At 38.4% G+C, this 72,089-nt stretch overlaps 2 protein-coding genes across 2 annotated transcripts; one reads left to right on the forward strand and one right to left on the reverse strand.

The window, feature by feature from the left end:
• Positions 1-5,266: 5,266 nt before the first annotated feature.
• On the reverse strand, positions 5,267-8,321 carry LOC142985977 (uncharacterized). Its single transcript, XM_076134211.1, has 3 exons — positions 8,255-8,321; positions 5,815-6,185; positions 5,267-5,716 (listed from the first exon to the last, which is right to left on the reverse strand). Exons 1-3 carry the CDS (start codon positions 8,319-8,321, stop codon positions 5,267-5,269), a joined length of 888 nt encoding a protein of 295 aa, XP_075990326.1.
• An 18,999-nt stretch (positions 8,322-27,320) lies between these two features.
• On the forward strand, positions 27,321-54,264 carry LOC142985978 (uncharacterized). Its single transcript, XM_076134212.1, has 3 exons — positions 27,321-27,521; positions 51,749-51,864; positions 53,571-54,264. The coding sequence occupies exons 1-3, from the start codon at positions 27,321-27,323 to the stop codon at positions 54,262-54,264; spliced, it is 1,011 nt and encodes a 336-aa protein (XP_075990327.1).
• The last annotated feature ends 17,825 nt before the right edge of the window (positions 54,265-72,089 follow it).

Here is a 72,089-nt window from a genome sequence, read left to right on the forward strand (position 1 = left end):
AGCTAGTATTTATATACAGGGTCTTCTCAAAATAGCTGGTGATATTTTGGGAGGATACTGCCCATGAATCTGATCACGATCAAAATTTTTTTTGGACAACTTTTTTTTTGCTTTTCTGTAGCGTGAGTGAGCGCTCGTGCACGCATACATAGAAGCGGCTCGTCGTTACACGACCGCCGCGACCGAGCGCTGTCAACTGACGCCGCGGGGGGCGATGACCGCGCGCGGGACGTTCTGTCTTAGTAACAATAATAAATACAAATTGATACTGATTTCCCATAATACTTTCAGTCTTGGATTGGCTAGCAACTACTTGATTAACGTGACTATGCTATTTAAGTTATTGTTAAATTACTAGCCTACAGAACGTAGCGTATCGCGAGAGTTTGAATACAGTTGCATCGAACATAGGATTACCATCCCACATTACATAGACATAAATTGACGAAATCATAACTACGAATCTCATGTACGAGGGTGAATCAAAAAGTTCTTAGAAACGCTATGAAAATACAACAATATATATATTTTTTTTTTTTCTACATAATCTCCCTCTGAGTCAATACATTTATAATACCTTTTCTGACTTTCTAATTTCTTCCGAAAAAAAAATCACGATCTTGGCTCTCAAAAAACTCGTCAACGGCAGCCATAACGGCGTTTTCATCCCCAAATTTTGTGCCAAGGATATGTTCCTTTAATTTGAGGAATAGGTGAAAATCACTGGGGGCTAAGTCTGGAGAATATGGCGGGTGTTCAATTATTTTAAAGCCAGCATTGCGGATTGCCTTCAGCGCGACTTCCGACCGATGAGCAGGCGCGTTATCGTGCAGAAACAAGACGCCCAATGACAGTTTCCTTCGACGTTTTTTTTAACTGCCTCGCGCAATTTTGGGATTAAACTAGCATGGTACTGTCCGGTAATTGTCTGTCTTTTTGGAAGGTAATCAATAAAAATGATTCCTTCACTATCCCAGAACACAGAGGCCATAACCTTGCCAGCGGTAGCAGTCACTCGAAATTTCTTCATGGGCGGTGAGGATGGTCGTTTCCAAGACATGCTTTGTTTTTTTGTTTCAGGGTCGAAATGGTGAACCCATGTTTCATCCATAGCGATAAGACGATGGCAAAATTGGTCCGGATCTGACTGTAACATTTCGAGATTACGTCTTGAAATGTCCAACCGATGCTTTTTGTTTTCCTCGGTTAACATTCCTGGAACCCATCTTTCTAACACTTTTTTGAAACCTAGTAAGTCGGATAAAATGGATTGTATGCTGCCAAATGATATCTTTAGGATTTCGGCTAAACATTTTACAGTAATTCTTCTGTCTTCTAAAACTAAATTTTCAACTTTTTTGACATTTTCTTCCGCGATCGAGGTTGAAAGCCGCCCGGAGCGAGGGTATGTTCACAGCTCGATCTACCTCTTTTAAATTCAGCAACCCAGTAAGCGGTAGTAACGGTGGAATAAGTTATAGCATTATCCCTTAATGTCTGCTGGATATCCAAAAATATTTCTTTAGTGGAAATATTTTTCAAACACAGGTAGTTTATCACGGCGCGTAACTCGTTTTTCTCCATTTTTATGGATTTTTAGCAACACTTGGTACTAAATAGTTTACTATTTGCGAATTGTACGACTAAATCGAGTATAACTGCGTAGGAATATTGTATGATTGACACTCTTTAAAATAAATATTAAACTACCCACAAAAATATGATATTAACCTGCAATTCTAAGAACTTTTTGATTCACTCTGGTACCTACTCTTAACGGCTGATTAACGAACGACAATACACAAATGAAATCAAACAAATTAAATTGTTACATTACTTACCTAAATAGCGTACGGCGTATCGCCAGAGATTCGTTACAGATGCGTCAAACAAATAACCATGCGACACTACACACAAACTCACAGAATAAAAAAAAGTACGAAAATCGTCTACCTACTGATAACAGCTGACTCAATTTACTGACTGACACTCACATATCGGGATTAAGCATTTGGTTTTACGACACCGCCGACACGCACAATAAATTCTTACCAACTGGTTAATTTAAATGTACTACCCATTTTTTAAAATAAAAACATGGCATATTAAATCATGCCGACAAAGGGCGAAATTCAACAGCATAAACACCGACAAAGAGAGCCGATCGTTTGGCGGCGTCGCGCGGTGCGCTTTATAGTTGTCTTGTCGTGCCGCGTAGCGATGTTTGTTTCTATTGCTTACAGTCAAATGTGGAAATATCGGTAAAAATGCATTACTTTATTATCAAAACAGTAGAAACCAACTGAACGATTATTTGTACCTAAGATTATCTTTAACATTTACACGCTGCACGCAGACCAAGAGGACATAGATTTATTGCTGTCATAATACTAGGTATGAATCATAATCGAAAAATTTTTTTTTAAAAAACATTCGAAGATTTTGATACTGAACCAACGTTTGCTATTTGTTATCTTTATTAAAATAGAAACTAATTGTTTTTATACAAATTGATATAAACATTGCATTAATAATATCTTCTCATTCAATGTTAGTCTCCAGATAGTTTCATTAAAATTTGAAGTTATTAATAAAAAATAAATATCAATATTAAATGTAATTAAGTTTTTGGGTCCATCCCTAACTGCGTATTTATTTTATTTTGCTTCATACGTATGTCACAACTTAGTACCTATTAAAGATCGCTTTCGTTCGGACGTCCGCGCGTCCGGTGGGACTTTCAATAGTCATAGTCAATGTGAGCTTGTTATTACTGTTATTTCTTAAACCTTTCTGAACTGTGATTTGTTATTGTCGCTCGTGATCATTAGTGTGCGCGGTGTAATACGGTAATTGGTGAATGAACCATGTTTTTTTTTTTTGTTAATAATTCGTGTGTTCGTGAAAGTGAATCAGAACGAGGAAGCAAAAAGTGTCGTAAAACGTTAGAAAGATAAAATTAGGTATGTAGTGCCTAATGCCCGTGCGTAATTAACTGTTATCAGTGTGTAAATAAGATTCGCAGTTATGCTTTCGTTAATTTAGATTTTAGTGTTACACGTTGTGTAGGTAAGTAATTTAACAATTACTTAAATTAGACGCCGTACGCTATTTAGGTAAGTAATGTAACAATTTAATTTGTTTGATTTCATAATTCATCAATCATTTGTGTATTGTCGTTCGTTAATCAGCCGTTAACAGTAGGTAATTGAGATTCGTAGTTATGATTTCGTCAATTTATGTGTATGTACTGTGGGATGGTAATCCTATGTTCGATGCAACTATATTCAAACTCTCGCGATACGCTACGTTCTGTAGGTTAGTAATTTAACAATAACTTAAATGGCATAGTTAAGTTAATCACGTAGTTGCTAGCCAGTCCAAGACTGAAAGTATTATGGGAAATCAGTATCAATTTGTATTTATTATTGTTCATCATCATCATCATCTCAGCCGGGAATCGTCCACTGTTGGACAAAGGCCTTCCCCATCGAGCGCCAATAGGACCGGTCCTGGGCCGCCCTCATCCATCGGACTCCGGCAACCCTTACCAGGTCGTCGGTCCATCTTGTGGGGGGCCTGCCAACACTACGTTTCCCGGTTCGTGGTCGCCACTCCAGAACCTTTCTGCCCCAACGGCCGTCGCTTCTGCGAGCTATGTGCCCTGCCCACTGCCACTTGAGGTTCGCAACTCTTAGGGCTATATCGGTTACTTTGGTTCTCCTGCGGATCTCCTCATTTCTGATTCGATCTCGCAGGGAAACTCCGAGCATAGCCCTCTCCATTGCCCTCTGGGTGACTTTGAGCCTTCTGATAAGGCCCATAGTGAGCGACCACGTTTCAGCGCCATAGGTCATCACTGGCAACACACACTGGTCAAAGACTTTCGTCTTGAGACACTGCGGTAATTCGGACGAGAAGATGTGTCGGAGCCTCCCGAACGCTGCCCAGCCGAGTTGGATTCGACGAGTGACCTCTTTCTCGAAGTTGGACCTACCTAACTGGACAGTTTGTCCTAGGTAGACGTAATCGTCAACAACTTCGAGTGTAGCGTCGCCGATCTTGACAGAGGTGGGTCTGACATGGTGGTTCGACATGACTTTTGTCTTTTCCATGTTCATTTTGAGACCCACTTGTTGGGATACGCTACTGAGGTCATCGAGCATTGCGCCTAGGTCTTCCATGGTCTCAGCCATGACTACGATATCGTCGGCAAATCGAAGGTGAGTCAAATACTCGCCATTGACGTTGATGCTGAGTCCTCTCCAATCCAGAAGCTTGAAGACGTCTTCCAGTGCAGCGGTGAACAGTTTCGGAGATATTACATCTCCCTGTCTCACGCCACGCCGCAGCTGGATAGGTTTCGAGTTCTGGTCTTGAAGGCGGACTGACATGGTGGCGTTTTCGCATAAGCACTTCAACACTTCGATGTACCGATAGTCAATTTGGTACCTCTGGAGAGACTGTAGCACTGCCCAGGTCTCGATCGAATCGAAGGCTTTCTCATAGTCCACAAACGCTAAACATAGGGGCCGGTTATACTCCTCGGACTTCTGTATAACCTGCCGCAGCGTATGTATGTGGTCTATGGTACTAAAGCCTTTTCGGAAACCGGCTTGTTCGTGAGGCTGGAAGTCATCGAACCTGTTAGCGAGACGATTCGTAATAACTCTCGAGAACAGCTTGTAGACGTGACTCAGGAGCGAGATGGGCCTATAGTTCTTCAAAAGTGCTTTATCGCCCTTTTTAAAGAACAGCACCACCACGCTCCTGTGCCATGCCTTAGGAGTGGTATCCTCGTGAATGACGGAATTAAACAGTTTTCGGAGAGCTTCTTATATCGGCTGTCCGCCCGCTTTTAGAAGCTCTGCTGGTATTCCGTCATCACCTGGAGCCTTGTTGTTCTTGAGCTGTCTGAGAGCCATACTAATCTCGCACAGGTCGATGTCCGGGATATCTTCGGTATAGTGTCGGGTTAGTGCGGCTCTTGGATCTGTTGCCGCACTGCAAACAGGTGATCGTGTGGACGTGTATAACTGTCCGTAGAACTTCTCTACCTCACCCATGAGCTCAGCTCCGGAAGACATGATCCTGCCGTCCTCGGTCTTCAGTTTGGTCAGCCGGCTTTGCCCAATGGACAGATCCCTGGCAAACACCTTAGAGCCCCTGTTCCGCTCAATAGCCTCTTCAACACATTTGTTGTTGAATTGGCGTATATCGCGTTTCAGGGACTTTGAGATCTGTCGATTGAGCCGCCGGCAGACTGTTACGTCACCGGAGGACTGCAGAACCATCCTCGTCGTTCTTCCATGAGCTGTAGGGTAGGGTCTGAGAGTTTTTTAGTTCTTTTTGGATGCTGGGTCTTAAAGAACTTGGACCCAGTCACCCGGACAGTTTCCGCGAGCCTGTTGCTATAATCATCCACATCTACGCACTCACTTAGGCACTCGAAGCGGTTACGTAGTTCGAGTTGAAAGCTCTCGGGGTTTTGAATATAAGCAGATGCCGGTCGGAGCGTGGACTTCATCAGTCGTGACCGTTCGAGCGCTATGTTCAGATTCAATGTGCCTCTTACCATTCGGTGATTGCTCCCGGTTTTCACCGCATTGATCACAGAGACATCATTGAATATGCGCCGTTTGGCCGACATGATGAAGTCGATCTCATTTTTGGTCGCACCATCGGGACCCAGGTCCACTTGCGGTGATTCCGCTTCCTGAAGAAGGAGTTCATCATAAAGAGTCCTTCCCTCTCCATGAAGTCGGCCAGCAGTTGACCCCGCGCGTTTCGATGCCCATACCCAAATTGCCCCACTTTCAACTCATTACCGCAACGTGTGCCCAGTTTCGCGTTGAAGTCTCCCATGACAACGGTGAAGTAGGTCTGGGAGCTATGTATAGTTCGGGATATATCCTCGTACATAGCCTCCACCTCATCGTCGGAATGTGCCGAAGTAGGGGCGTAGACCTGGATGACCTTCAACGAATACCTTTTGGTAATTTTGAGTATCAGGTACGCCACCCTTGTCGACACACTCTCGATCTTCACCACGTTGTTCACGAGGGACTTGTGGATGATAAACCCGACACCAACCTGGGACTGCTGGTCGCCCTCCCGGAAATAGAGCAGGTTACCTGACTTAAGGATTATTGAGTCCTTCCCCTGTCTTCGGACTTCAGATAACCCTACAATGTCCCATCGTACCCTGCTCAATTCTTCCTCCAGTTCGACTAACTTCTCGTCGGTCCGCAGTGTGCGCGTGTTATACAGGGTGTAAATGACAGCTAACCGAAAACTTTACTGGTAAGTTTGTGACACTGTATGCGCGAAATTTACTCCAACGATATTTCTCGGAAATGATTGGTTCCCGAGTTAGTCATTTTTGAGCGTTCAATGTATAGTGAACAACGCGATGTATCTCCGCGCATGCCTACGAGATTTCTGACATGCAGACGACATGTCGCGACGCGTCGTAGGTACGTACGCGTATCACCACGTCTATGCGCTCACTAGTATGCAACGCTATCATTAGATAACAATCTTATGTATCGTTTATGGTATCGTAAGTAGGCCCGTATGTTACAATAGCTCATAGTAAAATTGTAAGTAGGTAGGTACCTACTTGGCTTACGTGAAATCAAACAATAATAGCAAAATGTAACCAATAATAAGAAAGTGCTAAAACAAATTGTTATCAATGTCTATCAACACGCAAATACCTGGTGTATGGCGAGAGTTTGAGTACCTTTGGATCCGGACGTACAGGACGTTCACCATACATAACACATCAACATTTCTTCCTATTTACGAACACAACTGCACTTCGAAAACAATAACAACAAAAATAATAACAATAAAAACACTAACAACTCAAAACCGGAACAATAACAAGTAATAATAAACAACAGTTCACACACGACACGTCGAATAGGACATAACGAACGACACCGGTGAAGAGCTTCCGTCTTCCGCGAGCGAATTGCTCGAACTATCAATCAAAGAGAGCCGCCGGCGCGGGCGCCTCTCCGCTCACTCGCGCCGCCCCTCGCCCGCGCCACCCGCTCCCTCCGCGCCGTCCGCGCGCGCGCCGCCGATTTGGTGACGAGCGACGAGTTAGGATCCCAGCGAGAGATTAGATTCAATAAAATATTGATGTGGCATTACTATTTTTACTTGTCACAGTTGTTACTGGTTGCATTGTAGTTTTATTCAAATACCAAATAACATTACAAACATTATTAATGTAAGTTTAAAATACTTTGATATTTATAACATAAAATCAGCTTAAAGTAAATAAAATAAACACGAAACGTTTATTTAATTAAACCATAAAAAATGTAGGTACATAACAATGATAACAATCAATATCCATTAATATTCTTATCAGAGAAACTAACTTATCATAATTCATAATCCCCGGAGAATTACTTAGCATCCATTTTGTCGCATCCCATCTATGTAACATCCACGCGCGGTCGCGGCGTCACGCGTCACTACGGCCATCTACTTTTCGAGTCGCACCGCGCTTGTATGAAGTATGAATGAGCGTGTAAATATCGAATAGAATTTTGCAAGAACAAATGGAACAAAGCGACAATACATGTTAAATTGTTTTTTAGAGATTTTTATAGCGCTAAAGAATATCAATAGGATTTTTTGTCGTTCTGTATGTATTTGTACGTGTAATAATAAGATATCACACATTTAAAATCTTATGAATTTACCTTTTATCGGAGAGCGGGATAACTATGTAATTTTCATTTTTAACATAGAACAAATACTAAGTAACGCTGCATACTAGTGAGTGTGAGGCTGACAGCTGTGTGCGTAATCGTGTCTGTGTGGCGCGCATAGGTACGCGGCGTGACGTCGACCGTCGCGACCGCCGCCAGCCCGGTGTCGTTGGCCGCGCGCGAACAGCTGATAGCGAATTTATACGTTGTTTTAATCCATTGCTGTTTTTTGTGAAAAACAGTAATATGACGGATTTTTTTTCATATTCATGTTGCATTGTGTAGTATTAACGAAATAATACCAAAAAAAAATAAAAAAAACGCATAAAATATCGGAAAAATTAAGAAAAATCCGATGAAAATTTTCAACGCCATAAGCACCAGAATTGTGTCTAAAGTCATTTTTTTTCGTTTTCGGTAGGCTGTCATTTACACCCTGTATGTTGCCAGGGCCAGTTGCCGTCGGTTGTGGTAGCCTGATCGCTGCCGGGGATTCTTAGTACCCCTTGCCCCGCCGTTACCATGACCGCTACCATAGTCAGGAATAGCGGGGCCGCCAGGGACTAGGGGCCGATCTTTTTGTGCCATCATTATGGGGGGGGGTTGTGCCATAATCGCCACGCTAGGCAGGCGGGTTGGCGATCGCAGTGGCGGAAGGCTCATCACAAGACGCTGCTGCCCGTCTTGTGTCTCGCTATTTCCTTCCGCCGTGTTTGAATGGTTTGACCGCCATTAGTCGGTTGACTGTTTGCACAAGTGGTACTAAGTACCTCTAGTGGGCGGTGGGATCGTCACGTCCCGACGCCTAAACGTCCTTAATATCTTATTATTACACGTACAAATACATACAGAACGACAAAAAATCCTATTGATATTCTTTAGCGCTATAAAAATCTCTAAAAAACAATTTAACATGTATTGTCGCTTTGTTCCATTTGTTCTTGCAAAATTCTATTCGATATTTACACGCTCATTCATACTTCATACAAGCGCGGTGCGACTCGAAAAGTAGATGGCCGTAGTGACGCGTGACGCCGCGACCGCGCGTGGATGTTACATAGATGGGATGCGACAAAATGGATGCTAAGTAATTCTCCGGGGATTATGAATTATGATAAGTTAGTTTCTCTGATAAGAATATTAATGGATATTGATTGTTATCATTGTTATGTACCCACATTTTTTATGGTTTAATTAAATAAACGTTTCGTGTTTATTTTATTTACTTTAAGCTGATTTTATGTTATAAATATCAAAGTATTTTAAACTTACATTAATAATGTTTGTAATGTTATTTGGTATTTGAATAAAACTACAATGCAACCAGTAACAACTGTGACAAGTAAAAATAGTAATGCCACATCAATATTTTATTGAATCTAATCTCTCGCTGGGATCCTACGCTCGTCACCAAATCGGCGGCGCGCGCGCGGACGGCGGCGCGGAAGGAGCGGGTGGCGCGGGCGAGGGGCGGCGCGAGTGAGCGGAGATGCGCCGGCGGCTCTCTTTGATTGATAGTTCGAGCAATTCGCTCGCGGAAGACGGAAGCTCTTCACCGGTGTCGTTCGTTATGTCCTATTCGTCGTGTCGTGTGTGAACTGTTGTTTATTATTACTTGTTATTGTTTCGGTTTTGAGTTGTTAGTGTTTTTATTGTTATTATTTTTGTTGTTATTGTTTTCGAAGTGCAGTTGTGTTCGTAAATAGGAAGAAATGTTGATGTGTTATGTATGGTGAAGCACGTGGAAGTGCACGGCGTGCTCTGCACCTGTACGTCCGGATCCAAAGGTACTCAAACTCTCGCCATACACCAGGTATTTGCGTGTTGATAGACATTGATAACAATTTGTTTTAGCACTTTCTTATTATTGGTTACATTTTGCTATTATTGTTTGATTTCACGTAAGCCAAGTAGGTACAATTTACAATTTATTTATTAATTTATTAATTTATTAATAAATAAATAAATGTTAATTTATTTATTTGTACCTACTTACAATTTTACTATGAGCTATTGTAACATACGGGCCTACTTACGATACCATAAACGATACATAAGATTGTTATCTAATGATAGCGTTGCATACTAGTGAGCGCATAGACGTGGTGGTACGCGTACGTACCTACGACGCGTCGCGACATGTCGTCGCTCAGCGCGCCGCCGCCGCCAGAAATCTCGTAGGCATGCGCGGAGATACATCGCGTTGTTCACTATACATTGAACGCTCAAAAATGACTAACTCGGGAACCAATCATTTCCGAGAAATATCGTTGGAGTAAAGGAGAATGGGCAAAATAGTATGGAGCCTGGGCGATCCGCGGCCAAACTTGATTTTGGTATTTTTTAATGTAGTTTGGTTCTATAATTACTGTGTAGAAGTTTTATTGCCGCGACGCACTTATATGACGAATAAAATACATTTTTGTTTTTGAGCACTTTTAATAGTATAAAACTATTTCTTATATTGCATACAAATATAGACATTATTAGTATTCGAACAATCATTACAAGTAAATATATAAATATCGTAAGTAAACATCTTGCTTTTCTATAACATATTCACTGAGACGACTTATCTGTTGTTCATGATCTTCTTCTTATTAGAAGAAGCCTGTCTTGAATGCTCAGCTCAATAACGAGGCGTTCATAGCCAGTTGCGCTCACTGGTCGGTAAACGATATGTAGGTTAAGCAGCCGTTGGCGCGGTCATGCTATAGATGGGTGATCGCATTGTGGTATTTGAACTGAGCGTCTCCGTGCTTCGGAGGGCACGTAAAAAGTCGGTCCCGGTTGTTGTCAACTAAGATAACAGTCGTTAAGCCATGTCAAATGTGTCACGTCGAAAAAAGGCTGATCGCCGGTTATACTTTGGAATGCTGCTCTTTGTCTATTCCTATTGTTACGATTTTCAACTTCTAACTGCCTCTGTGGCGCGGTCGGTAGTATATGCGACTGCGGTGCGAGAGGTCTCGGGTTCGAATCCTGGGTCGGGCCAAAAAGTATTTTCTGAGATTTTCTGTTAAGAATTTCCTAGAGATTGCCCGGAGTTAGGAAGTTGAGGTCGAAGACCTCCGTGCCTCGGAGAGCACGTAAAGCCGTCGGTCCTGCGCCTGACCTCTCACCGGTCGTGTCGGTTATCCGTCCCACCAAACTATGAGAGTGATGGAATAGAGAGTGTACCTGTGTATTGTGCACACACTTGGACACTATAAACAAAGTCCTGCACAGATGGCCAGGTTCAATGAAACTGACCGCCGTAGCCGTATATCGGCTAGGAGGACATTATTATATTGTTACGATTGTTATTTATGTTGATGGCATCGTTATAAGAAGATGTAACGTTATTACACAAAGTTAAATGCATTACAGACACGAAATAAACTTTATGATGTTCTATGAAATTCTATTATATTTACATGTAAATATATTGTTACCTAAAAGGATTGCAGCGAAACGTTCTTAGTAAAAGATGTTTCTAGTTATCATTACTTTAATTTGACACTACTTTCATTAATGGCCGCCGACCGCCCAGAAGTGCCCATTCTCCTTTCGCGCATACAGTGTCACAAACTTACCAGTAAAGTTTTCGGTTAGCTGTCATTTACACCCTGTATATGTACATAAATATGTACTTATTTATATATGACTAGCGGACTCGACAGACGTTGTTCTGTTTAATAAGTTAAAAATTAATTAAAAAAAATATTGTCCAGCGGACAAAATTGTAAATCTAAACCATTCTCAGATCCCCTTGAACACACACAAAAAATTTCATCAAAATCGGTCCAGTCGTTTAAGAGAAGTTCAGTGACATACACACTTACAGAAGAATTATATGTGGGTACAAAGATTTCTATTTTATATATTCGAGTTCTATAAATTCTATATTTATGTAATAATCAGAGTTTGTTATTATGGCCTATTTTTATTTATGTTCTTATCTTATCTTAGGGGTGGGGGTGCCAGTTAATGCCTGACTGACACTTCGACCATTCCTGATCCTTTGTGTCACCCCCTCCTTTGCTACTCTAGACGTTGGGGGGCAGGGCAAAACTTAACAGTTTTGCTATGCACCCCACCAGAAACAGCCTGTAGTCTTCTGGTTTAGGGTAACCGCATCTTAGAAGATCCATTCTTTTCCTTCCTAAAGCATCACACTTGCACAGTATGTGCTTCATGGTTTCTGCTTCTTCATTGCAGTGCCTGCATTTAGGGTCATCTATGGCTCCTATCTTATTTAACACAAGCTGACCCGCGCAACTTCGCTTGCGTCACATTAGAGAGAATGCATCATAATTTTGCCCGTTTTTGTAATATTTCTCGTTGCTACTCCGCTCCTAATGGTCGTAGCGTGATGATATATAGCCTATAGCCTTCCTCAAATAGGCTATCTAACACTGAAAGAATTTTTCTAATCGGATCATTAGTTCCTGAGATTAGCGCGTTCAAACAAACAAACAAACAAACTCTTCAGCTTTATAATATTAGTATAGATTAGTATAGATGCAGTTCGTGCCGTAGTGTCCTGTGAGTATTTTCTTGATGCTATCTTTGCTGAGGTTTATTAGGTTTTTACTCCAGCTTTTGTTGACGTTGTTTATGAACAGTTTTGAATGGGTTAGTCCAGATATGGCTTTCCATTCTTTCAGATGCTGGTCCCTGGTGAAGTTGGTTATGGCCAGTTTGACTGTCGCATCAGGTAGTCCAGTTATTGGTTCTGGACCTGCTGGGAGTGATTCTGATCCTTTCCGTGCAAGTTCATCAGCTTTCTCATTCCCATCTATGCCCGCATGGCCTGGTACCCAAACTAGCCTAACTTTGTTTGTTCGACCTACCTTGTTCAGGTTCTTTATGCAATTCAGTACAAGTCCCAAATTGACCTTAAAACAGCAAAGAGCTCTAATGGCTGCTTGACTGTCGCTGAGTATATAAATGTCGCGATTTTTTGTATCTCGTTTTATAATCTCTTGGGTGCATTCGATGATTGCGTATACTTCTGCTTGGAAGACTGAAGCATATCTGCCTAGGCTAGTGCTTATGCTGCAGTCCTCCGAGTGGACGCCTACTCCTATGCCGTTGTGCATTTTGGAGCCATCGGTGTACCATATCTGTCTCGTTTTGGTTTGTGTGTAGAGACCTTGACTCCATTCTTCTCTCGTTGGAATCGTCATCTTAAAATTTCTATGAGTGACTAGTATTGTCTGTATTTTGTCAGAGTTCATATCTAGCATTTCTTTTAGATGAGGTTTTATGCCCATGTTTGTATGGTTGCACGTCATCATCTTCCTTGTCCCGAGGTTTGCATCTTTGAGTCTTTTCAACGCATTGATTGCCTCTCTTTGGACTGTAAGGTGCAACGGAGTGATTCCAAGTAAGGTTTCCATTGCTGCCGTTGGTGTTGTTCTAAAAGCACCTGTTATAGACATGCAGGCAACCCTTTGGATTGTGCTGAGCACTTTCTTACATGTCTCTTTATTGGTTCTGGTCTCCATACTACACTTCCATACTTGATGATGGGTAGGATCATCATTGTGTAGATCCAGTATAGTACCTTTGGTTGGAGTCCCCATGTTTTGCCATAGGCCCTCCTGAGCATGCCAAAAATTCTTAAGGATTTATTGGTTATATGCTCCTGGTGTTTTTTCCAGGTCAGATCTTTGTCCAGTATGACTCCTAAGTTTTTGACCTGTGTCGACCAGATGTAGTTCTTCTCCGGCCATCTTTAGGCTTTTGAAGTTTTTGAGGTCTCTTTTCCTAGTAAAGTACATGGTGAACACGGTGGTTTTACTAGGGTTGATGGATAGGTGGTTTTCTCTGCTCCATCTTTCTGCTATTTTGATCGCTTCTTGTGACAACTGCGAGACGATCGTCGGAATTTTTCCGTTGACCATAATGGCTAGGTCATCTGCGTAACCTACCGTGTAGAATGGTCCTGTGTTCAGTTCTTTCATTAGCGAATCGACCACTAGGCTCCACAGCAGAGGCGACAGCACCCTTCCTTGTGGGCAGCCTCTTGTTGTTCTGATGTGGATTGTATCGCTAGCTAATGTGGAACTGATAACTCGGTTTTGCAGCATATTCCCGATCCATCTGCAGATGGTTGGGTTCACACCATGTTCCCATCTACTATTTTCCTGGCTGTGTTCCATTCAGCCCTTGACGTCTTGATGAGATTTTCTTCGCTATGCGTTATATCTTCATCTGTCATTATGTTGATGATAGTTGAACCTGGGAAATGTGCGGTGGCCATAATGCGTAGCGTTTCTTCCCCAGATTCTGTGAGTTTCCCGTCTTTGTTTTTGATGCTGGTGAGCGGGCTCTCTTTGGCCAGCGATAGTGCTTTGGTCAGTCTCATGCTTTCTGGAAGCGAGCTAATTAGGCCGCAATGATCGGTCCAGGATTTGCGCTTGTTTTTCCTTACAGCTTTGTGATATTCAGTAAGCTTTTTTGAATTGTCAATGTAGTCATTTCGGGCCTTAGCTCTATTAAAGGCGATTCTGGTTTCACGTTTTAGAGCCTCTAGTTCCTTGTTCCACCAAGGGACTTTTTTGGGTTTAATTTATTTTGCCGGGCAGTTATCCGTCCAGGCCTGTGTGATCGTTTTCGATAACCGGTCTGCTTCAAGTTCTATATCCAAGGTAGAATTGAGCTTGCACTTCGGGTCACCTAGCAAGATCTTTAGATCTTTGCTATAGTTAACCCAGTCCGTGTGTTTGGGCTTCCTTCTGATCGTAGTTGTGTCTACTCGAGTCGTCCCATAGTTAAAGCATATATATCTATGATCTGAAAGCGAGATTTCATTTGATACATGCCAGTTAGCGATATTATTGCTAGCAGTGTTAGTGGCTAGGGTTATATCTATTACCTCACCTCTCCGCGCATTGACGAAGGTAGGGCTGTTTCCTCAGTTGAGTAATTGTAAAGGAAAACTTACCAGATATTCCAGTACTTTTTCTCCCCTTCTATTGGTGTCCGAGCTGCCCCGGATCACGTGGTGAGCATTTGCATCGCATCCAATAATGATGTCCATCTTGTGCTGGATGCTGTGGTTAACCAGACTTTCAAGTTGTGTTGGGATCGGGTTAGGTTCTTCATAAGGAAGGTAAACAGCGGCAGAGATAATGGTCTTGCTGTTATCTTTTTCCCCTGTGTTAATCTTGACTGCCGTCAGATCCCTGTAGCAGAAGTCGTGCAGAGGTCACAACAGAGGCAAATATGCGTCGCCGCCCGCCTCGCTGTCGGGAGACGGCTCCAGGAGAACGTCCTCCTCAAGCGCCAGGTTCCCCATTTCCCCAAATAGGTCCTCAGTGCCAATGGTTGACACTGGGGATGGCGGGGCTCCGGGGGTCATGGGGCGCTGAGGTGGGTTCGTAGGCTCCGTCCCCACTGTCATTGTGGCGGGAGGGTCGCCTTCCTCAGGCGGCTCCCGTTGCGCCTCCCCTGACATACTGGCCACCGGGGAGGCATCTTCCAGCAGCTTAAATATGCTGAAGTCGATGCCAGTGGGCAGCCTGTAGTCCCGGGCTTTGATGAACTCGGCCGAGTCCCTGTCCATCATGACGATTCGACGCACCGTGAACTCGTCATTTTGGGTGTCGATGACTCGCCATTCCTGTGTTTTCAGGCCCGGGTTCTTCGGACGCGGCGCGCGACTTCCAGGCCATTTTGACCGGCTTCGGTAGGTCTTTGGCTGCCACTACTTTTATGGTCCTATCCTCACCTACATACCTTTGAGCCGGTGAGCTCCTTCAGCCATTTCGCTGAGGTCTCATCGGCGCAGGTGAAGAACAGCGCCCCGGACATTATGTTGCCCATGTTGACGAGGGGCGGCGGACCTGTCAGTGCCATCAGCCTGTCGAACATCAGGTCCTGCACTCGGTGTCCTTCCTTGATGGTCATCTTCCTTGTTGGGTACCCTTCAAGGATGACTGCCATCCTGAGGCTGGCCGCGATGACGTCCCGGTAAAAGCCCTGGGTTTTAGGCTTTTTGGCCTCCCGGGCTTGCTCCTCTGACCCGTCGCTTACCTCCCTTGCACGTTTGGTAGGTGCATCACTGTGCTCTGGAGTGCCTGCAGCTTCCTCAGCCGAAGATTACGCCTCTGTGCTGATGCGCTGGGACCCTCCTGCGTGCCTCTGAGTTTGGTATTAGTCAGAGGACGGTGGCCCACGGGGGCCCCTAGAGGCCACCCTGGTCCTTCCACTCTGGAGTCTCCCGCCACTGCTCCCTGGGGCACTTTCGTTCGCCGGAGGTTGAGTCGCCTTATCGACACCGTTCGGTTTGCCTTTCAGGCTTCCCCTCCGCTCTTGACCCAACTTTAGGGTTGGCTTTGGCTCCAGTTTGTCGTGGCAGCCCACAGGTTCTCTTGCGAGATACCTCGGTCCAGCTACACGAGTCGCTGTCGCCTCCCCTGACGACCTCCGTTGGCTTTGCGCTTAGCGCGTTAGGTGCTTTCGCACTGGATTGGGTTTGGGTTTTATTTAAGTTATCCATACTTTTATTTATATATGTCGGGAGCACGGTGTGTTGTGTGGGGTTTGTATCCTGACATTTCACTTCTGATATCGAAGGCATATGGGTACCTCGCTATCAGATTGGTCAGTGATGGCGAATAGTCCAAAATAATACGCATTAGACTTAGCTCACTGGTGTATTTGTCCATTACAATGATTCATGGTTCGGAGCACGTGGTGCGGTAACGTTCGAAGCGCGTGGTTCGTTGATGTCCATAGCACGTGGTACGTGGTCTTCACATCCCATAGTACGTGGCACGTGGTCTTCACATCCCATAGAACGTGGTGCGTTAAAGTTCGAAGCACGTGGTGCGTGGTCTTCTCATCCCACTTTTGATGTCGGGAGCACGGTGTGTTGTGTGGGGTTTGTATCCTGACATTTCACTTCTGATATCGAAGGCATATGGGTACCTCGCTATCAGATTGGTTAGTGATGGCGAATAGTCCAAAATAATACGCACTAGACTTAGCTCACTGTTGTATTTGTCCATTACAATGATCACATTACAAAGGATGGGATTTAACCGATCTAGCCGGATGCAAGACAGAAACGCGGTGAGTCCGGTACAACGTGGCAACGACCGTTTTCCTTTGAGTTCGAATGTTGAATAATCTAACCACACTAACGTTCCAACCATCATACCTCTGAATGACCGTTGTCTATTGTCACATGCCAACCGTCATCTGCCTGTGTTGCCAACACTATACCGACTACACCCAAGTGTTAACACTTGACGTTACCGTTACATTAAATTATTTCTTAACAATCAAATCAAGCTAATTTTAATTAGATTCTTCGAAAATGTAGCGCCTCGATGCTAGCGCTCCGACATGGCCATCTTGATATGTCACACGTCCCTGTGTGATGCTCCTGAAAAAGTAAAGTCATCTGCAATACCAGAGTATCTCCGTTCGGCCTATCCTGATTAACTCACTTGAGTAAGAGTTTTCACACAAAACAAATCTTACAGGACAAATAATTTTTCTCACATGATTAATCTTACATCACAATAATACTATCATCTAACAATACACAGACCATGGACCAGTATTCACACACCATACATAACTAAACTTGAAAACCAATTACTCTTTAAGCTAAAATCAACCCTATCACCGCCCATCATCAATTCACGGGCCTCAGTCGTTACTATCACCTTAAACGAGTGAAAGTAACTCATGCCACTCTATTGAGCGACGATATCTCACAACGAGGCGTCACTATCACCTAAATCGAGCGATAGTGACTCATGCCACTCCACTGAGCGACGATATCTCACAACTGGGCGTCACTATCACCTAAATCGAGTGATAGTGACTCATGCCACTCCACTGAGCGACGATATCTCACAACTGGGCGTCACTATCACCTAAATCAAGCGATAGTGACTCATGCCACTCCACTGAGCGACGACAACACAGAAGCTAATGACTCCTTCACTAAAGAACATTCTGTATCAGAATAACAACGAAATGAAAACTAATCACCGTTATGGCATAGGATTCCAGTAGGTGCATCAATAATGCACAGGTCAACCAGTTTCTCCTTGGCTGCACCGGGACCACTGCCTACGTTGTTTCTTCCCTCGTGACTGCGTAGTTGCGGGCAATTAGATGCGTAGTGGTTTGCCCTTGACAGCGGAAACAGGTTACAGCAGGCTTTGGCCAGGGTTGCTTGCACACGTCCTTGTGTGATGGTTACTCTGCGAACAAAATAGCTCACGACAGAACAATGTCACACTCGGCCACGCCTGACCCAAACTCTACAATTACTGGGTCCATCTCAATAACTCTACTAAGAGCTTCACTTGGATTTTTAATTAAATCTCATTCTAGAAACAAACATTGGGACTGTATTCAAAATAGTTTCACTAACAACAATCAGTCTGAGTTATGTAACAAAGCCGTTCAAATCAATCTTTAAAACCACAAAAAACAATTCTTAGTTGACAGTTATCCCCGAGTAAAGTTTCTAACACCACGGCTCTCCAGCCGACGAGCAATCACATTGCTCACACGTGCATCCCTCTTGGACTACACTACGGTCTCCACAGACCACGACTTTCTCCAAAGTCGAACCACTCAATATGGCCATGTACTGGGGGTTCCAAGAAGGACGGAGGTGGTGTACTGATAGCTGTTTCTCTCAACATTCCATCAGTCCGAATGATCAGCTGGGAATGTGAGTGTGAAAATGTATGGATAACTTAACAATTAAATATTAATAATACCTTCAAAAAAATAGCCATTTGTGCTATTTATCTGCCTCCCCCCGTCCGACTGGAATCTCTCAATAAGTTCCTGGACAGTGTGAGTGACCTGACGAATGCGGTCGACGATATGGTGGTTCTGGGCGATTTTAACCTGTCTTCGATCAAATGGTTTAAAAATACCGAATGTGCCCACGCTGACCCTATCGGTATCGGCAGCAGTTCGTTGGGTTATTCACTTGTCGACTTTATGTCCATCAACAATTTGCGGCAGTTCAACTATATCCAAAATATTGACAGTAAAACCTTGGACTTAGTTTTAAGCAACCTGCCTAATGTGATCGTTGAGGAACCTCAAAGTCTTGTTAGCAAGCTAGATAACAAACATCCCGGATTACTAGTTGTTATCCCATGTTCTAGTCAAGGCCAGTCCTTGAAATCGGTATATAAAAATCAACTTAATTATTTCAAAGCTAACTATGAAGCCTTAATCTCGGAGCTGAAAAGCATTGACTGGAACAAAAAAATATTGGTGTGTAAAGATGTAAATGCAACGGTTTCAATATTTTACGACATTATGAAGAATTTGATTGCCAAATACGTGCCCAAAAAAAACAGTATTAAATCCAAGTACCCCTCATGGTTTAGTTATGCATTAATTAAGAGACTAAAAGAAAAAGAAAAAATGAGGCTCAAATATCGTCGACATAAAAATCCCATGGACTTTATATCGTTTTACGCTTTGCGAGATCACTGCAATAAATTATACCGCACCTGCTTTTCACAATACAAGTATAATATTGAACTCAACATCACAAAGAACGCGAAAGCATTTTGGCGATTCATAAAAGATAAAAACAGGTGCTCCTCCCCAATCCCATCTAGCATTTACAAAGACATTAACATTGCTAATACAGGTCCCGAAATCGCGAACCTATTCGCTAGCCACTTCTCTTCGGTTCATAGCCATGAGAATGATATTCTTTTCGACGCAACTAACCTAAATCCTCCCTCTCATGATAGATGCACCGCCAGGTTAATTATAACTGAACGTGAAGTGATCACAAAAATTAAAAAACTTGATATATTCAAAGGAGCCGGTCCTGATGGCATACCTGTTGTATTCATCAAGCGCTGTGGGAACGCTTTAGGCTTACCGCTTACTCTGATATTTAATCGCTCGTTAAGAGAGGCATGCTTTCCAGACGGATGGAAAAAAGCAAGGATAATACCATTGCACAAAAAAGGTGATATCAGTAACGCCAAAAATTATCGCCCCATTACCATTTTGTCATGCTTTTCGAAGCTTTTCGAATCACTAGTATGTACCCACCTAACAAATCACGTTGATGCAATGTTATCCCCTTACCAACACGGGTTTCGCTCTGGTCGATCGACAGTGACTAACCTATGATCTTTTGTATCTGATGTATCCGAGCAGCTTGACAAGGGTCTTGAAGTTGATACAATATACCTACACTGATTTTACCAGTGCGTTCGATACAGTCAATCATAATATCCTACTAAAAAAATTAAATCACTTTGGTGTAACGGGCTCTCTGCTGCATTGGTTTCAATCATACTTAGCAAAAAGACTCCAAATGGTTTCAGTCAACGGTTACAACTCACTACCCTTCTTCACTGCTTCTAGTGTGCCACAGGGATCCCATCTCGGACCTGTTCTGTTCTCTATCTTCATAAATGACATAACATCTGTCATACAGAACTGCAAATACCTTCTTTTTGCGGATGACCTTAAGTTGTACAGACCCTTTAATTCACAAAACGACGCCAAACTTATTCAAGACGACTTAAGTAGGATCGAGAAGTGGTGCAGTCTTAACCATATGGAGCTCAATGCAGATAAATGTTTTCACCTTAGGTTTTCAAAGAAGAAACACCCGACAGAATCCAAATACAGAATCGGTGCAACTGAACTACAAAAAGTCTCCACAATGAGAGATCTCGGTGTACTGATTGACGGGGAGCTGCGTTTCACATCACACATCGATGCGATAGTAGGGAAAGCCGCCCAAATGTTTGGTTTCTTGAAACGTAACACAAAAGGATTCAAACACGCGCGAACTAGAATATTGTTATACAATGCTTTAGTTCGCAGTCATTTGGAATACGGGTGTGTGATCTGGAATCCATTTTATTCTGCTCATTCCCAACGTATAGAAATTATTCAACGCGCGTTTACACGACACATAGCTTTCATCTCGGAAGGCATCTCACACAGACAGAGCTACAAACAGCGACTGGAACACTTCAAAATGTCCTCTTTGTGCAACCGACGCAAGTTACATGCCATGCTGTTCTTGCATAAAATAGTCAACAATGCCATTGACTGTAGTGATATATCGTACCGCTTATCACTAACTGTTCCTCGCAAGCCTCCACGCTATCCCATTACCAGAACCTTCAACCAACCATCAGTGAGAACGAATCTAGGACTGAATTCACCTTTGGTGCGAGCGTGCACTGAATATAATGCACTAAATAGTAAGCTTGACCACATGGACATTTTTCATGACTCTTTTCTTGCTTTTAGGCAAAAAATATTGAAATCGTTCGCATAATAACCAATCGTCATTGATTTTATTTTTGTTTGTGTCTTTTTGTTATTAGTTTCTGTTCTTTAATTTCTGATTTTGTGTGCAGTGCACGTCTTTAATTGGTATGCATATAAGAACTACATACTGAATATCATATTGTATCTTACAAAGTTGTATATGTATACTGTTGGCGTGTCTATAAATAAATAAATAAATAAATATCTGAGTGCAATAAATAGTTCCGAGTTTTTTTTGTATTAATCACTATTATTTTGTGTTAAATATGGTTCAAAAATGTGTTGTGACTGGTTACAGTATTGAATCGTATCCAGGTTGTGGAATATTTATTTCGCAATTAAGAGAACTTTGATTTGCATTGTAGTGTCACTCTCATTTAAGATTTTTGTGGAGATCATACATATTTTGTTCTTATTTCAAAGAATTAAACAGCTTTACCAAAATAATTGCTTTTGTTTAATGGATACAGTAAAAAGTGATCCTAGGGGCCGTTCAAGTTTACACATACCTATGCCCTTTCATCTTTTGATTCAGTTTTTTTTCATTCACTTCATTGCTCAGGTAGATAATAAATAAAGGTATCGAGTTTTATGATAAGTGGAGTAGTTGATACGTGGCAAAGATATAGCACATGATTGTGACCAGGTTGGGCTGCGTGATGAGTAAAAATTACAAATATTATTTACACTACAAATTGGAAGTAAAAATTGACTCAGAAGAAACGATGACTAGGAATCTGAAAATGTAAATTTTATTTTACAGTATAAAAAAAGTTATTGCTATAATTACACAGAAATGTTTATCAAATAAATATTTGAATCGAACAATGACAACATACGGAAAGTAAATGGCTATAAACATTATGGGAAATCGAGCCACGTTACGACAAAGATTGTGTGCACGATGGAATCATATTTAGGCATAAAATATTATGTTTTTATTCACACATGTCAAAACATAATAAGGAGATTTATAACCGTACATAGGCAAATTCGTACATAGTTAAATATTATTTTAACGTTTATTTAATGTTATTGCATATTTTATACGTTTATGTTTATTTACAACTTTATTTGTCATGAAGAACATTGTAGAAATTCGTAGAAATAAGTATTTTATTATTAAAAAATTCTAGTCGTTAAGAATAGTACGAAAGAACAATCGCGAACATTGTAAGCGGCGGCGATCCTTAGATCTAAGTACACCGATCGTTCCCGAAAGATCAAGAATTAGAAAGACGTATTGGCGAAACGCGTATGCGCGAACGAGACAGAAAATCTCTAAAACATCACGCGGTGCCACGCGGCGCGCTTGATCTTTCGTTATGATTCTAACAGCAATGTTTACGAATATAAATAGGGACGCGCGCTGTGTAGCGCCAGTTTAAGCTTTAAACTCATGCTGATCAGATCTCTCGGAAGAAAGAACATAGTATGAACATAGTTAATAGCGAACATTATTATTGTAAAGTTTAAGTTTTAAACTCATCGTGTCAAGATTACATCGAAGAAAGAAGAAAAGTACATTTGAAAAAACCGTACATAGTGAATAGTATGAACAGTGTATAGTAAATAGTGTAATACAGTCAACTGGAAGATTAAAGTAAATAAAAATAAATATACTTCGCAACTGGTGTTCTTATTGAAGAAAAGTAGTCAACCACAGATTGCATAGGGCCATGTTGTTCAGCAATGTATAATTTTCTTTTAAATAAACACTTTTATAATAATCTATACTAATATTGTAAAGCTGAAGAGTTTGTTTATTTGTTTGAACGCGCTAATCTCAGGAACTACTGGTCCGATTTGAAAAATTCTTTCAGTGTTATCGAACTTACGCCCGACCGAAATGACTTGTAACTTCGGCGTAATGTGCCGTCAGTAATACAAATAACATTGCAGGCGTAATCATGCCGAACTTCGATCGCGTACGTTCGGCATAGTGTGTGTAGACACTTAAGTTGATGACATCAGAGACCGCTACTGCCCCACGACAGTCACGGAGACACTAGGTACCCCGACCGCGCCGGAGTCAGCGACCTTGTCGGGGTCAGCGGCCGCGACAGTACTCGGGTTAGCGACCGCTAATACGACTACGATTATGGCTCCAACCGAGAAATCTGTCCGCACCTTGAAGACACGAGGATCGGCGCGTACGACAGGGTCTCAAACAAGGCGATTATTGATGCAGAAGAGGAAGTTGCCGCTTTGAAGCTCGCGCTCGCCGAAGTTAAATTAAAACGACTGCGCGCTGAGGCACATGATGAAGACGGCGAATACGCTCCTTCATCGGTTGCGGATGAGGAAGAGGACAACGCACCCAGCCGGGTAGAAGAATGGCTGAACAAGAGCACGCCCCCCCCAAAGAAGTAAAGGATACGGAGTGGCGACGACAGGACTCTATCAAGTAAAGCAGGAACACGGGAAAAAAGGTGTACCTGCGCGTCAGCTGGACGTCACCTCATTGGCGGAGGCGTTCACACAGGTAGAGCGAATGTCCAGAGACACGCCGAGGTATTATGTATATCTAGATACGGCGGCCAAAAGCACTTAAGTCAATTTTTGGTCAAAATCTTAAAAAGTCACAGCAATCATATTTTCGTATGATTCATCGATGGGAATAAGCACGTAAGTCAACGACGCCTTAATACGGTCGCAACAGTCTACCGTACCATATAACTTATGTTTTATCAACACATTGAGCGGCGGTATTAACCACTTATGTTGACTTAAGTTTTTTTAACCTGCACACCAAATCTAAAACTAACTGACTTAAGTGATTTGGTTACAGTAATTTTTGCTTATATTATTTTCAAGTATCTACCCTCTTTTTTTAAGTGTTTCATAAAGTGGGTGTCAAAATCATGGGTGTAAGAAGAAATACGCATTTCTTCATTAGCAGTTCTGTGTGACGGTAGTATTGTGCATTCATTGTGTCGTAATACTCGTAATTCAAAATGGATTCAAGAGGCAGAAAGTTAGTGAACCTCGTCTTAAGTGACGCGAATACAGGTATGTTTCAACGTTTTTCTGTCATTTTAATGCAAAATTGAAGTTTTCGTAGAGGTATAATTACTACCCAATACAATGTCTAACCAACTGTCATTTTTTTTTACAGTCAATGACGACCCATACGCTAATCCACAACCAAGTTCATCTGGAACTCAAAAACAAATTAGTACTGAAGAAATAGTTATTGACTTTTCTAGTGACGATTCTGTTGCTGATCCTACCTACTCTCCAACGAGTCCTTGCTTGCTACAACATGAAGCAATGGACACCACTATCCACGACACATCACTAGATTTACAGATAATACAACAAGATGAGATACCTGAAAACATTGAAGATAAATTACCACAGCAAAACAAATCAGTGTCTTGTAGAAAGAGGAAGGAAGATAAGAAAATAAAAAGAAATTTAGGCCAATCCTATGAGACAGCTTCTGGGAAAACAGTTAATGAACGACAAATGAAGGAATTACCTAACTGTCGGAATAAGTGCCGAGAAAAAATAAGTGATGAGCAGCGTGCTGTAATTCACAAAGAAGTTTGGAATCTTGGGTCCTATGATTTAAGGGCCGCATTCATTTCATCTCTGATTACCATCAAAGAGAAAAAAACTGAGCGTCGTCGGGTCGAAGATCCTAGTAAACAAAAAAATAGACAGTGCACTTATAAGTATCATTTTAATGTGAATACAGAAAAAATGATAGTAGTTGCTTTCTAAAAACCCTATCGATAAGTGACAATTTTATAAAGCTAATCGGTTTGAAGAAACGTAGCAGCTCGAGTGGTATAATAAAACCTGATAAACGCGGAAAAAATACACCACCAAACAAACACTCTGAAGAAAAAATTCAAGAGGTGATTAATCATATTAATTCGTTTCCACTATACGAAAGCCATTATACTAGACGCAATAGCACCCGGAAATATTTACCACCTCATTTGACAATATCAAAAATGTATTCTCTTTATAGTACAGCACATATAAATCCAGTAAGTGATAAAATATACCGCAGAGAATTCCACAAATTAAATTTAAGTTTCAAAAAACCGAAAGTGGACACTTGTCATACTTGCGACCTATTCAAAATGAAATTAAACTTAGCTACAGACGAGACCAGTAAATCAGCTCTTCAAAATGATCGAGATTTACATTTGCTAGCAGCTGATATGGCTTAGGTATAATGAGAAGAAGTTAGATAAAAATATGGCAGTTATGAATAACAAAATCAAGTGTCTGTCTTTTGATTTGCAACAATGCTTGCCAACCCCAAATTTGCAATCATCTGTAGCCTTTTATAAAAGGCAACTATGGACATTCAACCTGACAATACATGACAACGGAACTGGAATGTCAACACACCACAAGTGGCATGAGGGCATTTCGGGTCGAGGTGCTAATCAAATAGCCTCTTGTCTGTTTGTATATTTACAAGAATTGCCTCAAGAAATCTCGGAAGTAATTTTGTATTCTGATACTTGCGGAGGGCAAAACAAGAATACACATGTGGCCGCAATGTTTACATATTTGATGACAATAAAACCATCTCTTAAGATCATTCATCACAAATTCATGGTACCTGGTCATACACATATGGAGGTTGACTTGGACCACGCAATCATTGAAAAAAAAAAGAAAAGAACTGAAATACAAATTTATCACCCACACGACTGGATGCAATTAGTAAGATCGAGCAGCAAAAAATTTACTGTAAGAGAAATGCGGCAAAGTGATTTTTTTGATTTTGCTGCATTACTAAGAGGACCCTTAGTAGCACGAAACAAAATGACGAAGGACATGTTTTTAAGTGGCATGACGTGAAGTGGCTGTGTTATGAAACTGAGTATGGCGTCTTCAAATACAAAACATCTCTTTCTAGGGATGAAGCTTTTAAAACCGTTAACTACAAACGGAACACGCGGCGAGAAAAGGAATTTCACTTGATGCAGATAAGAGACAAGCCATTACCAATAAGCGTGGAAAAAAAACGTGATATATTATCACTTTTACCTTTGATACCAGAATGTTTTCATAATTTTTATCAGAATTTAGTAACTGCTGCTGATGCCAGGAATATTGACCCAGATATATCAGATTCTGAAGAAAGTGACGCTTTGTAGTAATATTGTCTCTGTTGTTGAAATTTAATTATAATAATAAATAATAATTCATATTAATTAATTCATTCATTTGTATATCCTAAATGTTAACAAATAAAATAAGTAGTTATAATACGCTACTAAACACTTAAGTCGCGTTGTCAGTGCGTTCTAAAAAACTTAAGTCAGATATTTCAGCGAATAATAAATAAAACTTAAATATTCAAAACCCAATGTAAAACTAGTTCGTTCTTGTGCAATAAAAAACAATAAAATCTTTAACCATAGTACATTTTTTTTACACCAATCGATTATAACGCTCTCCTGTAAAATTTATGCATGCAAGAAAAATTGACTTAAGTGCTTTTGCTTTCCGAGTCTAGATATATGGGCGCGTTAGTGCCATCTGTCGGCAGTCATTGTGAACTACTCATTTTAATTGATTTTATATTGGTATTCCAATTGATATATAATAATAAATATCGTATGTAAAATACATAAGGCTGATATGTAATTGTTAATTATAAATATGAGAGTTAATTATCAAACTACGACAGTTAATAAATATTGTATTGAATATCGTAATGTTTTGGAGACGCTTGATATTACATTGTTAATATGAAGTTAAATAATCTTTAATAATTACAACTAGAATTATGACTAATTTATGTTACCATTCTAAATCATATTGCTAAATACTTATTGTATTTAGCAATATGATTTAGCATTACTTCATTTCCTTTATTCGCCGCCAGTGGCGCCATCTTGAACGGATGATGTAAGAATAAAGTTGGTTTTATATTGATAGAATTAATGTTATTTGTCTGATTTAAATAACTTTAAGCTATGTTAAATTCATAGAAATATTATAGTTGAATATTAAGCTATCTATTTTGAATTATATAACTGTTATTTAATTATTTGTCATATAAGAAGTTGTAATTGGTTTTGGCGGTGGCGTCCATCGACGGGAACCGATATGTCGTTCACTTCCACCTAGACCCGACACGAGAGAGAGTGCTGTCACGTGAAAGATAGATTAAAGTTATTAAAAGGAGTGGCCGTGAGTTTCTCGCTAGCTCTTCTCATAAGGCTCTACCCCTTTCCGAGCTAGTGGTAGATTCAGTAATAGTAAATTAATAAATGACTTGATTTGGACTGAAGATATTTCATTCGTATCACCATGGAACCTACGGAATCTCCGACAGCAGCGGTGGGATCACAGCCCATAATACCTCCGAACTTCTGGATCGAACGACCTTCACTGTTGAAACTCCATGAAAAGTACTGCTGCGGCGAGCGCCGGGCTTGGGTCGACACTTGGTCGCTACACTCAATCACGTGGGACAAGACAGCTCGACCGGTAGCTGCAGATGTCGAGGTGGTAAGCACTAAGCCACAGGTATTTATCCTGAGCATATTTAATTATTTTAAGGGAATTTCCCAGATTTGCTTCTCAAGCTAGTTTCAGTACTTAAAACTCTTCGGAAACGCTTTATCGTTAACGAGGATGATAAACCTAATGATATAAAGATTGAGAATACACGTGTTACGGTACCTTCGAAGGACCAACACATGTGCTTCCTTTGCCATAAACCGGGTCATTTTTCCCGGGACTGCAAGAATCAGACTCCATTTTGCCATCATCAATTAATAACACCTCAGCCCTTAGTTACACCAATGCTATTGAATATGATTACTGTCTTTGGTAGGGCCAGTCTAAGAACAATTGTTACCTCGGTCAGAGTGAGGAGTGTGTAGCCTCAAATAAAACTATCAACTATTCATCTAACAGCAATGTAATTCTAAATTGCAATAATTTACAACAATTGCTTTAAGCTTAAACGTGTGGTAAATGAGAATTATTATCACTTATTACCTAATTATTATAGTTAGGCTTAGTTTGATATCTTTAATAATGTAACCATAAGTATATACAAAATATATAACAATCTCTAGTAATTATTTGTTATATGAACAAACTTGACATCCACTTTTCATATAGACAATGACCTAGGAAATGGGAGAGTAGAGGAGACGGGAATTCTTGTAAAAATATTAAGTATTTCATGTATTAAATATAAATATGTAATAATGTATTAAATAGTGATCAAGTTGTTGATAAAATTGTTGAAGTTTTCAGAGCATACTGAAGGTACCATTTAATCATTTTTATGTTTAAATAACATATTTTCCGAGTGAGCTTTTCAGGTAACTACTTACTTACACAAAGAATTCAAAAATATTTGTTTGGTGGGAACCTATGATCCCTTACAAAGTGATATAGAAGTATGGTATCAATATCAAGCATTGCACTACCGATCCTATATTCACCAATAACATAATGCTAAAATGGTAAGCAAAAGAAAGTTTTTATTCTGTAGTTTTAAAGACATGCTCAACAAAATCATACTATATTGTAAATTCCTTTTAATTTTGTTCATTATCTATATACCTATTTTGTTAATTTATTTTAACTAAGATTTCACACTTAACTTAAAATGTTGCAAATATATTAAAAATATTTGTTTGCCTGACTGCAAAATATGTGAAATGAATGTAATTGTATCCACTACCTGTAAATTACCATATTTTTGAGCAAACCTCTCAGATGGACTTGAATCTTATGAATTAAATTCAAATATTGTTTGAGGCAAGTATTCTCTTAGCAATAATTGTTCATTTTATTATTTGAATATGATATTTAACCATTCATATTATTGACATGTATTTGCATGCTGTAATGTTACGGTGAAATGTGTACTGCTTTGTTATTACCACATTTCTGGCAAGTAAGTGATTATGATTAATATATCAAACCAAATCAAATCCATAAATCTGGTTAAACTTATTGATTTCAAAAAGTTAGATATAGTTCCTGGTTTCCATGGTCCTGCTATAAGCAGACTATTGAAAATACTGTGCTAATTTTATAACTAAATGTGTTTCACCTTAGGTGACAAATGGAATATTGTTTTAGTTCTTAATGATATTTGAGTTCTAGATCAGGTCATATTGCAGGTATTAATTATTCTGAAATTTGACAAGATCAACATGTTCCGTTATTTTTTAGTCAACATAAGTTCTTTCTTCAAAACTAGTACTGCATATTTCAGAATTAATATAGGACAAGGAGTGCATCCTAGAATATTTTAGGCTAAGACTAGTTCTTCAGCAGGTTCCTAGGAATATAGAAAAGTGAGCTCATTTAATAGTTTAGTGGGCTATTTCAGATAGTTTTAACCAAACTTCTGTACAAGCATAGCTCCTTAGTATAATTTAACTGTGACTTAGATTCCTTTCAAATAGATTGATCAAGATGAACCTTTAAAATGTATATTCGGCTATAACTATATTTTGTAATAAATAAATCAAACTTTTTAATTTGAACTGTAATAACACTTGCTAAGCCTGACCATAACTGATTGAAACTTGCATATGAGTTGAGAGATTACCCATCTGCTATTAAAAATATTAAATGTCAATAATTGAATGTGAAATAATATTGAGGAAGTCACAAGGAATACTGCTTAGAATAAATTATGGATGGACGAGCGGTCCTTTAATATTAAAACTTGTTTTGATAAATGTTGTGCTACAATTTATAACTTTAAACTTGCACATTGTGTGATGATTCGATGCCCACACAACTCAACTAGGCTCTTAACTTTAAGGGTCTATGGAGATTTTAGAAGTGTTGCCTAATGTTAGATGCCTACCAGCTAAAGGGTGTAAATATTTGTGGCTGCTTAGTAAAATTGCAAATCACAATGCTGCACCTGCACCTTAACTCAGTCAGACACTTTTTCATTCTGACAATTCACGTAATGACCGTATGGGCAGAACCAAAAGAGAGCTATAAGAGCCATGTGTGACTAATGCAAACAGATTTGGATTCATGTAGAGACTATTTCATTAAACTTGAAATATTAACAGTAGTTAATATTAAGAGTAGTTTTGCTGACTACTAATGATTTCAGCAAATTATAACTTCTTTAACATTATTCTTGAAGTTATATTCTCATTCTTATTTCTTTAAATTTATATTGTTATAATATTTTGTGATATTATTAATGTTATAATGTTAATCCTATTGATATTCAATTGTGCGTGTGGATGTATTATGAAATGTTTGTATGTTCAAATAGTGTTGATTAATGTTTACTAAAATGTTTCTGTGACTCATTGACGTTTACTGTATTTTATATACACAAATGTATGTTTTATTATGAAAAAGAAATTATTGTAACTTTGATTTTGAACTTAATTCTGAGTTACAAATTTGACAATGTGATCCATGACAACTTACAATGTTGATTGCCATTTAATCATTTCTTTGATTCTTATATGATGGTGTGATTTATATTATTTGATTTCACAAGATTATGTATTGGTTCATGATTCTTTGAGTTGATTATGTTGTTGACTCATGATGTGATGCATGTGTGTATCTTTATTTTGTTTTTTTATTCCTATCCAAACCATCCCTCCTTAAACGCTGGCTGGCCACCATGCGTATCCTTATTCCTGGTCTTGGTGGCTATATCCTGAGGGAACAGGTGATGCCTTTGGGTTTGGCTAGATCCCCATGTGGGTGATGCCTTGTGTTGGCTAGATCCCCAAGTGGGTGATGCCTTGTGTTGGCTAGATCCCTGAATGGGTGATGCCTTATGTGTTGGCTAGATCCCCTCGTGGGTGATGCCTTATGTGTTGGCTAGATCCCTGAATGGGTGATGCCTTGTGTTGGCTAGATCCCCTCGTGGGTGATGCCTTGTGCTGGCTAGATCCCCATGTGGGTGATGCCTTGTGTTCCTATCCAAACCATCCCTCCTTAAACGCTTATTCCTGGTCTTGGTGGCTATATCCTGAGGGAACAGGTGATGCCTTTGGGTTTGGCTAGATCCCCACGTGGGTGATGCCTTGTGTTGGCAAGAGCCCGAAGTGGGTGCTGCCTTATGTGTTGGCAAAAGCCAGAAGTGGGTGCTGCCTTATGTGTTGGCAAGAGCCCGAAGTGGGTGCTGCCTTATGTGTTGGCAAGAGCCCGAAGTGGGTGCTGCCTTATGTGTTGGCAAGAGCCCGAAGTGGGTGCTGCCTTATGTGTTGGCAAGATCCCGTAGTGGGTGCTGCCTAATCAATTAAATGTCAGCGCAAGGGACGCGCTGGAGTCAGTCTGGCCGTATGGGCGCGTTAGTGCCATCTGTCGGCAGTCATTGTGAACTACTCATTTTAATTGATTTTATATTGGTATTCCAATTGATATATAATAATAAATATCGTATGTAAAATACATAAGGCTGATATGTAATTGTTAATTATAAATATGAGAGTTAATTATCAAACTACGACAGTTAATAGATATTGTATTGAATATCGTAATGTTTTGGAGACGCTTGATATTACATTGTTAATATGAAGTTAAATAATCTTTAATAATTACAACTAGAATTATGACTAATTTATGTTACCATTCTAAATCATATTGCTAAATACTTATAGTATTTAGCATATATAAATAATATAAATAATTTATTTATTTATTATTAAGCTATCTATTTTGAATTATATAACTGTTATTTAATTATTTGACACATAAGAAGTTGTAATTGGTTTCGGCGGTGGCGTCCATCGACGGGAACCGATATGTCGTTCACTTCCACCTAGACCCGACACGAGAGAGAGTGCTGTCACGTGAAAGATAGATTAAAGTTATTAAAAGGAGTGGCCGTGAGTTTCTCGCTAGCTCTTCTCATAAGGCTCTACCCCTTTCCGAGCTAGTGGTAGATTCAGTAATAGTAAATTAATAAATGACTTGATTTGGACTGAAGATATTTCATTCGTATCACCATGGAACCTACGGAATCTCCGACATATATCGACGGTCCCTACGTACAATAACCTAATTGCAAAACGCAAATTTTACAGGAGAGCGGTTTGAAGTTTCAAACACTTGTATCTCAAGTTCTATCAATCGCAGAGCTATGAAATTTTGCACGAAGTCTTTATTTGTTGTCTTTTATGAGAAAATAAAATAAAAACGTTAAAATATATTCATTTTATGTTCCATTGGTCACAACCGTCGTTTTAGATCGGAAACATTCCGACTAGCATTTACCTAAGTGGTACTTACTGATCTTTACATGGGGGATTGAACAACGATCTAAATTGTAACTGCCTTTTACTAAATTTTACGTTGAGTATAATATTGAATTACGGTGTTTTCATACTGGAAGCCATGAGGTAAGGGCTGATAATAAAATAAAAAGAAATATTTTATAAACTTTTTTTATTAATTTCACAATAGGCAACCTTTTTCTTCATCATAAAGATATAAAATATTACATAGTAATAATATTGAGCAATCATAATTAGGTACTTGTTGAATATGGTTGCTCGAGAAAAATGTTTCAAGTATACATCAACACTTCCAAAGAAGGATGATGAAGCCGAGATCTAGAAGGATCAAGAAGCATACACGTTAATATGCCTTTACTTAGAATCTCATCTGTATCCGTATGTTCAATATCTTACTTACGCAAAAGAAGTGTGGGATGCATTGACAATAATTTTTGAAGACAAGGGAATAAATAGGCGCATAACTCTGATGAATTGTCTCTTGGATGAGAAGCTGGAAAACCACCGATCTGCTGTCATGAGTCACGCTCAAAAGCGTAAAGAAATCAATCAAAGTTTCGATGACGATTTGGTTGCCGTGGTACTTTTGCGCGGTATACCTGATGTTTACCGACCATTACGGATGGCACTAGACCATTCAGGAATGAAGATTACTTCTCAAAATGTTCGGCAAAAGCTTCTACAAGAAGATAGCGCTCAGAGCTCTTCAAATGAATCCTCGTCGAACTCGGCTTTAGTAGTGAAGAAACAAAACAAACAACTGCTTTTAATGTAGAAAGAAAGGTCATAAGAAGTCCGATTGCCCGATGCTGGACAAGGATGTGGTGCACGCTTACCAACGGTTTCCTCGAAGTCGAAGAAAGTTGCGTTATGCTGTTCAAGTGTTCACTGTCGGTGCACACATCCTTCAGCCCCTCGACGTTTTATCTCGTAGTGGATCGTCGTTAGTGGAGCCTCGACACACATGAGTTTTCAGAAGCAGTGGTTTAGAGACTTTAAGGTTACTGATAAGAATGTTGTGACGTGTGCAAATGATGATAGAATGTCAAGTGAAGGCAAAGGTGATTAGTCCATTGAAATGTTACAATTTGAGGGCCGAATATTGCATTTCTTAGAGGACGCAATTTTATTTTTGGAACATGTAGGGGGGGTCAATAGAAGCTTAACTTGAAGTTTGTGGGGTCGTCACTCTTGTCCCCCGGCCGCCATCTTGGAAAAGGGGGTGGAAACACTTTTTTCGCTATATCTCGGAAACTATAAAAGTTATAAGCAAAAAAAATTGCATTCTTTTGCTTATAACTTCTTTAATTGTTAATTTAGGGCAACAAGTTATTAGACATATTTGTAGGCAAAATAATTTTCTACAAATTATGCTTTTACAATTTTATTGTAAGACGCATAGTTTCCGAGATATAGCGAAAAAAGTGTTTCCACCCCCTTTTCCAAGATGGCGGCCGGGGGACAAGGGCGGCGACCCCACAAACTTCAAGTTAAGCTTCTATTGACCCCCCCTACATGTTCCAAAAATAAAATTGCGCCCTCTAATAAATGTAAATCTCTTGTAACATTTCAATGGACTAGATATTATAGTTAATGTGAAAGGAGTTTTGTTAACTGTAAAAGATTGTTCCTTTGTGCCTGGCTTGAAAGTTAATCTTTTGTCGGTATCTAAGTTGGTACAGAATGGATGGAGAGTTATTTTTGATTCTAATGGCTGTAGGATGTTTCACTAATCGATAAGCGAGATAACGAGTAAACTTGTGGTTACTGCTAGTGAAGTCTCAGGTTGTTGTTTTGCTATTGTAGATGGTGCTTTGGCTACGGTTCTAGTTGAAGACTCGTTGGCACTTTGGCATCGTAGATAAGGGCATGTTAACTTGAATAATTTACGGAAGTTGCTTAACATCGAGGTTGGAGGTAAAAGTGTAATGGAACCTTGTGCAGCTTGTATAAGAGGCAAGGCACATAGATTACCTTTTCCAAAGGGTGAAGCAAGGTGAGCGAAAGACAAACTCAGTTTATTACATGCTGATTTGTGTGGTCCCATGTCGGAACGTTCTTATGGTGGAGCTCGTAACATGTTCGTAATAGTAGACGATTTCACTAGTAAATTTCTTTCTCAGGGAGAAGTCTCAAGCTTTGAACTTTTTCAAAGACTTCGTGAGGCATGTGGAGAACGAAACACGTCTGACAGACCCAGACAGTATTGAAGATGCGGAGGAGAGCTCAGACTCAGCAGATGTGGATACAGATTCTTGTATTGAATCTGTGGAGCCTGTGAATTCAAATGAATCTGATGCTGAACATTGTGATACAAGAGTCAGAACAGTAAGTGTGAATATCGAGGAAGAGCCTAGGTATCCTCTGAGGAATAGGCTTCGTAGCGTACAAAGTGGACTATATTGCTACAACAGTACATGCAAGTTAGAGGAAGAACCACGTTCGTACAAAGAAGTCCTTCGAAGACCTGATAGCCATGAGTGGATAGCAGCGATGAAGCGGGAGTTGGAGTCCATGAAGGAACACGATGTTCGGAAGGTGATTGAGAAACCCCCTGGAGCCAAAGAGAAGACGTCGGTTGTGGCGATTCTAATATTTCTGCTATACTTGAATCTGACAGTATTTTATCACCGAGCAAATTTGAAGCTAATGGAGCCGAGGGTGGCGTAGGACTCATTTTTGCATGGATTTGAGCCAGATCTTAGTGTTCATCTTTTGATGCTAGCGAAAATGGACCCGAAAAAAATAACAAAAAACAACGTAAAATAACAGAAATGGTAATTACTTACATTTGAAATTAAATATTCCCGATGTAAAATAACTTAAGTGGCAGTTACTTAAAACAGTAGTATATGTTCTCCCACGTAAAAACACTTATGTAACACTTAAGACTTTTTGATTTAAAACATTCCCAAGTAAAATAACGTCACTACCAAAACCGACTAATTACGTCGGAATTGAATAAAGCTTGTTTAGATTACCAAAAAAGTAATTTAAGTTGATAATGTAATTAAAAATAAACTTTTTACTGACTAATAATTAAAGTTAAAGAAGGTACAATAAAATACAACGTCAAATTCAACTTACCTGATGATATTTTGATGGTTTTACCTTTATCTTTTACATTTTTCATTTTCTTTTTTGCGCGAGCGCAACAAGCCCGCATGTGGGAGTTACGGGGGAGGCGCGTGGGGGTGTTGTTGACTTGCCAATGTAAAATGTCTTAACTCTCACTAGTGACATTTTACATTGAAAGTGTTGTAGTTCTGGGGTTTGTCGAGTGTTGATTTAGGGTAGAATTAAAGCATTTTTACTAATTTTTCTTTAATCAATCGAAAGTATATGACAACCGGAAGGTCACGGAAACAAAAAATGCAAATCCCGTAAGTACCACTTGAGGGAATGTACGTAGGGACCGTCGATATGTCGTGGATAACGATAATAATTAATAAGTCGCTAAGTTGATTTGAAATGTAGTAGCGGGGCAAACGCGGTGACGTCAGTTGTTTACTTGTAACGGCGGCACGTGGACAGAGTCGTAACGGAAAGTAGGGATTGTCGATCGCTCACTTTTTACTTTGAGACGCGAACCGATACACTTATCCGTTTCGAAACTGTCGGTTTGCCTATATAATTAGTGCTAACAATTGTTAAAGTGAAGTGAATACAAAAGTGAAGTTATAATCGTAGTATTATTTACCTACCAACATAAAATGGATCCTCTACCACCGAACCTAACTGATGACGGCTCTATCGCTCAGCCATCGCTGACGCCGTCATATACAAGAGCTGCCAGTATTTAACGGAAAAAGTAGTAACTGGTTGGCGTTCCGCGCCGCCTACCAGGAAACAAAGCAAATGTTCTCAAAAATCGAGAATATTGACCGAATAAGGAAAAGTTTAAAGGGAGCAGCTCCCTTTAAACTTATGAAGCAGTGAGCAGCATGTTGATCCGGATGTCCAGCCGGACACAGAAGTCATCTTGGAAGGTCTGGAATGCAGATTCGAAAGACAGGACGCACTGGCTATGAACAAAATGCAAAAACTGTGCAATCTGCAGAATGTTAATGATGACCCTCGTGTCCAAAATTAAAATTTAACAGTGTATAAATCAATATAATTCTTCTTAATTAGTCAACATAATAATTATTCTTGCAAGTATCGGCAATTTCAAAAATATTTAAACATAAAAATAAAAAGCAATCACATGTACATAGGTACTAAGTACAAATACACTAATTAATAAAAATGGATTTTCTAAATTTTGGTCCATATTAAGGTACTAAATTATTATAATTACTTTTGAATCTATAATGAGATCACACAATATTAGGAACATTAATTTGACGAAATGAAATAAATATTAAGAACGTCGGTGTAACCATACCTAGTATGGTTTCATCGACGTTCTATATTAGCCTTCTATACTCTATAGAAGTGCTAGTCGGTATCTAGTTGTTTACGTGAACGTCTTATTGCTAGGTAGCCGCGTAGTCTTTTGCATAAAAAATATCGAGCGCTTACGTAGGTTTCACTTACGGCCAGCACTAACGCAAACTGAGGCGCCGCGCGGACGCATGCAGTAAGGCGCGGGGTTGGGGGGGTACGGCAAGATAGTCGCCGTACCGCACTGAATAAAAATACTTACCGTACTGTGCGTTACGGCAACTATTTTGCCATATATTATTAGTGTACAATATTATTATATTAAAAGCAATAATATTGAAAAGATCACTGTCTCTTTCCTACACGTACGGGAACATAGTTAGATCACTCCCGCACCGCGCGCAAAACAAGGACACCGAGCTGTCGCACTGGCTGACCGTCTAATACGGCAAAATACTTGCCGTAACGCAGCGAATGTGATAAACACGGTATTGTTAACATACGCAATTCCTAGATTTTCTCTCTACATGAATCCCTTTTCTTAGGAACTAAATAGTATTGCACGGACACAGCGTTTTTGGGCAACAAAAACACGCAACTTATCCGTTGAATTGCTTCAAAATATAATTGTGTTTTATTAAGGATAGCTGACCCGTGCGGCTCCGCTCGCGTGAATGTCGTGCTGTTGCATTCGTTGCAACTCACTTAGACCTAGATACTTTCAAAATAATATACCTACCTACATGAAAATGCTTTAACAACTTTTTCGCTTTGACCTATCCTTCTGTCCGAATCCTCTTCTCTCATGTTCCTGTCGGCGCCCGCGTACCTACCTGCTATGTAGCGTACCACGCGTATGGAACCGCGCTAAAGTTCTTCACCCGCAAAATCATGTAGGTATCTACGATGATACGGCCGGCGCGAGCGCCGCGTTAACCATAATTTTATATTCATAAGACATTGTAGGTAATTTAATTTTACCTGTCGTCATATGATACATAATGCATAAAATTTATGATTGACATAATTTTTTTAAAAAAATAAAACAAAAGCTAATAAGTTTGGTGCATGTTGTAAAATGGATTGCAACGCCATCTATGACGTGTATGTGTAAACTCAGGTTCATATGAAATAATGCAATTTGAAACGGAACAATAAACCAATGCGCCACAGCAACGCTTAAGAGCTGTACCAAAATTATCGCTTATATTTTTATGTTACCTGTGTACGATTTTTACTACATATTTGCAATTTTCTAGAAAATTAAACAATTTTATGAGATAAAAAGTATCACATAAGTTGCTCCACTACTTATTCTATGCATATACCAAATTTCAGTGCATTCTATCCGGTAGTTTTTACGTGATAGCGACACATACAGACGGAAGACAGACAGACAGACAGACAGACAGAAAAGAAAATTATAAATTGCAGATTCGGTATCAGTATTCGTTACTAAACATCCCCCATTGGTTTTTTTTAAATATATTCAATGTACAGAATTGACCTCTCTACAGATTTATTATAAGTATAGACTAGCTGACCCGCGCAACTTCGCTTGCGTCACATAAGAGAGAATGAATTAAAATTTTCCCCGTTTTTATAACATTTTTCACTGGTACTCTGCTCCTATTGGTAGTAACGTAATGATATACAGGGTGTAACAGACGGTCTACCGAAAATAAAAAAAAAATGATTCTAGACATGATTCTGGTGCTTATGGCGTTGAAAATTTTCATTGTTCTTATTCTTGATTTTTCCGATTTTTTTGGCGTTTTTTTTTTTTTTTTTTTTTGGTATTATTACGTTAATACTACACAATGCAACATGAATATGAAAAAAAACCCTCAAATTACTGTTTTTCACAAAAAACAGCAATGGAATAAAACAACGTATAAATTCGCCATCAGCTGTTCGCGCGCGGCCAACGACACCGCACGGGCGGCCGGTCGCGACAGTCGACGTCACGCCGCAAGTACCTACGCGCGCTACACAGACACGATTACGCACACAGCGTCGCACTCACTAGTGTGCATCGTTGTGGTGGCGGGCGTGGCGTAGGCACATTTTAGGTTTTGTCTTTAATTATTTATTAGTTTATACCTAATAACATTTTAATTGATACTATTCAAAACAAGGCAGTCTATCAAAGAACAATGGCAAAAAAATCACTTATATTTTTACGCAATGTACTTTATTAATTATCGTATGAATTTCAGGAATATCATTTTTACTTCTTATGGCGACATTTAATAGATTAAACAAAAAGTAATAAATTGACTATCTAAAAATGATTCTCCATTTCCTTTAGATAACAAAATGTTGCCATTCGGTACTTTGTTTAATAAGTAGATTTATGTTGACTTTGTCTATTTAATTGTTTAAATAACTAAATAGTCTTCAACGTGAAATATATTGTTATGACAAGTTATTAAAAACAGTGACTAATAAACTAAAAACTTCTCATTTATTTTGCTCATACCAAGATATATGTACATATTTACAGTGAACAGAGATATTTTAGTAGTATTACGTTTTATTAAGTATGGTAACGATATTTTCTGCTCCGGTTAGGTTTGATTGTTTGGTGATTTTTGGTATTGCTGTGCTGTTGTGCTTTGCGATTACTATTGCTTTTTCGAACCTATTTGAAAACAACTCGGACTTTCTAAGGTCACTGATTTCTGCTCTCTTTGTTGACCCTGCACCCTCTAACGGATTTCGATTTGGCTTGCATCTACGTGACTGTGATTTCATCCCGGAAAATTGCCTTGCTTTTTAGATTCTGTGTGTCTATCTGTAGTTTAATATTTCTGCAAGTATGGGTAGTCGTGTCAGGCCGACTCGAATTTTGTGTGTCAATTGTCGCATATGTGTGAATAGCTTCCGCCGATACCCTGCTTTGGAACAAAATATGAGAGTTGTTACATTACTCACTAGCTGGGTTTATCCAATAACCGTAAGTAAAATCTTTTTTTGTTTTAAGTACATCCGAAACAAATAATAACCGCCGAGGTGTTGCTTTCGAAATAATGCACGAAAAAGTGGCAGCTTGAGAATTAAAAGGCCATCGTAAGGTTTCATAATTTTTATGCTGCTTTTTTATCTAGCTTTTTATGCTGCTTTTTTATCTTGCCTTTTTTAGCTAACTGAAGACGATGTGGTGTGTGAAACATGCCGAGATTTGGCATTTGCAGCTGTAAATAGAAGTTTCCAAGACGGTGGTGCTCCCAATACTGAGTCACACCCTATTACCAGTCAGAGAGGCCACACCCATGTGTGTTTGTTGTGTGGTTGTTTAATTATACGAAGACAAAGTGATAAAGTATTAAGAGATAATCCCTCTCAACTTCAAATATCTATAATAAATATCATTAAGAATAAAATTGCACCAAGACAGGTTTGTATATGTCGGAGATTCCGTAGGTTCCATGGTGATACGAATGAAATATCTTCAGTCCAAATCAAGTCATTTATTAATTTACTATTACTGAATCTACCACTAGCTCGGAAAGGGGTAGAGCCTTATGAGAAGAGCTAGCGAGAAACTCACGGCCACTCCTTTTAATAACTTTACTCTTTCTTTTGCGTGACAGCACGCTCTCGTGTCGGGTCTAAGTGGAAGTGAACGACATATCGGTTCCCGTCGATGGACGCCACCGCCAAAACCAATTACAACTTCTTATATGACAAATAATTAAATAACAGTTATATAATTCAAAATAGATAGCTTAATATTCAACTATAATATTTCTATGAATTTAACATAGCTTAAAGTTATTTAAATCAGACAAATAACATTAATTCAATCAATATAAAACCAACTTCATTCTTACATCATCCGTTCAAGATGGCGCCACTGGCGGCGAATAAAGGAAATGAAGTATTGCTAAATACTATAAGTATTTAGCAATATGATTTAGAATGGTAACATAAATTAGTCATAATTCTAGTTGTAATTATTAAAGATTATTTAACTTCATATTAACAATGTAATATCAAGCGTCTCCAAAACATTACAATATTCAATACAATATCTATTAACTGTCGTAGTTTGATAATTAACTCTCATATTTATAATTAACAATTACATATCAGTCTTATGTATTTTACATACGATATTTATTATTATATCATCAATTGGAATACCAATATAAAATCAATTAAAATGAGTAGTTCACAATGACTGCCGACAGATGGTACTAACGCGCCCATACGGCCAGACTGACTCCAGCGCGTCCCTTGCGCTGTTTATTGTTATTATGTAATTACATTCAAGCATGAACCATATACAAGAACTCTTAGACATTTAATTGATTAGGCAGCACCCACTACGGGATCTTGCCAACACATAAGGCATCACACCAACACATAAGGCATCACCCACATGGGGATCTAGCCAAACCCAAAGGCATCACCTGTTCCCTCAGGATATAGCCACCAAGACCAGGAATAAGCGTTTAAGGAGGGATGGTTTGGATAGGAACACAAGGCGTCACCCACAGGGGATCTAGCCAACACAAGGCATCACCCACATGGGGATCTAGCCAAACCCAAAGGCATCACCTGTTCCCTCAGGATATAGCCACCAAGACCAGGAATAAGCGTATAAGGAGGGATGGTTTGGATAGGAATAAAAAAACATAAAATAAAGATACATACATGCATCACATCATGAGTCAACAACATAATCAACTCAAAAAATCATGAACCAATACATAATCTTGTGAAGTTAAACATAATAGAAATCATACCATCATATTATATGAATCAAAGAAATGATTAAATGCCAATACAACACAGTAAGTTGTCATGGATCATATTGTCAAATTTATAACACAAAGTTCAAAATCAAAGTTACAATAATTTCTTTTCCATAATAAACCATACATTTGTGTATATAAAATACAGTTAATGTCATTGAGTCACATAAACATTTTAGTAAGCATTAATCAACACTATTTGAACATACAAACATTTCATAATACATCCACACACACAATTGAATATCAATAGGATTAACATTATAACATTAATAACGTCACAAAATATTATAACAATACAAATTTAAAGAAATAAGAATGAGAATATAACTTCAAGAATAATGTTAAAGAAATTATAATTTGCTGAAATCATTAGTCAGCAAAACTACTCCTAAAATTTACTAAATGTTAATATTTCAAGTTTAATAAAATAGTCTCTACATGAATCCAAATCTGTTTGCATTAGTCACACATGGCTCTTATAGCTCTCTTTTGGTTCTGCCCATACGGTCATTACCTGAATTGTCAGGAATCATTAAAAGTGTCTGACTGAGCAAAGGTGCAGGCGCAGCATTGTGATTTGCAATTTTACTAAGCAGCCACAAATGTTTACACACTTTAGCTGGTAGGCATCTAACATTAGGCAACACTTATAAAATCTCCATAGACCTTTAAGTTACAAGCCTAGTTGAGTTGTGTGGGCATCAAATCATCACACAATGTTCAAGTTTAAATTTATAAATTGTAGCACTAGAGATTTAACAAAACAAGTTCTATTATTAAAGGACCGCTCGTCCATCCATAATTTATTCTAAGCAATATTCCTTGTGACTTCCTCAATATTATTTCGCATTAAATTATTGACATTTAATATTTTTAATGGCAGATGGGTGATCTCTATGTCAGGCCTAGCAAGTGATATTACAGTTCAAAATAAAAAAAATGATTTCTTTATTACAAAATATAGTTATAGCCGAATATACATTTTAATATCAGCCAGACGGGTTCATGTTGATCAATCTGTTTGAAAGGAACGCTGGTCTCAGTTAAATTATACAAAGGAACTATGATTGTACAGAAGTTTGGTTAAAACTATCTGAAATAGCCCGCTAAACTATTAAATGAGCTGACTTTTCTATATTTATAGGAACCTGCTGAAGAACTAGTCATAGACTAAAATATTTCAGTAAATATGCAGTACTAGTTTTCAAGAAAGAACTTATGTGGACTAAAAAATACTGCACATGTTAATCTTGTCAAATTTCAGAATTCATCCCTGCAGTATAAACCTAGATATCAGGATTTATACTAAAACAAAAATTCAAAAAACTAAATATCATTGAGAACTAAAACAATATTCTATTTTTCACCTCTACATTTAGTTATAAAATTAGCACAGTATATTTTCAATAGTCTTTGCTTATAGCAGGACCATGGAAACCAGGAACCATATCTAACTTTTTGTAATCAATAAGTTTAACCAGATTTATGGATTTGATTTGGTTTGATATATTAATCATAATCTTACTTGCCAGAAATGTGGTAATAACAAAGCAGTACACATTTCACCGTAACATTACAGCATGCAAATACATGTCTATAATAGGAATAGTTAAATATCATATGTATTTAAATAATAAAATGCACAATAAGTATTGTTGAGAGAAAACTCACCCCAAACAATATTTGAATTTAATTCATAGGATTCAAATCTATCTGTGAGGTTTGCTCAGAAATAAGGTAATTTACAGGTAGTGGTTACAATTCATTTCACATATTTTGCAGTTAGGCAAACAAATATTTTTGATATATTTACAACATCTTAAGTAAAGTTTGAAATCTTAGTTAAAATAAATTAACAGAATAGGTATATAGATATAGAACAAAATTAAAAGGAATTTATAAAATGGTATAATTTTTGTTGAGTAGGTAGGTATGTCTTTAAAAATCATCTACAGAATAAAAACTTTCTTTTGCTTACCATTTTAGCATTTTGTTATTGGTGAATATAGGATTGGTAGTGCAATGCTTGATATTGATACCATACTTCTATATCACTTTGTAAGGGATCATAGGTTCCCACCAAACAAATATTTTTGAATTTTTTGTGTAAGTAAGTAGTTACCTGAAAAACTCACTCGGAAAATATGTTATTTAAACTTAAAAATGATCAAATGGTATGTTTTCTTCAGTTTTCTTCTTCAGTATGCTCTGAAAACTTCAACCATTTTATCAACAAGTTGACCACTATATAATACATTTTTATATATTAACATATTTATATTTAATACATGAAATACTAAATATTTTTACAAGAATTCCTGTCTCCTTTACTCTCCCATTTCCTAGGTCATTGTCTATTTGAAAAGTGGATGTCATATAACAAATAATTACTAGAGATTGTTATATATCTTGTCTATACTTATGGTTACATTATTGAAAATATCAAACTAAGCCTAACTAAAATAATTAGGTAATAAGTGATAATGATTCTCATTTACCACACGTTTAAGCTCAAAGCAATTGTTGTAAATTATTGCAATTTAGAATTACATTGCTGTTAGATGAATAGTTGATAGTTTTATTTGAGGCTACACACTCTTCACTCTGACCGAGGTAACAATTGTTCTTAGACTGGCCCTACCAAAGGCAGTAATCATATTCAATAGCATTTGTGTAACTAAGGGCTGAGGTGTTATTAATATTGATGATGGCAAAATGGATTCTGATTCTTGCAGTCCCGGGAAAAATGACCCGGCTTATGGCAAAGGAAGCACATGTGTTGGTCCTTCGAAGGTACCGTAACACGTGTATTCTCAATCTTTATATCATTAGGTTTATCATCCTCGTTAACGATAAAGCGTTTCCGAAGAGTTTTAAGTACTGAAACTAGCTTGAGAAGCAAATCTGGGAAATTCCCTTAAAATAATCAAATATGCTCAGGATAAATACCTGTGATACCTGTGTTAGTGCTTACCACCTCGACATCTGCAGCTACCGGTCGAGCTGTCTTGTCCCACGTGATTGAGTATAGCGACCAAGTGTCGACCCAAGCCCGGCGCTCGCCGCAGCAGTACTTTTCATGGAGTTTCAAGAGACCCATCACTTGATCTACAGTGAAGGTCGTTCGATCCAGAAGTTCGGAGGTATTATGGGCTGTGATCCCACCGCTGCTGTCGGAGATTCCGTAGGTTCCATGGTGATACGAATGAAATATCTTCAGTCCAAATCAAGTCATTTATTAATTTACTATTACTGAATCTACCACTAGCTCGGAAAGGGGTAGAGCCTTATGAGAAGAGCTAGCGAGAAACTCACGGCCACTCCTTTTAATAACTTTACTCTTTCTTTTGCGTGACAGCACGCTCTCGTGTCGGGTCTAAGTGGAAGTGAACGACATATCGGTTCCCGTCGATGGACGCCACCGCCAAAACCAATTACAACTTCTTATATGACAAATAATTAAATAACAGTTATATAATTCAAAATAGATAGCTTAATATTCAACTATAATATTTCTATGAATTTAACATAGCTTAAAGTTATTTAAATCAGACAAATAACATTAATTCAATCAATATAAAACCAACTTCATTCTTACATCATCCGTTCAAGATGGCGCCACTGGCGGCGAATAAAGGAAATGAAGTATTGCTAAATACTATAAGTATTTAGCAATATGATTTAGAATGGTAACATAAATTAGTCATAATTCTAGTTGTAATTATTAAAGATTATTTAACTTCATATTAACAATGTAATATCAAGCGTCTCCAAAACATTACAATATTCAATACAATATCTATTAACTGTCGTAGTTTGATAATTAACTCTCATATTTATAATTAACAATTACATATCAGTCTTATGTATTTTACATACGATATTTATTATTATATCATCAATTGGAATACCAATATAAAATCAATTAAAATGAGTAGTTCACAATGACTGCCGACAGATGGTACTAACGCGCCCATATATACCTTATGTATTTACATATTATATACACACAAAAGCATAGAATATGTTTTATTATATATTATTTAAAATATATATACAGGGTGTAACAGACAGCCTACCGAAAACGAAAAAAAATGACTTTAGACACGATTCTGGTTGTACGGTGCAACCGTACATTGCACAATTATCATTCAGTCATGTCAGCATTTTCGCGACGACGCATTCGTAATTCCTTAGTTTTATATAAAAAATCAGTTCACTACCGGTCATCAACCGCGTCGCGTGTACTCTATCATTCTATCATTTATCATTACTATCAGTTTATACGTAGCATTAGAACTTTAGCAGTAATAAACATATTTTTCTTCTATCTATCTTCTCGTATCATTTTATATCAGTATCTATATCAATCGAGAGGTGTTTGGTACAATACCACACATCTTTTTGGTCCTTCGAGAATAAAACGGACACTCAGTTACATTTCGCGTGTGAGACTGTTACATAGTGAAGTGTATAACCAGCAACATTCGTGAACTATTGTGTTTTGTGCGTCGGAACTATCAGCGGTGATCGTGAGCATCCAGCATTCGCGGTCAACTGGTAAACTATTCAGCGGAATATCAAGCAAGATCTTTCCCTTTTTCTTACTTTCATCTGAAAAGCAACGATGGAAGATCTTTTGTCCACGCAACAGCAAATTGTTTCTGCTATTGAGCAACTTTTTACCAATTTTAAGAAAGACGGAGCGGAGAGGAAGACCTCTTCCTACATCAAGCGTCGTCTCGAGACCTTAGACGGCTACTGGCATGAGTTCCAAGCAAACCATGACAATTTGTGCCGTTTTGGAGTAACATCTCATGAATATTTTACCGCTAATCAGTATGATATTGTAAAGGATAGGTTCGGTAATATACGTCAGGCGATACAAAATTATCAGTATAGGGAGGAAAGCAGGCCAACTACACCTATGTTGAAGCCGGCTACACTTCTTTCCGGGGCTGGATCGAGCCTGCCTTCTCCTTCCGTGTCTAAGGGCATTAGTAGTAAAACAGACGAGATGTTGAGGAAACAGATGAGCAATTTTAGAGCATTTAAACGAACTGTATCAAACATTAATTTACATTCCGTAGCAGAGAAATGGGAGTTCGATGATTTACTTCATACCCTTCAAACGCGTTGGTCGGTCATCGACACCTTACATTGGGAGATAGATAGTGACTTGGAAGGTTCAAACAAAGAGTATGAGGATATGTATTCTTCCTATGAGCAGATTTACAATGACATGAAAAAGTCAATCAACAAAAAATTATGGTCTACTTCGTTCACTAAGAAAACTACACCACAAATGGAAATCCCTACTTTTAGTGGTAGTTATAGACAGTGGACATCCTTTAGGGACCTCTTTACAGAGACCATACACAAAAATCCGTCATTGTCGGGAGCTCAAAAAATGCAATTTTTGAAAGGAAAGGTCAAAGGAGAGGCCGAGCGTTTGATTCAACATCTTACGATTAGCACCGACAATTACACTGTATGCTGGGATATTCTAAATCAGCGATACAATAATAAAAAACTCTTATTTACATCTCAAGCGAGTATCCTGTTAAATATCCCCATAAGCGCTAAGTTATCAGTCAATCATATCAAAAGAGTTCATTCAACCACCAACGAGTGTTTGAATGCCATTAGGAATTTAGGTATTGATGTTACATCATGGGACCCTTTTCTAGTATACATATTGTCACAGAAATTAGATCCCGAAACTCATACAGAATACCTTCAATCACTTAAAGAACCAAGAGAACTACCAGTGTTGAAAGAGTTTCTTGATTTTCTTGAAAGTAAATTTATTACATTAGAGACGTCAGCTAGGAAGGCGGATGTAAAGACTATTCAGAATAGTTTTAGCAACAATCATATCATATCATCGTTTAGTAGCAAACAGCAAAAACCGCATTATCAAAAATCATCTACGAGTAATCGAACTGAAGCAGTGTCAGACGGCAACACGTTTGGACATCAATCCAAATACAACTGCCCCATTTGTGAAACATACGATCATGGCATATTTTATTGCGAAAAGTTTAGGCATGTCCCCCGATGAGAAAAAAAGGGCTGTAAAGAAATACAGTTTATGCAGTAATTGTCTTTACAATCATCATAATAAGGCATGTATATCAGAAAAACGGTGTCGCACGTGCAATGGAAATCATAACACTGTCCTACATGAATCATACACGCGCGGCAACGTGACGCCCGCTGCATCGACATCAAAATCCGCGACCAACAACGAGTCACCTCGGGGTCATTGGAACTCGCATGTGTCTTTGCAGGGCCAAGCACAAGAAGTTTTATTACCTACCGCTATGATAATGGTGCAAAACGCAGATGGAATCTTTATCAAAATGCGCGCTCTGCTAGATCAAGGATCGCAAACGTCATTGATAACAGAGAACGCAGCGCGACTATTATGCCTTCCGAGACAAAAACTGAAAGGTGTGGTGTCCGGTGTAGGTTCCAAAAATAGTAATTGTACAGGAGCAATCACTATTAATTTCAAATCAATATATAGCAATATCATGTATCAATCGGATGTCTTTATCATGCAGTCGTTAGTGAATAATTTACCTAATGTTACCTTTAACAAGCCAGCATGGTCTTGTCTAGATAATATTCAACTTGCCGATACCGAGTTTTACGTCAGCCGTCCTGTCGATATACTCTTAGGTAGCGAAGTATATTCGGAAATCATTTTAGAGGGGATTTGCAAATCAGATTCCTTCCCGACGGCTCAGCAGACTAGCCTCGGTTGGATATTATGTGGCAAAACTATCAAACCATTACAATGCAACGTAGTTTTGAGAAACATGGAAGATATCAAAAGATTTTGGGAGATAGAGGACATAAGTCAGCATGACAATACTACGTATTCACAAGAGGATCAAAAATGCATAGATTTTTACAAAAATACGACTAAGCGACGCCAGGATGGCAGATATGAAGTTCGGTTGCCCTTAAAATCAATGTTCTATGAAAATTTAGGCAACTCAAAGTCCAAAGCAATTGCACAATTTAAACAGTTGGAAAGAAAATTTATTTATTTATTTATTTATTTATTTATTTAACCTTCTTATACAATTTGTATAAAGGCGGACTCAATGCCTAAGGCATTTTCTGCCAGTCTACCTTGGGGTGATGCAGAGATTAAATGAAGTAGGTGTTTAAATTATAAAGGAGGAAAATTTTGTTGAGAAAAAGGTTTACAAATAAATAACAATGTGGTCATGTGACTATACATAAATATAGATGAGTATATATATACATAATTATTTACATTTATAAAAATATTAAATACGAGTAATTCAATATATTATATAAATAGATGATATTAAAGACATACAATAAACTAAATTTAATACTTATAATATATACATATATACAATACCTCATAAATACAAACTAAGATCAGTGTGACGATTCTGCAACTAGTTTTAGCAAGAGATCCCGAACTTTGCTCTTAAACGTAAGACGGTTAGTGGACATCCTGATTTCAAGAGGGAGCGCGTTCCATAATAAGACAGATTGGACAGGAAAAGAAGAGTTGACAAACCCAGAAGTATGTGATGGACAGAGAAGAAGAAGATTATTAGAGGAACGAAGGTTACGGTTGTGATTATCACACAGATACTGAAAGTAGGGAGTTAGGTAGGCTGGGGGAGTAGAAGAAGTGAGAAAAGGGAACAGAGTCGTGAGTGCACGTAAATTACGGCGCTCACGAATAGGCAGCCACCTAAGCTGGGAGCGATAAGTAGATATATGATCATACTTGCGGAGGTTGAAGATGAATCGAATGCAGTTGTTGAGAAGGCGGTCAAGTTTGTTGAGGAGATCTGCATTCAGGTCGAAGTAACATACATCACCATAGTCGATCAGTGGAAAGATTAAGGTCTGCACAAGCATTGCTTTAGTCGTGGATGGCAAAAAGTTTTTGAGACGATACAGAGCCCGCAGTAAACCAGTGACCCTTTTGCAGACGTTAGATACTTGAGCTCTCCAGCTCAAAGTTGAGTCCAAGTAAAGGCCAAGGTCTTTCACAGTAGGGGTCAGTTCGATGATGGAGCCATTAAATACGACCGGTGGTACTGTTACGTGACCTAGCCTACTGATACTGCGATTACTGCCTACGACTATAGCCTGACATTTGTCAGGGTTAACAGCTAAACCGAACTGCCTAGACCAACACTCAATGTGCTGAAGGTCACTGTTAATCATGCCGACAACTGACGCTATACAATCCACTGTTCCTTGCGCGTAGAGTTGCAAGTCATCAGCGTACAGATGATACGCACCCTGAAGATTATCGGTTAGAAGACTAATGAAAAAAGAAAACAATAAAGGAGAGAGGATGCCGCCTTGTGGGACGCCAGAATCGAGTTCACGCCAGCTCGATGATAAGTCACCGATGTGAACCGACTGTTGGCGTCCTTTGAGATATGAGGAAAACCAATTTAGTGCACCAGAAGATATATTAAGGTGAGAAAGGATGGAAAGAAGGATATCATGACTGACGGTATTGAAGGCGTTCGAGAAATCAACCAAAGCCACCACGGTGACTTTAGTATCTTCCATGCCCGCCCTTATATCGCCAGTCACTTTAAGGAGTGCGGATGTAGTGCTGTGACCTGGTCGGAACCCGGATTGAAGTGGGTTAAGCAAGTTGTTGTTTAACACAAACTGTGTTAATTGCTTGTGCACACAGGCCTCAAGCACTTTGGAGAGGAAAGGGAGAATTGATATGGGTCGGAAGTGGGCTGGGCTTGAAGGATTTGGGATTTTAGGTAACGGGATAATGTAGGCTTTGCGCCACAGAGAAGGAAAAGTACCAGAGGTAAGAGAGAAATTTATGATGTGGGAAATGGCGGGGAGCAGGTGATCCAATGCCGTGACGATCATGTGCCGACTGACATCGTCAGCGCCTACTGTATTGGACTTAATAGACAGGATTACCTTTTTAATATCTTCCGGTGTTACTGGAGCAAAACAGAAGGGATCAAAGTTGGGTCGGGGTAAATTATTTATGGAACGGACAGTGTTGCACGTGGTTTGGTGATCAAGAGGTACTGTGGAAGCAAAATGGAGATTAATGTCATCCAAACCAACCGTGCAGTTTGGAACGTTACTTCGTTGTTTGCCGATACCTAGGGTCCTTAAGAACCTCCAGATATCGGCTGGGGAAGAGGAAGAAAGATTACTGAGAATGTGTCGGCGTTTAGCGTTGCGTACCATCTGATTGCATCTCTTCCTTGCAACTTTGAACTGAACCCAGTTGTCGTCACAGCGGTCTCTGCGGAACTTTGCGAATGCCCTATCCCTACGCCTCATGGCAATGCGAACTCCCTCAGTCATCCAGGGAGCAGGCGGTCGTTTACATCTCACTCTTCTGATTGGCGCGTGGACGTCAAACAGCCTAGTGACAGCGGTGTTAATAATTGCGATTTTATCATCAATCGTAGGGGCTGACGTTAGCTGCTCCCACTCAATGTTAGCAGCATCCCCACACAATTTAGCTATGTCCATACGCCCAAAACAGCGCCTAAACAGAACCTTAGGATGGGGTTTGGGAGGTTTGAGGATGTAGGATAGGTATATAAGGTCGTGATGAGAAAAACCGGGAGCAGGGTATTGACCAGAAAAGGAGACAAGGGCGGGAGTAGATATCATCATTAAGTCCAACCAGGTATCATCGCCATCGATATTGTGATGAGTGGCATTCAGCGGAAGAATGTGTAGACTGGCGGACTCAATGATGTCTAGGAGTTTACAGGAACGGGGTGAGCCAGAGGAAAGGAGATCGGTATTAAGATCGCCCATGATGATGTGATGTGAGTAATTGGACCCTAAAGATTCCAGCACTAATTCAATACTGGAGAAATAATCGATGGATGGGGGACAGTAAATTACGCCAAGGAGGATTTTTGCTCCTTTGACCCAAACCTCCAGGAAAAGAAATTCGGCCGCAGCAGAGTAGTTGGGACAAGAAGAAGTTAGAATTTGGTAAGGGAAGTCACTTCTGAGGTAGATAGCAAAATTTACTCAGCAAAAAGATATTGCACGTGAATATAAATCATTTATTCATGAATACCTATCACTCGGCCATATGACGTTAGCAAGCAAAAACTGTGAAATTGACAAAAGTTATTATTTACCTCATCATTGCGTTCATAAGGCTGATTCCACAACGACGAAATTACGCGTTGTTTTTAATGCGTCCTCAAAAACAACCTCTGGATATAGCTTGAATGATCTTATGTATCGAGGGCCAAACTTACAGCAAGATTTACAAAATTTGATCATTATATGGCGGCAGTTTAGATACGGATTTACAGCAGACATAGAGAAAATGTTTCGTATGATTTGGGTGAACGAATGTGATCAAGAGCTGCAGAAGATCGTTTACTGTGGAGAGATCATCCTGGAGACAAGGTACAAGAATTTCGTTTGACAACCGTGACATACGGAACAAAAGCAGCGCCTTTTCTTGCAATGATGACTTTACGTCAACTTGCTCAAGATGAAAAGCCAAATTATCCCAACAGCTGTGCTATTAATATTTTATTGAACTCGTTTTATATGGACGACGCCTTATACGGAGCACATCAAATTGAATCGGCTAAAAGTATACAACATGGACTAATACAAATATTGCAATCAGGCGGTTTCAACTTGCGCAAGTGGAAGTCCAATACACCTGAGTTGTTACATAACGTTGATTCACTTGACAACAATCAATCTGGATATGATTTCAGACATATAGAATCAACAAAAACTTTAGGACTCAGCTGGAATCCGCATGAAGATACATTCCATTTTCAATACAACATAGAAAAAAATATATCAAAAACAACTAAGCGTACATTGCTATCAAACATATCAAAACTATTTGACCCGCTAGGTTGGCTTTCCCCGATCACAACTAAATTAAAAATCCTGTTTCAAAAGGTTTGGATTTCGAATCTTCAATGGGATGACGCTTTACCGGATGAAATTCTTAGAGAATGGATTAAAATTCGGGAAGATCTTGTCACCATCAATCAATATCGCGTCGAAAGGTGGATACAAACAGAGGAGCACGATCATATCGAACTACATGGGTTCTGCGATGCGTCTACTAAAGCTTATGCGTGTGTGGTGTATTGCAAGATGAATAAAACAAGCAGCACATCTATAACTTTGATGACTGGAAAAGCTAGATTAGTACCTACAAGCAAATGTATATCACTCCCTCGATTAGAACTTTGCGGAGCACTTCTTTTATCCAAATTAATGCTTAAACTTAAAGAGTGCTTACAAAATTATAAGATAAAGGAATACTGTTAGACAGATTCGATGGTAGTGTTGGGTTGGCTCAAGGGTGACGTCACTCGTTGGAATACCTTTGTCGCTAACCGAGTGTCTCATATCACACAAGCAGTGTCAGCAGAGCAGTGGTATTATGTCAAATCTGAGGATAACCCGGCAGATTGTGCTAGCAGGGGTTTGTCACCCTCTCAATTGTTGAATCATTCTCTTTGGTGGCGTGGACCTACTTGGCTAATGCAGTCAGAGATACCGAGCAGCAGCAGGACATTACAATATACTACAGATCAAGTAAAGAAGAATATCAAAGTAAACGTAGTCACAAAGCAAGAAAGGGAAAGTATTATATCACAACTTATAGAAAGGTGCAGTTCTTACATGAAGATTGTGCGTGCGTTAGCAATGGTTCTACGATTTATAAACAAAAATCAACAGAAAGGAACATTTTTATCATTACAAGAGTTACATAAAGCCAAGTTATTATTAATTAAACATGTACAGCAAACAGAATTTTTAGAAGAAATTTTAGCATTACAGAAAACTAACAAAATCAAAGCATCTAGCAGGATTGTAAACCTAAATCCCTATATTGACGGTGAAGGTATTTTGAGAGTCGGCGGTAGGCTTAGGAAAGCTTACATTAGCGAGGAGATGAAGCACCCCATAATTATGCCCAATAACAATCGATCAACAAATCTGATAATTGATTTTGGTCATGAATCTACGCTGCATGGAGGCCCGAAATTAACATCGGCATTTTTAAGAAAGAAATTTTGGATTTTGGGCGGGAACAGAGCTATCAAGAAACAATTACGTTTGTGCGTTACTTGTAGGCGGCATAATCCCGACAAACACTACCAACTCATGGGTGACTTGCCGGAAGCTCGTTGTAATCGTTCAAGGCCTTTCTATAACACAGGCGTAGATTACACAGGATTTATTGACATCAAAACAAACAAAGGTCGTGGCGTCAAGACCACGAAGGGATACGTGACCCTCTTTGTCTGTATGGCGACCAAAGCTGTACACTTAGAGTTGGTCTCGGATCTAACAACATCAGCATTTTTAGCAGCACTGCGGCGGATGGCTGCCAGAAGAGGTACACCACGTCACATATTTAGTGATAATGGCACCAACTTCTTAGGAGCGAACCACGTATTACAACAGCAATATCAAGATATTCAAGAGCAAGCCATTCCAGGAATAACAGCGATGGAAATTGAGTGGCATTTTAATGCCCCGTCATGGCCATCTGCAGGAGGACTCTGGGAAGCAGGCGTCAAGAGTCTGAAACACCACATGAGAAGGGTAATAGGCGATCAAAAACTCACCTACGAGGAGCTAGCCACCATACTAGCGCAAATAGAAGCCTGCTTAAACTCGAGACCTCTTGGCCCTATGTCAGAGGACCCAGAAGATCTCGACGTATTGACACCTTCACATTTTCTAGCTAGTGGTCCAAACCTTACAATATATGATTCTGAAACAAATCTACCAATCAGATGGCAACTAGCACAAAAAATATAGCATGACATTTGGGCAAGGTGGCAGTCAGAATACCTCACTCAACTCAACGCGAGAAGTAAGTGGAAACAAGCACAAAGTGAGATCAAAATTAACGACATAGTGCTAATAAATGACCAAAATACACCCCCCGGCAAATGGCCTATGGGAAGAGTTATGGCACTTCACCCAGGGCAGGATGGTCACGTACGAGTCGTTACTGTAAAAACAAAAAATGGACTCATAAAACGTCCCATTGTAAAACTATCCGTCTTACCAGTTCATCAACCTACAACACAAACAGACAATCAGCAACAAACAAATACAACAAGCAAATCATCGAAAAAACCTACTAGACAAAAATGCAACTTTACAACTATGGCTATCACATTTTTATTATTTTTTATGACGTTAATAACCTCGTCCCATACCTCATATAACTACATAACCTTTCCGAATAATCAATCACTATATTTTGATAAGATTAATAATATGCATCTGATTCGAGAAGATTGGAATTTAGTAGTTTATTTCGATATGAATCCATACTGGGCCGGTCTCAAAGCCTTATCAAAGAATATCGAGTACTTAGACAGACTATGTACAATAATAAACACAGTGTCACATTGCGAGGGAATCCTCATACAATTACGTCACGGCTACCAAGAAATTCAACATTACAACCGTGTATTATCGAATCAGCAAATTGACGCCCGTGCGCGATACAAGCGCGGTATCATAAACGGTGTCGGATATCTAGCCAACACATTGTTCGGCGTGTTAGATGACCGCTTCGCAGAAAAGTATGAGCGAGACATTAATGCAATAAAAACAAATCAAAATCATATGGCTATGCTTTGGAAAAATCAAACCTCTATTGTTGAATCAGAATATAATTTGTTGAAGAGAACGGAATCTGTCATGGAAAAGCAACATAAAGCAATCAATCAAAAACTACTCAGTTTAGAAAATGCCATAAGTCCGATTTTAATTTGTCGGCATTAATAGCTAACAATATATTATTGCAATTGAAAACCATTCAAGATGAGTTAATCGATACTGTTACCGATATATACGAGTATCATGGCAAATTCAACTTGCACATGATATCACCCCAGCAATTAAAGCACGAGATTGATGTCATTTCGAGTCATCTCCCAAATGATCTTATGTCACCTGTAGATGGAATGCAGTTTACAGAGATCTATCATTTACTTAGAGTACGCACCAATATGTCAGAACACTACCTTATCTTTGAAGTAAAAATACCACTGATTACCAGGGATATTTACGAAATTCTTAAAATCATTCCAGTGCCTCATAGAGTCGATCTGCAAATGCTCGAGATAGTGCCTGTATCAGAATACGTTGCCGTTAACTTAAAAAAGGACGCTCTATTATCATTAACCGAAAACGATATCAATTCGTGTACACAACAGAATCCAGGCACTTTGTTATGTAGCTTACAAAAGCCTATATATAACATCAAAAATGATGAAAGCTACTGTTTGATTTCGCAAGCGACTGGAGCATGTAAAACAATAGCTAAGCCGTGTATAAATAAATTTATAGACACAAATAAAATGAATCATTATTTATACACTTGCTGTGAATTATGTCGACTACGTTTGTTGTGCCCCGATCAAATTTCCGCATTACAATTGACCCATGCAGGCTTGTTTAACATAGGTCAAGGATGTGTTATAAAGACGGAAAACTTTAGTATTTATGGACACCGACAAGGTTCAAGCAAAACGATAGTCCTGCCGGAAATAAACACATTTGAGATGGCACCTATCAACAACATAGTTAACTTGACACCTGCACTCCATGAATCAGTTTTCAACCTTAGTGACATGAAATTACAACGACAAGAGTTGTCAAATATCAAGAACCAATTGGATGTAATCAAGCAGAGTACTCCAATAACAGAAAATGTGAGTTTCCATGATGTACATCACTATGTAGCGATCTACAGTATTCTCTGCATCGTGATACTGCTTGGAGCAGCAGTAGCATGGCGACGATTGCGAGGTCTCTTCGGATGTTCGCGGTGGTCGAGGGAGGCTCCCACCGCGCCGCGGGCGGAGGACCCTGCGGTGTTGCAGCCAGCAGTTAGTGTAACCAGTGTCAGTGTCCCAACTCAGTGCAATAATGAGTGCGCGTGTGCCAAGTGTCGTAAAAGTGTGAATTGTTCGCGTATAGACCTCAGTGACGGTAATAGTGACGAAATTCCCACTAAAAGTTACTTTAAAAAAGATTCGGCTACCTCACCAATGTGTAGATCAGTGTTTCATATGGACGAACAGGGACAATAAATTAATTTTATATTAATCATACTTTAAATATCAACCATTGTTTTTTCATCTTGTTATCATTACTATCACCCACCCACATCTCTCATCTCGCCCGGGAGCATGTACGGTGCAACCGTACATTGCACAATTATCATTCAGTCATGTCAGCATTTTCGCGACGACGCATTCGTAATTCATTAGTTTTATATAAAAAATCAGTTCACTACCGGTCATCAACCGCGTCGCGTGTACTCTATCATTCTATCATTTATCATTACTATCAGTTTATACGTAGCATTAGAACTTTAGCAGTAATAAACATATTTTTCTTCTATCTATCTTCTCGTATCATTTTATATCAGTATCTATATCAATCGAGAGGTGTTTGGTACAATACCACACACTGGTGCTTATGGCGTTGAAAATTTTCATCGGTTTTTTCTTGATTTTTCCGATTTTTTGTGCGTTTTTTTTAATTTTTTTTTGTATTATTTCGTTAATACTACACAATGCAACATGAATATGAGAAAAAATCCGTCATATTACTGTTTTTCACAAAAAACAGCAATGGATTAAAACAACGTATAAATTCGCTATCAGCTGTTCGCGCGCGGCCAACGACACCGCGCCGGCGGCGGCCGGCCGCGACGGTCGACGTCACGCCGCGTACCTACGCGCGCCACACAGACACGATTAGGGTCTCCGCACACATATGGGATCGGAAAGGGATCGTAACCGTAACGCCTTTCGCCTCGCTGTCAACCAGGCGTCAACCTACCGTATGCACGTAACGAAAGCGTATCAGCAGCGCCTGTACGTCAACTCGGCTACGGCTAGGCGACACCGCGCTTACGCCTCGCCGCCCCCTGGCTGACCTGGTTGGCACCAGATCGGTTTGAATCCAAACGTTAAGTGTAGCGCACGGTTATGGGTCTCAGCACACATATGGGATCGGAAAGGGATCGTCACCGTATCGCCTCGAGCCGTTCAGAATGGTTTGTATTAAACTCCCTACTGCAACGCACACTAATCGGAATAATAACGTAATCGCCTCGCCTCGGAACAGGCTCCGAACTTGAATTCCCGCGCTTACGGCTCATCGTCCCCGCGCTTACGTTTCTCCGTCCCCGCGCTTACGTCTCTCCGTACCCGAGCTCACATCTCTTCGTCCACCCTTTCCCCTTTCCCCTCCCGCGACTTGCCTGCTAAAGACGCCTATTTACACGCTCATTCATACTTCATACAAGCGCAGTGCGACTCGAAAAGTAGATGGCCGTAGTGACGCGTGACGCCACGACCGCGCGTGGATGTTACATAGATGGGATGCGACAAAATGGATGCTAAGTAATTCTCCGGGGATTATGAATTATGATAAGTTAGTTTCTCTGATAAGAATATTAATGGATATTGATTGTTATCATTGTTATGTACCTACATTTTTTATGGTTTAATTAAATAAACGTTTCGTGTTTATTTTATTTACTTTAAGCTGATTTTATGTTATAAATATCAAAGTATTTTAAACTTACATCAATAATGTTTGTAATGTTATTTGGTATTTGAATAAAACTACAATGCAACCAGTAACAACTGTGTCAAGTAAAAATAGTAATGCCACATCAATATTTTATTGAATCTAATCTCTCGCTGGGATCCTAACTCGTCGCTCGTCACCAAATCGGCGGCGCGCGCGCGGACGGCGCGGAGGGAGCGGGTGGCGCGGGCGAGGGGCGGCGCGAGTGAGCAGAGAGGCGCCCGCGCCGGCGGCTCTCTTTGATTGATAGTTCGAGCAATTCGCTCGCGGAAGACGGAAGCTCTTCACCGGTGTCGTTCGTTATGTCCTATTCGTCGTGTCGTGTGTGAACTGTTGTTTATTATTACTTGTTATTGTTCCGGTTTTGAGTTGTTAGTGTTTTTATTGTTATTATTTTTGTTGTTATTGTTTTCGAAGTGCAGTTGTGCTCGTAAATAGGGAGAAATGTTGATGTGTTACGTATGGTGAAGCACGTGGAAGTGCACGGCGTGCTCTGCACCTGTACGTCCGGATACAAAGGTACTCAAACTCTCGCCATACACCAGGTATTTGCGTGTTGATGGACATTGATAACAATTTGTTTTAGCACTTTCTTATTATTGATTACATTTTGCTATTATTGTTTGATTTCACGTAAGCCAAGTAGGTACTTACCTACTTACAATTTTACTATGAGCTATTGTAACATACGGGCCTACTTACGATACCATAAACGATACATAAGATTGTTATCTAATGATAGCGTTGCATACTAGTGAGCGCATAGACGTGGTGGTACGCGTACGTACCTACGACGCGTCGCGACATGTCGTCGCTCAGCGCGCCGCCGCCGCCAGAAATCTCGTAGGCATGCGCGGAGATACATCGCGTTGTTCACTATACATTGAACGCTCAAAAATGACTAACTCGGGAACCAATCATTTCCGAGAAAAATGGTTGAAGTAAAGAACAATGGCAAGTTTTTACCTAAGTGTTATATGAAGCGTCTACAAATGGGACACGTGCAAAAGTTGGTAATTAATTTAGCCCTTTTTTATGATGAAATTAACTTTTTCGGTAAAAGCCTAGCTTAAATTATTTACAAAATAAACTTTTACTTGAATACGTCCACATCCAGTGGACATAATCTTTTAGTCAGTATTACCACTTACAAAATGTTTCAAAATTATTATTTTGTTTTTAAATATCAAAAAACGATTATTAAGTGAACGTTAAAAACAAATCACATAGGTTTTGCTAAAAAAAAAATAACAAATATAATTGATAGGTGTTTTAGTTACATATTTTATTATTAACTAGCTGACCCGCGCAACTTCGCTTGCGTCACATAAGAGAGAATGGGTCAAAATTTTCCCCGTTTTTGTAACATTTTTTTATTGCTTCTCTGCTCCTATTAGTCGCAGCGTGATGATATATAGCCTATAGCCTTCCTCGATAAATGGACTATCTAACACTGAAAGAATTTTTCAAATCGGACCAGTAGTTCCTGAGATTAGCGCGTTCAAACAAACAAACAAACAAACAAACTCTTCAGCTTTATAATATTATAGTATATATAGTATATAGTATATAGTATATAGTATATTTATAATTTATAATATTATAGTATATATATTTTCAAATCGGACCAGTAGTTCCTGAGATTAGCGCGTTCAAACAAACAAACAAACAAACAAACAAACTCTTCAGCTTTATAATATTATATAGTATACTAGCTGACCCGCGCAACTTCGCTTGCGTCACATAAGATAGAATGGGTCAAATTTTTCCCCGTTTTTGGAACATTTTTTACTGGTACTCTTCTCCTACTGGTCGTAGCGTGATGATATATAGCCTATAACCTTCCTCGATAAATGGGCTATCTAACACTGAAAGAATTTTTCAAATCGGATCAGTAGTTTCTGAGATTAGCGCGTTCAAACAAACAAACAAACAAACAAACAAACTCTTCAGCTTTATAATATTAGTATAGATAGTATAGAAGTATAGATGTTGTGATTAATAGTCAGGTATTATTAGATGAAAGTGTAATGGCAGCACTAAAAAAAATTTTTTTTTCCTTCCGTTGTTTAGAGTGATGTTGATAATCAATTATTTTCACAATCGATTGATCGATTATGACAAATATATAATATGAAAAGAATAATCCATTTATAATAGCTTATTATTTTAAGCAATTTTATTAGCATATTTGATTTGTTTGCAATAATAATATGTACTTAAATATATAAAATAAAACCTCAAATAGCATTACAGTAATCACTGACGTTATCATTACAGCATCCACAAAAACTTCCTTAATCAAAAATATTTTTAATAGTAAGTCGCAATATAACAGTACTTTTTTTGGTTTTTAATCTTAATAATATCGTTTAAAAAAAAATAATTCGATAATATTCTATAATCGATTATGACTTCAATTATTTCAATAATCGATTAATTGATGATTGATTATCAGCATCACTAGTTGTTTACTTTGTTGTGAACTTGTTAGTTAGCTTTGCTTGCTGCTGGTGTTACGATTGCTGCATATACATCAGATTTTTATACAAAATTGTAAAATAATGCATTGTCTTTGCTCTCACGTAATCTAAATCTGTTTTCTAGACATAAATAATGTAGAACAGCAATTTACATAAGTTTTTTCATGATATAACCTCAAAATATAAAATTGATCATATTTTTTTCTTGTGGCCCTCTCAAACCAAAAATCTTAATTATTCTGTTTAAGTTAAAGAAACTCTATAGTTTTAACATTTTTTCATTCATAGACGCTCCAAAACGATGTCAGGTAAAACTTTGTATGGAGACTTGCCATTGTTCTTTCGCGCATTTAGTGTCACAAAATTAACACTGAAGTTTTCGGTTATCCGTCGTTTACACCCTGTATATTAATAAAAGCAGTACCGTAGAAGTGGGTGAATAGGGATGCAGGGGTGAATAGGGACGAAACCAGGAACGAAATATTCGTTCGATTTGTGAGAAAACAGTGGTCACACAGGTTGTAATTTTTAAGGAAATTAAAAGTAGATTATATGTTTGTTAAATAGGAACCCATTTCAAAAAATAAAACTGTCATCTAAATGTATTTTTTTTTCTTTCAAAGTGGGACTGTAATTTCCTGCCAAAAATTGCTGTCCAAAACTTTGCTTTTTAAAATAAACTAGTTAGTTTTACATTGTGTGAATTGTGGCAAGTTGTCATATATATATTCACGTACGAGCACTGAAGAAGGTAAGCCATAATTCTTGTTAGTTTTCGCTAAAACATTAAATATAAAACACCACTTGAATTTCATAAGTTTTGTAGTTAATAGGGACGGTAATGGCTGAATAGGGACGAGAGTAAAGTAAATAGGGACGAACGAGGGGTATATAGAGATAGTAAAGCTTCAATAGGGACAGGGCTGGCACAATTTTTTTACTTACTAATATTATAAAATAATAAGAAAAAATATTTAAAATGGGTAGGTATATTGGAAACTATTCACCGAAAGGGTAAAAGCGGAACCTTATTACTTAGAGTCTACTGTCCGTCTGTCTGTATGTCTGTCTGTCAGTCTATCTGTCAACAGACTATCTCATGTACCATGTTTTAACCGACTACACAAAAAATGAGGAGGTTTTTTAATTCGTCGGCAACTTTTTTAATTTAGATTACCCGATTACTCAATTGTTTTTGATGGAAGTCAAATACTTTTTTATTATATTATGTTATATATATAATATACGAAATATTTTATGTTGTCATATCTTTTAAATAATTATAGGAAGATAGGTTTCTGAAGTTCCTGTTTTGATTATTTTGTGAATTCTAATAAAAACGATTGTTAATTAAAAATAATATATTTAGATTGGTACCTACCTAACTATTTTTTTGTCAACCTTAGCCAAATTTCCCTATTAACACCCATAGCGTCCCTATTTAGCCCAAATCAGTGTGAATAGGGATTTGCCACATTTTAAAATATTTCTCAATTCCTGAAAACTTTATGGAAATTCTAAGTATGTCAAATTGTAAAACACCGTCTCTTACAACTTTTCTTCAAGGAACATAATAACCTAAAACCTGCGGAAGTAAGTCTAAACTAGACGTAAAGTTGAAAACCGTCCCTATTCAGCCACTTTTACGGTAATTATATGTTTCAAAAACAAAGTTACTCACTACATAAATACAGGAATTTGTTAAAACCTTTTTTACTGGTGGCCAATGATGGCTATATTATTGATTGCTTTGGCCCATATTAAGCAGTTACATCAGATGCAACCATAATGTCCGATTTGTTTCGTGAGGGTTCAGCTTTAAGATCATATTTCAGAGAAAATGATGTGTTCATTCTTGACAGAGGTTTTCGAGATAGTGTGAGTTTGTTAGAGGGATGTGGCTACAGAGTTTGTATGCCAGATCCCAGAGCATGAACGTTTCCATGGCGGATATAGAATTGAAGTAAGCTGTGAATCTATCAATTCCACTGAATATAATCTTAGAGGCAGTACTGAGACGTCTGAGACTACATTAATTAGAGGAAAAATTAAGTCCAGACATATCTCATGAAAACAATATTATGTATATATACTCATTGAAAATAATATACCTGGTCGGACGGGAATCCTAGAATATTATTGTATTTTTTGTTTTTAAACTCTCGCGACTAGTACACATAATATTATAATGCAACGGGTCTTATACGCGATTGAAATTTTTTTTAAAGGTTAGGATACCTTACTTGCTGCCCGACGTTTCGATCGCATTACAACGACCGTGGTCACGAGCTGACTGATGTAGCTGCTAAGCGTCGTCTTCTTGCGGCGCGAGTTTCGACGCCTACCCTCACTTGGTTTTCACTTAGTGTACATTGTTCGGAATTGTCGGTACTTCGACACACAACACTAACGACGTCTTTACACTGGCGCGTTACGTCATGCCGGCGACGGCTGCACTTGCTGATGACAGGATTCCACGTAGATGATAAACGGTATCCCTCTTCACGGTTGAAATTAGTATGTTTTTTGATTTCAACCGCTTCTCGTACTATCCTGGAGTAATAGTGACGATCTGTGGAGAGGACCCGGGGTTGATGTAGCTCGATCCAGTGATTGGTTCCTGCTTCCAACAAGTGCTCAGCTATCGCGGATTTGTTGACTTGCCGGTTCTTGACAGCTGCGATATGTTCCTTGACCCTTTCAGCTATTGTTCTTTTGGTCTGTCCGATGTATGAACTACCGCAGCTACAATCCACCTTGTAAACGCCAGGTGTCTGAAGAGGAATTACATCCTTTGGCGTCCGCAAATGGTTAGCTACTTTGGAGAACGGACTATATACAGTCTTTATGGAGTATTTCTTCAGTAGGTACTGTTCCAACTTTATCCGTTACTCCTTTTATGTAGGGCATAAAAGCTGGTACTCTGCTAACACCAGTCTGACATTCTTGCCTCTTCAGACGTCGTTCGGTTCTCCTGTATCCGTTTCGCTTAAGTACCTCCTGAACGTGTGAGAGTTCACCGTCTAGGTGTTCAGGGTCACAAAGGTCGTATGCTCTAGTTGTCAGCGAAGCCACCACGGATTGCAGGTGTCGCGGATGATGATGCGAATTCGCGTGAAGATACCTATCGGTGTGTGTCGGTTTTCGGTAAACAGTGTGGCCCAAGGTACCATCTGTTCTCACCTTTACCAGGCCCCCGTCACTCGGCCGTACCTACAGCGATAAGTGCCTACAAATTCGCGTGGCGTCGGCGCCACTCCGGGAGTCGAGTGTCGACGCTCACGCGTAGAGTACGTGCGTGCGTTTAATAGAAGTTTTATGAGTAATATTATTATAAAAACGTTTAAAATAGAATGGCAGATTTAAAGCAATGCTCATTTGATGGATGTTTGTCGAAAAAGAAGGACGAGGGATTGTCATTTTTTTCGTTACCTACAGATTCATTAAAAAAACTATAAAACTTTACAGTACCTACCTACCACAAAATAATAGTACTAACTAGGTATAATTAGTTACTTTGTTGATGCTAACAATATGGACTCATGTCTGAATTTTTAAGGAATTTGATAATTTATAATTACGAGAGCAACTTGCAAATGTGACTTTTTGTTTATAGAGATATTTCAACGATTTTGGTATCAAATGAAAGGTCTAAGACTAAAACTATTTTATCCGTTTGAATGATATAAATCGGTTCACAGGTTAAGGACATATGAAGAACTAGCTGACCCGCGCAACTTCGCTTGCGTCACCTAAGAGAATGGGTAAAAATTTCCCCGTTTTTGTAATATTTTTCGTTGCTACTCCGCTCCTAATGGCCGCAGCGTGATGTTATATAGCCTAAAGCCTTCCTCGATAAATGGGCTATCTAACACTGAAAGAATTTTTCAAATCGGACCAGTAGTTCCTGAGATTAGCACGTTCAAACAAACAAACAAACAAACAAACAAACAAACAAACAAACAAACAAACTCTTCAGCTTTATTATATTACTAGTATAGATATAAAATAGTAAAAATGTAAACAAATCAAAACAGGTAGCAACGATGCGGCGAGCCGACACCCCTAGCGTCATAGGTAACGCGTTACTCTACGCCAGACAGTGACAGAGTTACGCGTTAAAAGAGAGCGGGAATACTTAGGTGAATATGTCGTTAGGTACGGAGCGCTTATACGAGCTGAATTAGACTTTGTTGCTTAGTAGCAAGAGTCGTTATTTCTATAAATTGTTACGGGAAGTGCGTGTTCTGTACTTTAGTACTTATTATTCTGTGCCTTTACTTCGACATCGAGAAAGGCCAACGATCTGTCTGTCTCCATTTCATATGTGAAGTTGATGTTAGTATGAATGGAGTTCAGGGTGTTCAACAGCCGTTCTGACGTATGGTGAAACGTCGGGCAGCAAATAAGGTATCCTAACCTTTAAAAAAAATTTTCAATCGCGTATAAGACCCGTTGCATTATAATATTATGAATATTATTGTAGTTGCCTGGTGGGTATGCGTACTATATAGGCTGCTGTGCGCATACTATGACTTTAGTGTGGTACTTGGGATGGGCCAGGCATCAACATAATATTATAGCACCAGCTGAACTTTTAGATGAAATTATAATAAGAGATGTGGATGAAATAAATATATAATGTAAAATCTTTTCATTTTTTATTTACCTTTGTAACATACCAAGCTGATTTATACTATCTGATAACCTAAATACCCCTTAGTACAATTTGTTTTATAATATTTAAATCTAGTAGTACAATGACTCAATTGAAATCTGCCGGACTGAAGTTGGCTACAAATGGTTGAACAACAGCTATAATTCAGCTCTATATTAAGGCAAAGAATTGGAAATGTAGACATAAGACCCAGAAGATACCGTACGTTTCATAGGTAGTTAAAGTTGTCTTGTTTTTGTGGCTATAACTGCTCGAAAGTATGTATAAAAAAATATATACGCCCCGTCGTTGAACGACAGGGGTGATATTATAAATAAATAATAACATACAAACAATAAGTAAATTTAACCCATTACTGTCCACGTCCCTGTACCTAGCGAATGACCATGCCCGGGGTTTCAACGAATACATGAAATAATTAGATCTATATTTGTTCTATCGAAATATATATATTACGCAATTTGTTCCGTTTTTGTTTTTATAAGAAATCACGTCTTCTATAACAGTTAGCCAGCGATGTACTTTTAAATTATGCACTTTAACAAAACAAAATCTAGATAGACGATTAGATCTACATTACCTCTAATTACTTATCTACTTTTAACTCATAAAATTCATTACGTTAAGTTAAAAAAAGATAATACAAAGATTTAAACCTAGCGATGTATTTCTAAGAAACTGAATTTTAATCGCTAATAATGTAACAGTTTTGTCCCCATTACAATTCAAATTAGATTTTATTAATATTTTTTATTTAACATTTGTAATGTAGATATATCGAAGTTCACAAAATGTTGTAAAACAAAATCTTCTTTCTAAGCGTAGGTAGTTTCTACTGTCAGATGAGGTCATTTGTAGAAGTAAATGAAAGTAATAGTTTATTACAAAAAAAAATCGAATCTAAACAGGTACCTACTTATTTCAAAATTCATAATAAAATACTAAATGAGTTGTAGTGTTTAATAATAGATAATATAAACATAACGAAACAATCAATCAAAAATCATAAATATAATATTTACCAAGTACTACATAAAGTAGGTATAAATCATAGCTCAAGTAATCTGTGCGATCTATATAATAATATACTTAGAAATTGAACAGTGGTTTTCATTGCAGATTTTAAGAAAAATAAGGCATTTATTTTTATGATTTTTGGGGTTTTGTGGGAAGTAATTAGCAGGTCCTTGACAATATTCAAAATTAGTTTAGTCATAAGTAGAAAATGACGGTATCTTAACATCTTAGAGATAACAGTAATCATAACATAATATAATAATTATTTATTTTTACATAATGTTAAAAGAATGGAAGTTCTTTATAAAATGAAATAATATGATTATTGTTTTATATAGATCATACAGTGGGGTAACATTTTTACTTTAGATTGAACAGTACTGCTATTGCTATTTAAATCGTCATAACACTCCACGCCTGAATTTTTACGACAACAATGTACTCGGTAATGCCCAATTGTATTATTTGAGTAGGAAATGAACTCTATTATAGATAATAACCTAAACGTGTTCTTTTTAATCAATAAAGTTCCTGGCGCATCTTTTATTGAATTTTTTTTAATACCAATGACTTCTAGAGCTATTAGTTCAAATATCTGGTAGGTTTTTTTTCGCAATCCATTGCAACCGTTATATGGACATGGGGTTTCTATTTCTTCAATTCCGCTTTCTACTGCTTCATTCAAAAATTGAAGCCCTTTGTCTGTAATAATATCAATATTCAATGGTAACAAACCTACGTGTCTCGTTATGTCTCTTGCGATGCATTCCGGTTGGCTGCATTGATTCAGGAATTCAGCACTTGGATAATTTTCTATAAGAAGTCTCTCAAATATAGATGTTACATTGCAGTGACAGTTCATAACATTATCTATAACTGGAAAAGCTCTCTGTAATATTGATGATCGAATGGCGTATATATCACATACATTATTGCTTTCGACCATATTGCGAATCAATGAAGAATACTCATCATTTTTATCATCTATACTTTTCTTTACGCTGACCGAGTCTGCATATGCGATGGCATATGATTGTGCAACCACATCGAATGCACAAGTATTAACTACTTTAGTATTTCCTGATAAGTTGCCATTTCGTAATACAACAACTTTGGAAGGCTTTTTTGTCGCTTTTGAGGTATCTTGCTTTCGTCTTTTCGTAAGGTTTCTCCAATTTTCAACCACATCATTAGAATTTATAGATTCTTTATTAAATAATGATTCCTCCGTGACTAACAGGTCTTGTTGACTCGTAATTTTCCGCTTAATAGATCTTTTTTCACGTTTTTTAGGTATATGATTATTCAATTTGTCCAGGTTTTGGTTTACAAGTGCTAATTTCAATTCGCCTTGTATGAAATCATGGTGTTGAACTAAAAATTCATCCACTCGAAACCTAGACAGTCCTTTTTTTAACACGAGATTTTTAAGAATATTGAAATGGCTCTCAATATTACTACTGCTGGGAGCAGTATTCTGACTATTGAAAATAGGACACATCACATTAGACACCAAAGGCAATCTTGAAAGTATTCTTGAAATTACGTTGCACATTTCAGGAAAAAAGTAAGGGTTGATACGATCACCGATATAATCGTTTCTGTCTATTAATGTCAAAAGTAAATTTTGTCTTTCTGTGAAGATAATAAACCACGCAATTGGTGTACTATTATGATCAATCATGGTTGGGTTGGATAAAATTGTTTCGATTTTAACGTGTCCTATTGAATCCTCAGTTATATACTCAGCGATATTTTGGATAGATGCTGATTGATTAACGTTAGACAATGAATGTTTCAACCGGTTTATTGACTCACTGCAAGCAGTTAATTCACCGTTCCTAGTACTACCGACATATTGATGAAGTGAGACAACAGCCATATCGCAGGCAATTAATTTGATCAAGTTGTAGTCCTGGCATTGCTTTATCATTTTCAAGCACTCAATGTAAAAATTTTTTACTGTATAATCAGTGCCGTGAAAAGTAAGTAAATTCCAATAAGTTTTTATTAAGTGCGATGTGTCTAAACGCACAAAGCACTGTGGGGTTGGTGTATCAGGTTTCTTATTAAGTAAATTGAAACAATTTTCAATGTAAGCTTTCGTTGACGAACAAGATGCGAATACTTTTACCACGGCACCTATCAGAGCAGCAGAGTCATCAATAACAACTTCATTAGGTGGATCCATTGAAGCCTTCCATGTAGATAGCCATTGCGATATGTTTGCTAATGTATGGCTCTCCGACAACATCTGCATCAGTGGCACACTGGGCATATCTTTAGCATACATAACGCCTACATATAAGAGTATATGTTTTGAATTTCCCTCACCAAGGAAAAAAGAGTCGCTTTTGTCAACGGCGGAAACATTTTTACATACTGAGCCTGTAGCATCTATCGATAAACAAGTATGGCTCTTTTTCTTTAAAGAATTCTTGTAAAACTGAATTTGTGCCGGGGACCAGAAATAAACGTAAAATGGTCGAGCCGATACCTGCTGAATGAATGTAGAAAATGGTGCAATTGTAGTCATTTTCCAGACACTCATGAAAGGATTATCATCAAGAATGCTCTCGCGTTTCAACTCTTTCTTGATTTGATACATTTTTCCTAGATTAGGAATACATGGATGTGTCATCCGTTGGTAATCACTACTACTACTACTGTCTTGATTGGGTATTAGATCATCAGCAATAGAGTTTCTCACCACAATTGGGGAATGCAGCTGTAATTTTTTTGAAATTTCTTGTCGCTGGTAAGTCGTCATACGCAACTTTGCTTTAGGGTCATGTTTAATATGCCTATTTTTGACCTTAACTGTGCAACAAACATCTAAATATGAATCTGTGTTGAATTTTGGAGTAATATTTACTGTTAAATCAGAAAAACATTGATTGCAATAACCAATGCACTTTACTTCGCCGTTTTTGTAACAAATATTTGATTTCATGCACCAAGTGCAGGGTAGTTTCGTATTTTTCCATATTTCTAAGCATAATATGTAACTCCACTTCCTTTTAGGTAACTTCAATTGTTTTTGAAAAAGCGTATTTGGCTTTTTGGGGTCATTTCTCTGGGAATAATAAACTTTTGGTTCAATGTCCTGCCATTTGTGACAATCAATCATAAAGTGATGAATCTTGTGATCTGAGATAGAATCTGTAGTGGTGTCACTAGAAGATGATAATTCACTTGAAATACATTCTTTGCCAGCGGTCAAAACTTCGCTGGACTCCGTGTTTACTGGTGAAATGTTGTGATTAAAGAAAAAGCTATAATTTCGCCTTACCGACTGGTAGACAGCTTTCGCAGTTAATCTTCCATGAAAATGTTTGGATATTGTTTTATAAATTTTATCTTTAGGAGTAGGCAATTTATTAACATCGCCAAAAAAATGTTGATAACCGCAAAGTATAATTTTTTGTTCTTGCAAACTCACTGCACTTTTCCTACCAGCCATATTTTTATCTGCACTATGCACTTACAATACAAATTCAATTTAAATTATTAAATAGAATAGATAAATCCATATCCGTAGTACAAATGATAACTGTTAATCGTAACTTGTGATGTTTCATTGCGAAATAAAAAATATTCAATACTACCCTCAAATTATTTCGTACGTCCTTATTTTATTTATAAGCACACATTTTTAAAAGAACCTCAACTGACAGTAATTTTATAAGTAAAAAGTAGATAAGTAATTAGAGTTCACACATGTACAGTTGTCACATTATTAGCGATTAAAATTCAGTTTCTTAGAAATACATCGCTAGGTTTAAATCTTTGTATTATCTTTTTTTAACTTAACGTAATGAATTTTATGAGTAAAAAGTAGATAAGTAATTAGAGGTAATGTAGATCTAATCGTCTATCTCGATTTTGTTTTGTTAAAGTGCATAATTTAAAAGTAGTTATAGAAGACGTGATTTCTTATAAAAACAAAAACGGAACAAATTGCGTAATATATATATTTCAATAGAACAAATATAGATCTAATTATTTCATGTATTCGTTGAAACCCCGGGCATGGTCATTCGCTAGGTACAGGGACGTTTACTGTCCCACTGCTGGGCAAGAGTCTCCTCCCGTAATGAGGGAGGGGTTAGGCCTCGAGTCCACCACGCTGGCCAAGTGCGGGTTGGGGACTTTGCATGCCCTCAATAAATGTATTAAACAAATTTTAGGCATGCAAGGTTTCCTCACGATGTTTTCCTTCACCGTTGGAGCAAGTGATCATACAAACAATATCTGACAAAAATATTGACACTTTGATGACGCGATGAAAACATAATCTATAAAAATATAAACTCAAATTACTAAAAATCTCCGGCACGCCCAATGAAAACATTAATATATTTAGAATCAGGAATTAATGCTGCATTTTATAACATTTGTTTTATTTGAAGACGCAACATTTTAAAATTAGTGATTATGATTGTGACGTCCACTCGTCACTTGGATAAGAACTCAGGCAATAAACAACACAACACACAGTTTCACTACAGTAGTGATCGCACGTCCGCTCCGCACGGCTGCCAACCGAGAAGTGTCATCCCCACTCAGTGCGTCCGGCGACCACTACCGTACTCTTTATTAATACATATACATCACACCTTTCCCTTTTTATCAAATTTAGTTATTAATCATTATACAACAATATTCAAAAGTAATTAAGTTACATATATAATCAAGTTCATAACTACCGCATATTATCTAGCTAATCCTTAAATATATGTTATTTTATAAATCAGTATTGTAATCTTTAATTAATTAGGAGTACATGGTTTTCAACTTAATAAACAAGCACATAATCACTTAATAGTAAATTAAAGTTAGTTAATTATTTGATTTACGATTTAAATACCAATGTTCCATTACATTATAAAACTCGTTTGAGCGAAGAAACAAACATTGAGACCTCGTGTTACACGAGTTCTATACTTTCTGAAAATAAAAATATGTTTCATAATTTGATTAAATTATTTACTGTAATTCGCTTTTTATTTAGTATCTGGGTTACTATCACTATCATCTAATTCTGTATTATTTTCAGGGCAAATTTTCCACTGGCCCTCCACTCTCTTAAGGTGTATTACGTTCCTCCTCAATTCCTTACCTGTCTCATCATTCCTAACACTATAGTTAGATCCCTCGCGATTTATGACAGTATGCGTCGTTGGGTTGAAATTTGTGTCAAGTTTATTTTCTTTTGTCATATTTTTTACATAAACTTTTTCTCCGATTCCTATATCAGTTTCCTCAGCTTTTCTTTTCCTATCCTCATACTCCTTCCCTTTTTCTTTCATGATTTTATCCCTATCTTTTATTTCCGAATAAAACTGATTTTCCATACATGACAATGAAGGTATTTTGTCCCTGAACTGGCGCCCAAAAAATAATTCAGATGGAGTTTTTCCAGTAGTCGAGTGAGGGGTACTATTATACATAGTTAAATACAGTAATAAGTCATCTTGCCAATTTGTTTTTTGGCTTTGACTTATTCGGAGGCGTTTTAAAATATCTCGGTTTTGTCGCTCAACCTCACCGTTTTGTTGGGGACAATATGGTGTAGTGAAATGAATCTTGATACCTAATTCACGACAAAAAGACTTAAATTCCTCACTGATAAACTGTCTACCGTTGTCGGCAGTGATACTCAATGGGATACCTAGTCTTGAAAAAATTTCTTTTAATATTTTGATAGTTTCAATAGCAGTTATGCTTTTCATAATTTTAATTTCTTTGTATCTGCTATAATAATCGATTATGACGAACAAATAATGTCCACTTGGCAATGGACCAAGAAAGTCAATAGCAACGTCGACCCAAGCCTG

This window comes from Anticarsia gemmatalis, chromosome W (assembly GCF_050436995.1).
Source record: "Anticarsia gemmatalis isolate Benzon Research Colony breed Stoneville strain chromosome W, ilAntGemm2 primary, whole genome shotgun sequence".
Taxonomy (NCBI): Eukaryota; Metazoa; Arthropoda; class Insecta; order Lepidoptera; family Erebidae; genus Anticarsia; species Anticarsia gemmatalis.

Coding starts and splice junctions, on each gene's coding strand:
- LOC142985977 (XM_076134211.1), bottom strand. CDS start 8,321: ATGGCACAAAAAGATCGGCCCCTAGTCCCTGGCGGCCCCGCTATTCCT. Junction 6,186..8,254: donor TGACTATGGTAGCGGTCATG/GTAACGGCGGGG, acceptor GGGACATTGTAG/GGTTATCTGAAGTCCGAAGA. Junction 5,717..5,814: donor GTTGCGGTAATGAGTTGAAA/GTGGGGCAATTT, acceptor CTCCTTCTTCAG/GAAGCGGAATCACCGCAAGT.
- LOC142985978 (XM_076134212.1), top strand. CDS start 27,321: ATGGAACCTACGGAATCTCCGACAGCAGCGGTGGGATCACAGCCCATA. Junction 27,522..51,748: donor TAGCTGCAGATGTCGAGGTG/GTAAGCACTAAG, acceptor ATATGGCGGCAG/TTTAGATACGGATTTACAGC. Junction 51,865..53,570: donor GAGATCATCCTGGAGACAAG/GTACAAGAATTT, acceptor CGTTACTTGTAG/GCGGCATAATCCCGACAAAC.